General features: G+C 35.5%; 5 protein-coding genes and 1 long non-coding RNA gene across 6 annotated transcripts; 5 read left to right on the top strand and 1 right to left on the bottom strand.

Moving 5' to 3' along the window:
- Positions 1-6,276: 6,276 nt before the first annotated feature.
- Positions 6,277-8,425, bottom strand: LOC126696015 (uncharacterized). Its single transcript, XM_050392805.1, has 3 exons — positions 7,321-8,425; positions 7,148-7,209; positions 6,277-6,918 (listed from the first exon to the last, which is right to left on the bottom strand). The coding sequence occupies exons 1-3, from the start codon at positions 8,423-8,425 to the stop codon at positions 6,277-6,279; spliced, it is 1,809 nt and encodes a 602-aa protein (XP_050248762.1).
- Positions 8,426-18,735: 10,310 nt separating this feature from the next.
- Positions 18,736-26,256, top strand: LOC126694958 (uncharacterized). Its single transcript, XM_050391517.1, has 5 exons — positions 18,736-18,907; positions 19,456-19,575; positions 20,240-20,290; positions 24,758-24,809; positions 25,618-26,256. Exons 2-5 carry the CDS (start codon positions 19,459-19,461, stop codon positions 25,806-25,808), a joined length of 411 nt encoding a protein of 136 aa, XP_050247474.1. The 5' UTR covers positions 18,736-18,907; positions 19,456-19,458; the 3' UTR covers positions 25,809-26,256.
- Positions 26,257-33,297: 7,041 nt separating this feature from the next.
- LOC126694957 (ultraviolet-B receptor UVR8) lies at positions 33,298-39,114 on the top strand. The gene is made up of 7 exons (XM_050391516.1): positions 33,298-33,708; positions 33,930-34,607; positions 35,170-35,379; positions 35,882-35,992; positions 37,776-38,144; positions 38,265-38,372; positions 38,586-39,114. The coding sequence occupies exons 2-7, from the start codon at positions 34,269-34,271 to the stop codon at positions 38,925-38,927; spliced, it is 1,479 nt and encodes a 492-aa protein (XP_050247473.1). The 5' UTR covers positions 33,298-33,708; positions 33,930-34,268; the 3' UTR covers positions 38,928-39,114.
- Positions 39,115-42,335: 3,221 nt separating this feature from the next.
- LOC126694956 (uncharacterized) lies at positions 42,336-43,097 on the top strand. Its single transcript, XR_007645938.1, has 2 exons — positions 42,336-42,474; positions 42,561-43,097. It is a non-coding gene; the product is annotated as an uncharacterized LOC126694956 (long non-coding RNA).
- A 5,562-nt stretch (positions 43,098-48,659) lies between these two features.
- LOC126694955 (putative FBD-associated F-box protein At5g53640) lies at positions 48,660-49,935 on the top strand. Its single transcript, XM_050391515.1, has one exon. It carries the CDS (start codon positions 48,826-48,828, stop codon positions 49,744-49,746), a length of 921 nt encoding a protein of 306 aa, XP_050247472.1. The 5' UTR covers positions 48,660-48,825; the 3' UTR covers positions 49,747-49,935.
- A 6,738-nt stretch (positions 49,936-56,673) lies between these two features.
- On the top strand, positions 56,674-58,372 carry LOC126694954 (F-box/LRR-repeat protein At3g26922-like). The gene is made up of 3 exons (XM_050391514.1): positions 56,674-57,893; positions 58,000-58,143; positions 58,225-58,372. Exons 1-2 carry the CDS (start codon positions 56,932-56,934, stop codon positions 58,055-58,057), a joined length of 1,020 nt encoding a protein of 339 aa, XP_050247471.1. The 5' UTR covers positions 56,674-56,931; the 3' UTR covers positions 58,058-58,143; positions 58,225-58,372.
- The last annotated feature ends 2,576 nt before the right edge of the window (positions 58,373-60,948 follow it).

Here is a 60,948-nt window from a genome sequence, read left to right as displayed (position 1 = left end):
AGGACATCTCTCACTCTTATCAGACTCAGGTTTAAGGTAAGCCTTGTCACTATTCTTTACTTTGTAAGATCTATCCTGTTCATGGCCTTTGAAAATGTTCTGTTCAATTACTTTTCCACTTTGAGGCATGATGATAAACTTATGAGGTTCGGCTGCAATCATTTTCTTGCATGCTCAATGATGTGGTCAACTTAGTGAGAGTACTTTTGACATTTATCGCCTATGAGTTCTGATTATGCTTGTGCAATAACCCGATTATTCCGTCCAACCATTCAACCTGCTCAGCCCCGCATTGTCCTATATGGATATGATATTGATATTGATTTTCAAGTGGGTTGGGTTGGATAAACTATTAAAGGTTGCGGGTTGAGTATTTTTAAAACCACCAAGACTACTCCAACTATTAAAGCTAGCAGATAGATTCTTTTGGTGAATGTTTGCTCTGATTTGCAAGAAACATTATTTAGGACATGGTTCTCAATGCTTGCTTATGGCCAATCTGTCGGGATAAGCCATAACATAAGACCAGAATCAACGAGAATTAAACTTAAATAAGGTTATGCAATTCCTTAGACATTTACGCTAAGTCTTTGCTGTCATTCTTAGGCTGAACTGTTGTTGCTTGATTCAAGTGTTGCATTGTGGTAGCAGTAGATGTGGGAGGGTCGTTAGGTTTACATCCTTTTATCATTCTAGCCTTGTAGCTCTGCAGGGTTCCTAGAAAAGGGAGTTAAAAGGAAAAGTACAAATGAAGCGTCTTATATAGTATGAAATGTGATGAAATTGGAAGCATCATGGTCCTTATTTTCCTACAAGGGTGACTAGGTTTGTGTCCTAAATTGTTGTGCTCTCGAGACAATAGAACCTTGGTTCCACCCGTGTGCTTGACTTGGTTCCACCCGTGTGCTTGGCGTCGTTGTTGCTTGGAATATAATCGTGTCTACATTATTGAGATCTTGCTAATATTGACAGTTTCTTGAACTATTGACTCCGCCATTCGTAGTTTTCAGTTTATGAAAACTCCAAATTATGATGTTTAATGGGCCAAAAAAGTTGTTTCAGTGAAGCCTGAAAACCAAAGGCTTTTTTTTTTATTTTTTTAAACGAGATTTCTATTTGTAATAAAATTTCTTGGCCTATTTAAAGGCTTTTTAGATGAAAAAAAATTCAAAAAAGTGGCAGCTCTAGAATGAAATTAGTTATTTCTTATAGTTTTTTTAGGTTTTTTTGTGTGTGTGTGTGTGTTTAATGGCTTGCTAGAAGTCTTTCTAAAGCTAAAGGCGAAACCCAAACTTCTATCGGTATGTTCTTAACAATACTTTTATGATTTTAATGTTTCTTGTGTGTGTGTTTTTATTTATTTATTTTATTTAATTACTTATCTAGAAAAATGTTTAGTTTTGTATAATTTTTAAATTTAACTTAGACTTAATAGGAAAATGTTTAGTTTTGTATAATTTTTAAATTTAACTTAGACTTAATAGAGTCCATGCACGTTAAATACTTAGGTTATGTTTGATAACAGTTTTTGTTTTCTATTTTCAAAAACTTGTTTTCGGGAATATAAAGAAAAAACAATTTTCTTGTATTTTTGAAATAAAAAACATGTTTGGTTAGTTGAAATTAAAAGATAATTTTTTGAAGAAAAAATAGAAAATACTAAAATTTATTGTTACTAGGATTTAAACTCTAATGCTAACTTATTAAATAAGATAGATTCATTAAATTAAATGTGTATTTTCATTGACTTTTGAAAATTAGAAACTGAAAACAGCCTTTTACATGTTTTCAAATTTCTTCACAAATTGAGTTTTGAGAACAATTTTTGTTTTCTTCCATTTTAGGTTGCCAAACAAGTTTTTTAGTCTCAAAAATAGAAAATTGTTTTTGGATAGAAAATAAGAGAAAAAAACAGTTACCAAACATACCCTTAGAATTCCTTGAGAATTAAAATACTAGTTTTGCCTTGCCTAAAATCAATATAATTCATACAAATACCTTTAGAAGGATAATTATTGTTTTCTTAGTGCTAAAATCAGCATTCGTATGAGTTTTAGTTGAAGTATAAAATCATCATCCTTCAATTTTTACTGGCCCTATTCCACAATCTATGCGAGTAATAGAACTCCTTGACGAAGGTACTATGCAGTGGGACTGTGGAAAAATCCATGCTTTATATTTGTGCAGAGAGCATGCCTCAACATCCTACCCTCAAGAGATAATTTACAGAGAAGAAAACTAAAGGTGGAACCGCGGTGTGAATTTTGTTGTCAGCAACCAAAGAATGTAAGCCACGTCTTGTGGGAATGCCTTTCGCCAGAAATGTTTGGGAATGGTCAGAGGGACTTGGGACTCCCATAGGATTTTTTTTCTTACTGTTTCGGTGGAGAGAAACAAGTTAGACCTGCCAGAGAGCTTGAGATTTGGACGGTCATCACTTGGTCTCTATGGAACACTTGTAACAAGTTCTATTTTGAAAAAATTCATTTACAACCGAAGGCCATCTGTGATGGAGCTACTGTTGTTTTTCTGGCCGAGTAACAGCACTTCACAGAAGCACAAAAAGAAGACATAGCCGAACCCCTCATGTCAAGTTTTGTTTTCTCTTTATATAGCTTTGTCATATTATGTGTTTATCTGCCATGCTCTTTCATTGAGCTGTTTTCACTCTTTCGTCTGTTTTGTCCTACAACACTAGACCCAATTTGTTTACTTTTCCTTCATTATCTATACTAGTTTCTGATCTTCTAACTCAAAAAAAAAAAAAAAAAAAAAAAAAAAAAAAAAAAAGAACCAATAGATGTATTGTCTAGATTTCCCTAAACCTTAGAGCCCGTTGGATAAGAGATTTATAGTAACATTGTTTAAGTGTTGTGAAAATACGTGTACTGTTATTTAAACAACAATTTTCAGTATTTAAACAACATTACACGTATTTTCAAACATTTTTTTGCCCACACGTATTCCCAAAAAATACAAATAAAGTTACTAGAAAATATTGTTGTTTTCCTCAATTTAATAAAATTTTATTTGTTTTAGTTTATTTTGTGAATTGCTAATCAACTCATTTTCCTTATGGAATTGACCTTGGGCTCATCAAGTTATTATTTAACTATAGTCCTGCACTTGGAAGCAAAGTTAAAGCAACAACAATTTTTCACCCATTTTTATTCATTCACCAACTCAATTTTTTTTGGCTAAAGTACACCTATGCACCAAGATACCTGAAATAAAAAGCATATATTCAGTAGATTTAGGGGTCTAGCCTCTCCCATTTGGTTATGTACTCTTTTAAACCCCCTTTCCTTCCTCCCTCATTTCTCTCTTAGATGGGTTGTATTAGGTATATCATGTCATGTACCATTCGTTCTCATCTCTAGAGTATGGCAACCCTTGTTTACTTTCTTGCACCTAACCCATTAGAGTAGTAGCCATATCCCCCTCCCTCTCAAACATTTAATCAGGGAAATAATGAAAGGAAAAAAAAAAATAAATACTAGGATTGAACGGTGCAGCGAAACCACCAAGGTGCTATCGGGACAAGGGCGGCGAGACGGCAGGGAGAAGCTCTACAGTGGCTCTGAGAGGTGTGGATTTTGTCTCTCTGCACTGAACTTGTTTCTCTTCTCTCTTCTTTCTACTGGGTTTGGGAGCTTTGGGTGATTAATTTTGTTTTTTAAAGGACACGTGAGTCTTACATGCTTTTATTCTGTTAGTGTTTTAATGTGAGACTAACTAGAGTATTGATTTGGTGGTTTTGAATAGTTTAAGGAGTAAGTTGGCCAATATAAAAGTTGAGGGGGTCTTTTGGCCAGTAGTTGAAATTTTAGGGGGTGTATGGCATTTTTCCTGATATAATATAATGAAAAAAACATATTAGGGACACTAAAAATAATACCATAACACTTAACCGCACATACACCAATTGATATTTCATTGGCTAAATAAATTATGAATTTTGAACTACTAACATCATAACTTTGTTTCTTTGAATTATTTTTACTTACATGTTAGAATAAAAAAGCATTTATACTCTTATCCCCTTCTATTTTGTTTTTCTGCTTTTTATAACTTTTTTTCTTTACATGTTAGATTTCAAAAAATATTTTGTAACACAAACATTTGTTATGGCCATAAACTCTCAATATTTTCTCCTTTATGTGTATTGCATAGTACAAAAAAAAATTGTACACATAAAATGAACGTAAAAATTATGTTTAATGACATGTTTATGTTTAGGTTCATTCAATTAAGATTCTCCCCTTACAACTCACAACATAGGGGTTATGACCTATGACTCTAAATACTCTATGCTTTTTTTTTTTTTTGAGAAAGAACTGCTTTCATATCAATAAACCAAAGAGGCTATATCAGCCAGAGCTACATTAAGTATGTCTGGTGGCATATTATCCATCCAGACATTTTGATTGGGCGAGTTGATAGCCCACCTAGCCAACGCGTGAGCGACACCATTTCCTTGTCTACGTGTATGAGAGAAGGTAATACAGGAAAAAGAAGAAGCTAACAATTTAACGTCCTGTATAATATGACCGTGGGGCGCAAGGGAAGGCTCTGAGTTTAACAAGTCCCTATACACAATGGCCGAGTCTCCCTCCAAAACTGCCGAGGAAATGCCAATATCAACTGCAAAAAAGGCCGCCCTTCTTGCCGCCAAAGCTTCGACTTGAGTGATGGTCGCTGGTAGCGGAATCTGCTCAGCAAGAGAGGCAATGACTACGCCCTCCGAATTGCGACAGACAACACCCAGACCGGCCCGTCCTACCTTTGAGAAAATAGCACCGTCATAGTTGATCTTCACCACATCACCCACTGGTGGTCTCCAGCGTATATGGTTATGGTGAACCATTTTTTGGGTGAAAGATCTAGTGCCCCTGAATTCAGCAAGCCTTCCCTCCGACAGTTTGAGAATTTGGTCCAGAGGGCATGCAACTTCCTTAAGTCGGACCTGGTTTCGACGGTTCCAGAGTGCCCATCCCGTGAAGGCCAGAAGCTCAACATCTCTCTTTCCAAAGATGGCATAGTTGAAGATGTCTTTCAAAGGTTGATCGTCCAAAGTAAATAGCCAGCTCCAACGAGGGTCGGACTGCCACAAGGCCTGCACCAAAGGACAAAAGAAAATAGAATGTGAGCCATCTTCAATCCGCTCCTTGCAATTATCACAGAGAGCATCTTGGGCAATCTTCCTACGAAACAGATTAGCTTTTGTTGGGAGAGCTTCCCTACACGCACGCCAGACAAAGTTTTTCACTTTGTTTGGAACTTCAAGGTCCCAAATCTTTTTCCAAAGCAAGGGGTCATCAGCTGAAGCTTGGGTTATTGAATTGCCATCATACAAGAATCGGTAACCCGACTTCACAGTGTATTGGCCATTTGGGGTGAAAGGCCAAATGAGCTTATCCCTTTGCCTAAAGGAAGGCAGAGGGATACTCTTGATGACTGCCGCTTCAGCTGGTTCGAATACGTGATCAATTACATTGGTGCGCCAGCTATTTGAAGCCTCATTAATTAGTGCTGCCACTGAAGAATTTATCTGCCCCTGTATCTGAGGAGAAGAGACCTTGGCAAGGCCCTTCAAGGGAAGCCAATTATCTTTCCAGATTCGAATTTGCTGCCCATTGCCCACCCTCCAAAGTGCTCCTTTTTGGATTACATCGCGGCCCTTTAGAATACTCCTCCAAGCGTATGAGGCTGAAACAGAATCCTTGGCATCAAGAATGGTGCCAAAGGGGAAGAACCGGGCCTTAAACACCCTAAAGAAGAGGGAGTTATCGTCGTGAAGAAGTCTCCAAGCAAGTTTGGCAAGCATGGCCTCGTTAAACAGAGTGAGGTCCTTAAACCCCATTCCCCTATCATTTTTGCGACGACAAAGGTCATCCCATCTAACCCAATGGATTTTCCGCCTCTCTCCTCTTTGACCCCACCAAAACTTTCTAACCATTATCTCAATCTCATGGCACAAAGTGGAGGGGAGTTTGAAGCAACTCATCATGTACGTGGGGATAGCTTGAATTACAGATTTGATTAGAACTTCTCGACCCGCTTGTGACAAAAGCTTGCCTTCCCAACCTTGCATTCTCTTCCAGACCCTTTGTTTAATTTTGCCAAAGCTCGCTTTTTTATTTCTGCCCACCAATGCTGGTAGACCCAAATAATCTTCATATTGTTTCAACTCTGACACCCCAAGTTCCTCCATAATCTGAGCCTGATGGTCAAGGGTTGTGGACTTACTAAAAAAGATGGTCGTCTTCTCTCTATTCAATTTTTCCCCGAAACCTTCTCATATGCAGCAAGTATACCCATAATTTTTCGACATTCCTGGATGGTAGCCCTACAGAATAGGAGGCTATCGTCGGCGAAAAATAAATGAGTCAGCTTTGGGCCATTGCGGCAAATAGAGACACCTTTGATATCCCCATTGCAAGCCGCCTTTTGGATCATCCTGTGAAGACCATCGGAACACATCAAGAATAGGTAAGGAGAAAGAGGGTCGCCTTGGCGAATACCTCTACTCGGCTTAATGTTACCCATGGGTTCACCGTTAATCAATATGGAGTATGTCACCGTAGTGATACATTCCATAACAAGAGCCACCCATCGCTCATCAAAGCCCATAAGCAACATAACATTTTTCAGGAAAGACCAATCCACCCTATCGTAGGCTTTGCTCATATCTAATTTGAGGGCCATAAAACCCGAACTCCCTGAATTATGGTTTTTCATGTAATGAAGAGTCTCGTAGGCCACTAGGATATTGTCCGTGATCAAACGACCTTTAATGAAAGCACTCTGATGCTCAGAAATGATTTGAGGAAGCACTCTTTTCAATCTATTTGCTAAGACTTTGGAGAATATTTTGTAAAGCACATTGCATAGGCTAATGGGTCTGAATTCGGAAACCTGCTCAGGATTTTTTGTTTTTGGAATCAATGTAATAAATGTATGATTTAAAGGATTAGGCAGAGAACCAGAATTCAAAAAATGAAGAACAGTTTGGGTAACATCACCTTTAACCAGATGCCAGAAGTTCTGATAAAACAGGGGGGGGCATTCCATCGGGTCCTGGAGCTTTGAGGGGGGCCATCTGATTCAGAGCTGCTTCAACCTCCCAAGCTTGGAATTCACCAACCAGAATCTCATTCATCTCACCAGTCACAACCTGCGGGATAGAGTCAAGTGCTTCTGAATTAACTTCAGGAGTTAAGGAAGTGAATAAATCTTTATAGTATTCCACAAACGTATCCGCAATCTACTCCTGACCAGTGCACCACTCATTAGCTTGGTTTCGGATGTTTTTTATACAATTTCTTCGCTTTCTCATTGTGGCACGGCTGTGGAAGAAACGGGTGTTTCGATCACCCTCTTTGATGTAAGTGAACCTAGACCTCTGTCTCCACATCCTTTCTTCTTTCCCCATTAGAGAATTAATTTCCTTCTTTAAGAGCACAACCCGAAAAGAGAGCCCAGTCCTCACGGCTTGTTGCTCTGCCCAGTTTAGTTCTTTTCTTTTTTTAACCAGCTCCCTCCGGATGTTACCAAACTTGTTACGGCTCCAGAGAGTCAGCTCTTTCCCACATCTCTCTATTTTCCTGATCACCTTCGAATTCACAGGCCCCTCAAAACTGGCTTGCCACACTCCTTCAACTGTTTCGCCACAACCTTTATCCGCCAACCACATATCTTCGAACCTGAAGACCTTCTTTTTTAACTGAAAGTCCAGGAATGAAGGGTCAATCCACAAAAATTTATGGTCCGATGTTGAACTGTCCACATGGTGGACACGAGAGCCAGGAAATCTAATAAACCAATCGTGTGAAGCCACTGCCCTGTCCAGCCTTTCCCATATTGACGCTCCACTCCTATAATGTTTGCTCCATGTGAAAGGTGAACCTATATACCCCAAATCCATTAGCCCACATTCGTTTAAAGCCTCCCTGAAATTCTGCATTTGCGAGAAAGGCCTCAATCTACCACCCATTTTTTCCGACTGTTTAGTTATCTCATTGAAATCGCTGACACAAAGCCACGGCATAGAACTCTGTCTGTGAAGGTTCTTGAGAAGATCCCAGGACTCATGACGCATGTGTGTCTCTGGTTCACCGTAGAACCCAGTGAAACGCCAGGCAGCCCCAGAGTTCTTATTGATTGTAACATCAATGTGGTTCACCGAGGACGTAACAACCTCGACCTCAATATCAGATTTCCACAGCAATGCTAATCCGCCGCCTCTGTTCACCCTTCCCACCGTGAACACTTTATCAAACCGTATCCTATCCTTGACATATTCAAGCCTTACCTCGTCTGCCAGTGTTTCGGCTAAGAACACGACATTGGGAGCTTTCGCCTGCACCACTTCCACAAGCTCCTGAACTGCCAGTTGGTTCCCAAGCCCCCTGCAGTTCCACATTATGCAACTCATTGCACCTGGCGAGGCTGGGAGCCAGCCTTCGCCATTACAAAATGGTTTTCTTTTTCCGAATGAGAAACCAGAATTTTTTTGCTTGGTAACTCATTAAGATCAGAATCCATGTCCGTGGGACGTTTAGAACCAGCAAGACCAACACAGATGGAGGGTGTGCTCGTCTCCATGCGAGGAATGCGTTTCCATCTCGCCTGCACCGTGCCATTTTTGCTCTCAGAGACCAGAACTAAATTAGAGGAGTCGTGGGGAACTTGAATGTTGGTGTCTAAGACTTGTAGAGGGGTTGGGCTTTCTTTTTTTAAACTCAGGAGGCTTTTTTCCTCATTGCTAGACTTGGGCTTTGCAGCCCTTGTTGGCCTGCCCACATCTTTTTTCGGTGGGCTTATATTCTCCATCAGCCCATCTAGCCTCTCCGTGTAGCTCTTAGGGGAAAGGCCCAAGTCTTGGCCCACAGGCGTTTGGCCCGTCACATTTCCATCAAGGCTTTTTGTTGGCGCCAACACACACACGTGATCATCCTCTAAATCCTGAACATGAGCTGTCTCCCATTGCATTTCAACTAAAGGTGTAGCTTGGCCTGTAGTCTGCACTTTTTCCTGACAGCCCAAAGAAGTTTCTGACCTCCCAAGCTTTCCTTCCCACTCTTTGAGATTGCCTTTCTCACTCAAATCTACTGACAGAGGGGTATGGGTACCTGAACCTTCTCCATCACTTCTCGGATTGCTATCTTTCATCGAGTTGCTAACTTTCAGAGCTGTCTTCTCAGTCCCGTGATTTCCGCCACTCACTGAATCCTTCCTCGGTTCCTGTGTCACAACCGGACTTCTCACTGCCCTGCCTTCCATTTTACCGGAGCTGCTACCTTCTTCAGTTCTCACCCCCGGTTTAAAAGTCTCATAACCACTTCGTCGTATCGGGTAGCCCCTTAACCAGGACCCGTACTGGAGGATGTTCGCCTCTGCTTCTTTTGTAGCGTCGAGTTCCTCACTGCAATCTTTCAGGGCATGATCAAGAAGGCCGCATCTATAGCAGAAATTTGGGAGCCTTTCAAATTTGAAGCTCACCCACCTGCTCTCGCCTCCCTCAATGGTTATCCTCTTGCCTCTCATCAAACGTTTGGTCGTATCAATACGCACCCAAACTCGAAGACACTTGCCCCATTGCACACCGGATTCTGGAACATCAACATCCATCACCGTCCCTAAGCTTGAGCCTATAGCCCATCCGGTTTCCTTTGTCCTGCATTTCAAAGGGAGGTTGTAGATCTGTATCCAGAAGGGAGCCCATTTGATGTCAATCTCCTTTGGGGTAAGTTCACCTTCAAAGTCTTGAATAAGAATTAACTGTTTTTCATAATTCCAAGGACACATATCGATCACTCTCTTTTTGTCTTTCCCGTCCCCAAATTCCACCAAAAAGAGTTCTTCATCGATCTCAGAAATCTGGACCCCTTTGTTCGGCTTCGACAACATACGTAAGTTTTTTCTCAAAGCATCTAAGTTTATACATCTTTGGGTCAGAATCTTCATCAAAACACAACATTTTCCTACTTCTTTCGCTGCTCTTGTACTACTTCTGTCTAATGCTATTCCTACATCTTCTTCTTCTGTAAAAGTAAGTTTTTTCCATAGCTCTTCTAGTTCCTCCGCCATCGACACCACTTCCGTTGGAGGTCAACCCAGCAGCGGACGAGGTGAAAGAGGGGAACGAACCACGACCTCACTCCGGGAGCCACCACACTTCTTGCAAGCAAAGCTGCAAGACTGAAACTGCTCTACGTGCCTAAGCCCGAGAGCCCCTAAATACTCTATGCTTGAGTGTGCAATGATTCTGCTTCTTTAAAACAATTCTATATCATATATATACAAACAATTCTATCATATTTTTGGACCTTTAATCATTCCAAACCAAGTACAATAGTAGGAAATCTTCAAAAAGTATGATACAAGCACCGAGGTAATCATAGATATTGAGGGTAAGTCAATGTAATTTCATGTTAGCTTATCTATACATACCTACTCTTTAACCAAATCTTAGGGGAAATTATAGTACGATTTACATACATTGACCTACATGTACAATTTTGCTTTATTAACCAAATAATAGGCTGAGATCACTATATTGTAAAGGATCCACCTATTAATCCATCCACATAGATGACATTATGATAACAACAAAAGCAACAAAGCCTTATTCCTGGTATTTTTAGTAAGCTAGATGTGAGATTAAATTTGAATTACATCTTAAGATTACATGCAGTTAGCATTGCAATTTAACATAGGATCCCTTGTAAACGCCGGTGATACAAGAGTGTTAAGCTAATTCAATATTATGTGAAAATTTCTCTATGGCTAATGCAAGGTATCATAGGTGGAGTAATATGGTTTAAAAAGAAAGAATACTACAAGGTACAATTTCTATATATGAATAAATATATATTATGCAGGTGGTGCTTACATTTTTATGAGGAAATATTAAGACTATTACAGATTCTTGTGTACATGCATAAAGGTTATCATGGTTGGTGGTTAATTTTTTAATTAAAAGGTTGATGGATAGTAGATGACTTCCTAGTATTAATACACTATTGCCAACATGTGAATGGTAGGGTTGTTTGGTGATGATTAGTGTATATATCTTTCCTAAAGTCATCTATCCTTAAATTTTGCTCCAAACTTGATTGTACCCATTAATTACAACTTACATATTTTGAAAATTTAACTATTAGATTGCATGCTCTTTATGTTCTTAACATATATATCAAATTTCATGTCAACTAGATGTTAATTATTATTTAATCAATAAACTTATTTTTTATGCATAATTTTAGACTACAAAAACTTAAAATTTAAACATTTGATTGATGGTTTCTCAAAAAAAAAAAAAAAAAAAAAAACATTTGATTGATGATATAGTTACTAATCGTTAATCTTTTGGAAATTTTGCAAGAATGAAGGATAAAAAAAAGTAATCCAATAATGGATTTGTCAAAAATCACCTTCAATAAAAAGATACCAAGTGGAGTTGTAACCAACACTCTGTTTGTTTCAATGGAAAACCTTGTGTAAAAATAGTTTTCCGTATTTTCTAGTGTTTGGTAATATTAGAAAAAATACATTAAAAGAAAAATTATCTTTGGTCAATATAAAAAGTATGACTTATTTTTAGAGATTGTTTTCTATTAATTTTTTTTGAAAAACAACTCTCTCACAGTAAGCAAAATAAGGGAAGTTAGGAGATTGTTTTTCAACTCATTTAAGGTCACTACCAAATATAGGAAAGTGAGAGTGTTTTATAGAAAATACTTTATGAAAAATGACTTATTTTCTAGAAAACATTATTGTTAAAATAAATAGAGCGTTGGAAGATGACATTAGTCCTTGTTACCAATACAAAGATGATATTAGTTCATATTATGTGCAATATTGCACATACTCACTTAGCCCAACCAACTAAGTGAGTCATTTACATTACGCATACCAAGACACATGTTCTCTTCATATTGGTAGTTGAAGCTTTCTTAGGCTCCAAACATATTTTGAACCAAATCTTTTCCATATAAAAATATTTTTTAGAATCTTATTTTAATATGATGTATTGTTAAACAAAGTTTGGGATTTATGATGTATTATTAAGGCAAGGATGTAAGATAGATTAATTGAATTTTGGGATGTAAGATAGATTAATTTAATTAATTTTGCATATATGAAAATTATTCACGTCACTATTATTATTATTTCCACCCGTTATTCTTTTGCCAATATTTTCGTGTACAACTCAAGGCCTACCAAGTACCAACGCTACAGAAAGTTTCTCTGTCTCTCTGGAAGCCGAGTCTTCCCTTGGGCAGTAGAATTGTTTGTCCCTTCTTTCTGAAGGAGAGTTTGTCTCTGCTGCTCGAGGGTTCTAGGGTCTAAACTCTAACTTCTCTAACATTGTAGATTTGTTTTGTCCCTTCTTGTGAAGGTGTTGTTAGGTTGTGTGTGTTGGGAAATTCAGTTAAACTCTATGGAAGGACTAGCACAGTCATGGAAGCGCCTCTCTCTGTCAATAAGAGAAGGGCCAGAATGCTGCATCACGGCTTACCACACAGAGTCGTCCACCGGGCCGGAGAAAGAAGTAGACGGTGAACCAAACAGTCAAGGAGTTTTTCCACAATCAAGGTGTAACGCAAGTTGTGGCCCAGGATTCTATGCAGCAAGAAAAAAGTCTGATAACAATGGCTTTACCCTCCCTGACAGCGATATCTCAGGCCATCCCATGGTGACTGTTGGACTTACAGATGTTGAAGGTGAACGTAACGGTTGCACTGAAGAAGTTAATGCTAAGACAGCCACTCACAGGTCTGATTGTAACGCCCGGTCAGGTATTAACATCCATAACTTAGGTCCTGACTTCACGCATGGAAGTAATAGTGGGCTCAATATGGAAGTTAATGCCGTGGTTAATAAGGGGAGTAATAACGTGTCCAACTTGGGAAGTAATTCAATGAGTAACGGTTGGAGTGATATGAATCTCACTAATCATGGTAGCCTGGAATTTTCGCTGCCATTATCTCCTACAATTAATGGGATGTTAAGCTGTCCTAAGGGCATTGATACAGAGTTAAATGCGGGGAATGATGACAGCTCACCAATTATTGCTTCTATTAACTCTAATTCCCAGCAATCCCAACGGCAAGTGTTTAATATGGTCAATATTCCAGGCAAGGAAAAAAGCGCAACAACAACAATGAAGGGTAATGAACTAGATCAATCCAATCAACCTCCACACCGTGCCATTTGGAAACCTCCTCCATGGCCGATCTTGAAGGTGAACTCTGATGATGCGATTTTCCGGGAACAAAATTCTGCGGATATTGTTTTGGATATGGGAGGTGGATTAGTGTTGTTTTGGAGATCGACTATTGATGTAATTGTGGAGGGTTCAGGCACAAATTATATTGATACAATGTTTCAAGAAGAAGATAGGGCAGGGATTGGAGTGATCATCCGAGAATGCCAAGGAAAAGGCTTGGCACACATGGTCGGAATCATCCCTCTCCCCCTAACTGTCATAGAGATTGAAACTTTGGCTATATCGAAGGTTTTACAGTTTGATGCTGATCTGAGTTTGGAAGATGTCACCTCAAAGGGAGTTTCAGAGATTGCAATGAACGCTTTGAACGCAGATTTGCAATCTTGGGAATCCTTTGGTTTACTTAGTCATGATGTTAAATGTTTTGCAAGTTTATTTCATTGTATTAGGTTTTCACATGTTCGTAGAGAAGGATTGTTGTATTCTCACATTAAGAGAAATGACAATGGGGTTGCTCATAGTCTGGCTAAAAATGCATTATGCATACCAGATTTTCAAGTATGGATGGAAGATATCCCATCTCATATTGGTTCGATTTTACAATTGGATGTAGTTGAATTTTATTAATAAAATCCATCAATTTCTTTCTCAAAAAAAAAAAAAAAAAAAAAAAAGTACCAACGCTACACGCTACCTTCCATTCGTTTTGATTCTCAGCTACTGCACTCTACTCATTTGTCCTTCTTCGTATCATATCTGGATATTGTAATACTGGGTCCTCTGAGTTTTCTTTGGTTTGTTTAATTTGATCAAGAGAATTAGCCAAATTTTAAAAGGATATGGTTTAAGATGCATGGGGTCATAATGGGTTTGCAAAAATTTGAACAAGACTGATGGGTATCATCTAGTAGCGTTTGTGATTTTGTTATGTTCAATTTTCAACATTTTTTAGTTGGGTTTTAGCATTTTTTTTTCTATTATAACTTATTAGAAGCTCTTCTTCTTCTTCTTCTTCTTCTTCCTGGCGTTGTTTTAACACGCACTCGTTGATAATTATTACTTTTTGAACTTGTTATTCAGCCTTGTAGTTTTGATTTGTTGAGCATATTATTGAAATTCATTTTTGTTTCAAGTGACACTTTGTTACCTGGTTTCTTGTATTTAAAAAATGTAGAGTATGTCTCACTGATAAATTCAATTGTGATTTCAAGAATCTTCCACCTGCAATGCATTTCATTTTTTGTTTCAAATGGGTGGAAATAGGTGCAAAAAATCGTTTTTAATTTTTTCTTAAATTACTACTAATTAATTTATGTCCCATTTAGCTTTTAGTTTACCAACCACAAACAAAGAAAATAATATATGCGTTTTTTTGTTTTATTTTCCTTTATAATGAAAAAACTACTCTTTAATGAGATAATGTGTTCTACAATCTACTGGCAGAGAGCTCTGTGAACTTGAGTTCTATTTTAGAATTTTTGTAATTGAATTCAAGCAGTTTGTTTATTCTATTTTGGATCTATAATTGTCACTGATGAATATTTTGCAGGTCAAACCTTAATTTCTTATATGGGTTGTGGTTTGTGAACTTAATTGTTAATGGTGTTTTATAATGTGATACACTATGCTACTACTATGAATGTAAAATGTTGTGCTAATTCCAAAATTTGGCTTAACTAGGGTGTTAAATTCAGTTTTCAAAGTTTGGTAATTTGAAAATTAGTTGTGGTCAAGTTAGAATAATAGGCCCAATTTTGTAAATTACAATAATTTATTGAATAATGAACTTAACTAATTAAATGAAAAGTCCAAAAAGGTTTAATGTTTGTGGTAGTGTGATTATTTGCTCCACAAACTTAGTATGTTTTTAGGGCTTATATGTATCTTTGTGATTGTTTGTGCTAGATTTTGTTTGAGATATTAGCACCTAAAAAGACTTCTGACCAAAAAAAAATCATAGTTACAGAGCAAGACTTCAGCACCAAACTTGCACACATACAGGTATAGGTATGAATATGGTACAACGGTAATTTTTGAAAAATAAGATATGGGTACGGTAGAGATACATATATTAACTAATTAATGATATATCTATCTATACTATTAATAATAGGATTCACTGTTTAGGTTTTAACATTTTGCGTACTAAAATACCCTCACACAAATTCTTAAACTTTCTAAAATTCCCCTATCTTTTAGTTAAATAATTCTAAATAAAAAAATACAAACGGATTAAAAGAGTAATTTATTGTTTCTAAGTTTTAGGTTTTTTCTTTTATCTTCTCCATTCAGCCTAAAACACAAGACACTATCTCTATCTCATTTTTAAATATTATTCCATGTTATCTTACCTCTTTCTTAAAAAAAAAATAAAAAATACACACGGTTGTTTATATATCACTTTTAAACATTATAACACTAAACAAAATAATAATAATAATAATAAATATTATTGCACGTGAAAACACAAATTCTTAAACTCTTTAAAATACCTCTATCTTTTAGTTAAATAATTTTAAAGTTAAAATCAAAAAACTAATTAAAAGAGTAGTTTACTATTTTTAAAAGTACTTTAGTTTTAGATTTTTTCCTTTCTCTTCTCTAATTTGAATTACCACCTTTTGTTTTAAAAATTCAAAATTTCAAACTTTTATAAACTCTCACGTAGAGAAAGAGAAAAAATGTTGGACACCAACTCTATCTCAGTTTTAAACACTATTCAAGAGTTTCAGTTTCAAATAATTTATTCCATTCATATCAGCCACTAATTCATGTACAAATAACTAATAAAAAAAATAAAAATAAAAACTCACGTAAAGAAAAATCTTAAGAATTAGGACATCATCTTTATCTCACTTTTAAACATTATGACACTAAACCCAAAATAAAAAATAAAAAATATAAAGGAGCCTCAAAGCGCATGAGATAAGACTAGTGTGTATGTATGTATATATATATATATATATATATATATATTAGAGCTTATAAAATTTGTTTTGTAATTTTAAATAATAATAATTTTTTTTTTTCAGAAAGAAATTAAAGTTTAGCCACTAATAATATATACATGTGTCTATTCTATTGTAGGGAACGGGGAAAGGGAATGGGAAAGGGATCTTAAGAATGTTGATGGCCATTTTGGAAGCCCAAGTAGAAGAAAGAAGCCCAGCAACATGGATAGAAAGGAGTTGGCAAACAAATGGAAAACTCATTAAGCCCAAGCGCCAGGAATAATGGATCATAGACCCATGAGACAAACAAATGGGTCTTGAAGAGGTAAATGGGCTTAAAGGAGCTCGGAAAGAGAAAAAAAAGCAAACCATGGGCAGTATATGATGTGGAAAAATGAGAATGGGCCACGACAGACCCAAAGTAATGAAAACAAAGAAAGTAAGGAGTTGATGGTAAGCCCATGAATCCCAAGGATGAGGAATAACGTAATTGGGCCAGGGAAGCCCAAAGAATTCAATAAAAGCCCATGGTGATGCAAAGTTAGGAAAATGGCCGAGGAAGCCCAAGGAAAGCAAACGGGCCCGGAATGCCCAAAGGAAAACAAATGGGACACGGGAGCTCACTAGTAATGTAACACAAGAACCAATGGTCTTGCTGGGCCATTAGGGAAAGAATAAACGACAGGCCCAAAGGGGTCCAGCCAGATTGAAACAAAACAAACTCCGCAGCAGGAATGATAGAGTGATATGATAGGAGATAGTAGCAGGAAGAAGGGTGGGCTGAGGAAAAAAGCAAAGCCCATCATCAAGTAAGGCCCAGCCCCAAATAGGGCAAGCCATAAAGGAAAGGGAAACCAGAAAATAGTCAAGAACAAACAGACCAACTACGACAGACGCATGAGTAACAGACAAATTTTGGACATACATGGAAGAGAGACACGCACAAGGCCCAAACTCCACCAACTTGTACCCAGCTAATACAGGATACGGTGGGGTCATGGGTCAGAGGTAAGGGGGTATGGTTTGGTGGTGGGGAGAGGGGAAAACCTATTTTGGGATTCCTGTTAGGGCTCTTTTGGAGGAAGTGTTCTGCTGGGATGACACACCACCCAAATGGGCAAAGCTGAGCTAGAACCACTAGGTGCATGCCATGAGGGATAGGGAGAGAGAAGGTACCCACACCGTAGCAGGAAAGGGTGACACGGCAAACAAACAAACAAAATAACCTTCTTTTGTCTAGCGATGGGGAGTGGCTTACAGTCGGATCAGTGGTGGTTGGCAGATACATCCAGACCAGACAAAGGTGGTTAAGGGCTAAAATAGTAAAATCCGGTCACGACAAGCACTATAAAGGGGCCTTTGCCGTGTACAGGATGAGGGATGCAACAACACAACAACAACAGTAAGCACTACGGTATTTAAAAGCTTGAAAACCAGGAAATAGAGAAGGGGGATTAAGAAAAAAGGGAATATTATAAAGGAAGGAAAGAAAAAGATAGAGAGTGAGAATGGCAGGTATGCATCAATAGGTTCATTCCCTCTCTCCCTCTCAAAATCCTACCCTCTGCTGGAAACGGAAGGTGTTCATAGGTGCCAACCACTCAGGTCCACTTCTCTCAAAGTGATTAATTTCTACGGCAAGATCTCCCTGAGATTATTCACTTTGAGAAGAGGTGTTCTTCCTTTCTGGTTTCGGTCCTACGGATCAGACTCAATCTAATTTATTTACTCTCTCAGCAAGTTCACATACCATCCACTTGTTCCCTTTCACTTTTCTTATAAAACGATTGTTGTTAAGACCGTGGTTTTCTTTTTTTTCTTTTTTTCTTAAATGAGGTTTATCTGTTCACCTTAATAAAGATCTCAAAGTATTTGATTTTATTATTATTATCATATCTGCTTGCTGTAACTCACTTGAAACAGTTTTGTCCGCCGTAAGCGTGTTCCTGGCAGATGAGGTATAGTTTGCGCACAAGCCGGACCAAGTTGAGTTCCAATTGGACCGGTCTCAACTCTCATACCTAAAACACTCGGGCCCCATACCGCAAGAGGCAGCCCAACCCACTTTAATCAAAAAGGCCCACTACAAAGAATATAAAAAAGAACTTTAAAGCGCGTGATATGAGGTTAGTGTGTGTATGTATATATATTATAACTTTTAAAATTTGTTTTATAATTTTAAATAATAATTGAATTTTTTTTAGAAAGATATTAAGGTTTAGCCACTAATAATATATACATGTGTCTATTCTATTGTAGGGAATGAGAAAGGGGAATGGGGAAGTAGGGAGTGAGAAGGCAAGACTTACAATACTAGCATTTATAAAATGACCTAACCTCGTTGTGGTCTTTAGACCACTTTTTTTTTTTTTTTTTTTTTTAAGAAATCTCTCTAAATATAGACAGAAAACATGGAGAATGATGAATGAGGGAGGTGGAAAAGAATTGTTTTTTTTTTTTTTTTTTTTTTTTTGGGGGGGGTGGGGGGGGTGGGGGGAGAAAAGAATTGTAAAAGATAAAAGTAAATTTTGAAAAGATGTATTTATTTACACATGAAAAGGCACGGACAAACAAGGGCAAAGGGGGAAAACCATAAAAAATGTGAGGGTAGAGTCGGAAGAAGAAGAAGGAAGAAAATCGGCTCTCACACGGAAGAAAAAGAAGAAGATCGGCGTCGACGGCGTAAGACTAAGAGAAGGAGAGGAGATCGGCGTTTCAGGTTAGAATTTTTACCCTTTTTTTTATTCCCTCTCCTCGCCGTGTCCGACTTAATTCAACTTATGATAATTGATTGACAGGTTCAATGTCTGAATGTTAACTTGTGAATTTTCAGATGTTCATATTCAGATTAGTAGATTTTATTGACTTGTGATATTCGATTGACACGGACTCTTAACTTATAAAATGTTTTGATTTTCAGTTTCAATTGTTTTGGTTGAAACCCAACTCTGCCACAATTAATAGGAATGGAATACATGTTTAGCTATGTAAGTTTAATATGGGTTCGAATAAATAGGCGTGGATTTTAATCTGATAAGCCTCTTAGACCAAATGAGAATGAAAAAAAATATATGTAAAAACAAACTCTCAAACTCCTATTTGTTTGGTAGTTCTTAGCAACAGCAACTGCAAAGTTTAAAATTTGAAATGTTTTCTTATGCAATGATAATTGTTTGAATTCATTTGGAATATATGTGCTTCTGCTCAAGGACACAATAATGTCTGTGTCATAACTTCCTTTTTTACATGTTTTTTGTTACTGTTTAGGATATGGAGGTGAATTTGGTACAACGCGATCATCAAGATGAGGAGGAATTTGTATTGCTTGATCTTAGCAGTGTTTCTGGGGAACTTGACATCCCGGCAAATGCACCGTATGTTCTATCTGTATGTTCCAAACCTGCAATACACATTTCTTTGGGACTTATCAAATTAAGTTAAAAAAAAAAAAAAAAAAAAAAAAATTAACACACAGTCACATACACCTAGGAAGCACGGTCACTTCATTTAGGGTGTCGTACCTGTGTCATACTAGCCGTTCTGGTACTGGCCGTTTTATGTTATAATTTAACACATGCACATATAGTGTGTGTCCATGCTCCCTAGACACACACACACACTATATGTGCGTGTGTTAAATTATCTCTCTCTCTCTCTCTCTCTCTAACCAAAGTTTTTATTACCAATAGCTTGAAAGAAACTTCAACCTTCTGCAGAATTTTTTAGTCTATTTACTTTTTGATGGTTTGAATTTTTTTTCCTTTAAAGTTTTTAATGCAATATTATTAATTGATGGCTAGAATATCTTGCATGGGTGCCATTATTTCTTTCTACCCACTTCCCTGCAAATCTGCAGTGTTTTTCAGATGTAGATGATGATAGCTTCTTCTTCTTCTTTCTCTAAGTTATCTAACTTGTCAATTCTTTAGGATTAATCTTCTTTCAGTTCTTTGTTTTCATTAGTGAGTTCTACACAATGATTTTTTTTTTTTTTTTTTTTTTTTTTAATTCCCTTCAAATTTCATTAAAATTCGTTTTTTCTTATCTGTAGGGTCTGGACACATTGAATCCAGTATTAATTATAGATGGCAAATTGAAACTGGTGAGTTAATTGCCTGTAATAATCCTGTATTTGATTTGAGTGTGACAAATCATTTTCTAAGCAGTTTTCATTCTTTTTCCAATCAGATTGTGAGTATATGCACATAAAAGTGTCTCATTTTCTTTGTTTCTTGTTTGAGATGTGTTCTCCTCTCCATTAAATTAAAGTTGTTTTGTGCTTTCTCCAAAGTACTTATTATTTTTGATAAGTAACGAAAATTTTATTAAAAAACGAAAAACAGCCAACCCGAGTACATTGGGAATGTACTATGGGGGCATAAATCAATAACCAAGATTACAACAATCAAGTAAAACAGGAAGGGAAGAACAAGAAAAATGACAAAAGACCACACTCAAGTCAAGGAGAGTGTGTAAAAAAAAAGACTTAATCTCTAACATAGAGTGTTCACATCCCTCAAAGCTTCTAGCATTTCTTTCGTGCCAAATACACCATAACAAGCAATGAGGCACAATTCTCCACAACTCTATATTTCTATGTCTTTCAAACCTACCCTGCCAAGACTCAAACAACTCAATGACCTTTTGAGACATAACCCAATGAATTCCAAACAAACAAAACACCAACGACCACAACTCACAAGCAATGGGGCAATGAAGAAGAAGATGATCCACTGACTCCACACAATTCTTACACATATAGCACCAATCAAGAACTAGCACACGTCATTTGCGAAGGTTATCTGTTGTTAAAATCTTACCTAAGGAATCTTACCAAAGTACTTATTATTATTTTCTGCCACTCAATCAGAGAGTAGTAGTGGTACTGTAATGGGAATATCTTAGATTGATAACTATTACAAATTTTCATTATTGTATAGCAGCATTTAAAATGAGTTCATATATCTCAAATTTTGTTGGTATTGTGTATCTGACACGTTGTTCATCTTGTTTTGTGTGGAATGAGTTTTTTTTTTTTTTTTTTTTTAACAATAGATGCATGTCAAGATTTCAAAAATGTTTTTCCTCCGTGTTTAAGTGTTTCTCTTGACCTTCCATGTACTAGTGTGTGCCCTTGAAATATATAGTTTGGGAACATGGAATGTCAACAAGGCAGCAGGCATTGGGGAAAATGGTAAATTTCAAGAGTTATTTCACTTTTTAGAATAACATCAACATGAAAAGGGAATATGTTTAGTCTATGAACAGTGTAGGCAAAGGCAAAAGGCTACCTCAAGAGTGAGGTGTTTTTTGCTGACAGTATGTAAAGTCTTAAGAAGCAGGTTTTAAGTTTTAAGGAAGATAATATCCATGTGAGATACTTTGGGGTGCCTTTTGTCACTGGTAAACTCTCTTGGGAGTGATTTTAAGCCCCTCATTAAAAAGATTATTAACAAATTAATTCTTGTAGTACAGAAATCTATTATTTGTTGGGAAACGTCAGCTCATTAAGGTCGTGGTGTTTAGGATGCAAGTCTACTGGTCTAGCATTTTTGTTTTACTTTAAAAGGTCACTAAAATGGTGTAGAAATTGATGAGTTCTTACCTGTGTCATGGGTCCGAAGGGAAAGCTTTTGGTGCTAAAGTAGCATGGAAGCTTTGTCAGTCCCAAAATCTGACGGCAGCTTGGGTTTGAGATAGCTATGGCATTGGAGTAGGGCTGTTGTGATGGGTTTATTTGGGTTCCTTTTTTTCAGGGTGGTGTCTTGTGGGTAGCTTGGGTGCATTCTTATTAAAAGGAAGGAGTTTATGGCAGTTCAAACTTTTAATGGTGGTTCATGGTGTTGGCATAAGATTTTACAACTGAGATCTTTGTGCAGGCCTTTTATGAAGCATATACTTGGTGGTGCAGGGAGATTAATTCATTCACAGCATTATAATTGGCATGTGGAGGGTCCTTCATATGTGAAGGTTGGCCATAGAATAGTATATGATTATGCTGTTCCTTTTTCTGCAAAGTTGTCTAGTGTTATTACAAAGAGTGATTCGTTTTGGCTTGCTGCCAGGTCTGATGAGCTGTTGGTGGTGAAGATAGTGCATGTGTGTATATACATATCTGTAGAATCTTCTTTGACAAGATTGGGGGTGGGAGAGAGAAGAAGTTGAGATGTTTGTTTTACCCGGGAATTTAATGATTGGGAGATGGATGAAGGGGTGAACTTTATCCGTATCTTGGGAATAAATATTCTTTCAATGGATGTTGGAGACCGGATGAGCTGGAAGTTGAAGCCTAATGGGGATTTGGACATCGGTTTGTTTTATAACAAGTTGCAAGGTAATCCTTCTATTGGCTTTCCTTGGAAAGGTATTAGGAGAGTTATGGCCCCTCAGCCTGTTTCCTTTTTCGTTTGGTCTGTAGCTTGGAATAAGATCCTCATAGGTGATAATTTGAGATTAAGGGGTTTTGATTTTGTGGATTGGTGTATTATGTGTCATCAGTGTGGGGAGACGGTGGATTATTTACTACTTCATTGTGAGATGGCTCATTAGTTGTGGAGTTTTGTTTTTATTTCTTTTGGAATTTCGTGGGTCATACCTAAAGCGATTCTAGGTTTACTTTTTGGCTAGTGGAATTGGTTGGGGAAGCATTCGTCTAATATCTAGAGTTTAGTCCCTTTGTGCTTACTTTGGTGTCTTTGGAAGTGTATCTTTGAGGATTTGGATAGTTTTGGAGATCAGATGCTTGCTTCTTTCAATGGAACATTTTTTGACTGGTCTCAGGCTTGGGGACTCACGTCTAGTGATTCTCCCTTCTTTTAATAGCTCTCTTCTCTTTTGTAATTAATTTGCTGTTTGGTTTTTTTCAGTTTCCTCTCTCTTTTCCTTCTTTTTGTTTGTTGGTGTGCTCTGTGCTTTTTATGCATACAATAGCCTTTTGGTATACATATCATTCCTACTTATAAAAAAAAAAATGTATATGTTTAGATATATTGTGGCTAATGAGGGTTTCCAAAGCTCTTCGAGCACGTAACTATTCCCCTGGGGCCTGGGGGGCATGCTTGGTCTCCCTCTGCTGATTATAATTTCAGCTGCTTTTTGGCTTGGCAGCAAATAAGTGAAAGAAAGCTTGAGGTAGGATGGAGAAACCTCATCTGGTTTTCAAAGCATGTACCAAATCATGCGTTTTACCTCTCAGAATAGACTCACTACCAGATATAGATTGGTCAAATGGAGTTACAAGGCGGATGTATTGTGCTCTTTCTGCATAGCGCAATGGAATCTAGCTACCTTGAATTAGCCACCCAAAGAACCCCTTTCCCCATATCAGGTTTTTAACAGAGGTCATGTTAGATGTTGTCCAACCAGGGTCAGTTCTGTGTACTAGTAAGCCATGAGAGGTCGCAGGTTTCTGAGAATCGAATCCAAAACTTTGAACTGATTCTCAAGGAAGGAAGTCAGACTTATGAACCTTCAGATTATTGAATGAGGAAAGAAAGCAACGTCTTTCCTTGATTTTCTTGATTCTTGTCCCCTTTCCCCATATCAGGTTTTTAACAGAGGTCATGTTAGATGTTGTCCAACCAGGGTCAGTTCTGTGTACTAGTAAGCCATGAGAGGTCGCAGGTTTCTGAGAATCGAATCCAAAACTTTGAACTGATTCTCAAGGAAGGAAGTCAGACTTATGAACATTCAGATTATTGAACGAGGAAAGAAAGTAACGTCTTTCCTTGATTTTCTTGATTCTTGTAATTTTTGTGCTTGATTGTTGACCCTGTACACTCCCTGTGTACGAGGGTGTCCCTTTTGATATCAATAAAACATATTACTCATCAAAAGATATTTTGAATTTAAATCTAATAATATTGAATTGGAATTTCATGTTATTACTTATAAAAAAAAAAAGACATGTCAGATTACACATGTAACACATCCTTTAACTGCTCAATTTCTTGGGAGATGTCTACATCTTTCATAAAACCATGGCAGACATTTATAATAGCCTTTCAGCTAAAATGAAATTATCTTTGTTAGAATTATGGTTAAATGATTAAATTCACTTTCTCCTAACAGCTTAAGTTTTTGGGACAATCTGTAATTTAATATGGTTTCAAAGCAAGAGATCTTAAGTTCAATCTTTGTCTCCATCCTACCTCCCATTTAAAATGTTAACAATCCCACGTGTTAGGCTTCACTTGTTATAGGGACTTTGGGCCCACACGTGAGGGAGAGTGGTAGACTTATGGTTTAATGATTAAATTCACCATTTCCTAATTGCTTAAGTTTTTGGGACAATTGGTAAGTTAACAACTTTCATCTACCATTCTCTTCACTTCCTCCTTGATTCTCAATGGGAATTTTAGCTTTGATCCATTCATTTTATTGTTAATTAGCATGTTACATGGAATAAAGATTGGGAAAGCTTGATGTATTGCTTGAATGACCTGAGTAGAGATTAGCGCTTTGATTTCATTAAATGATGTTGATTTTTCTTTTGTTTTTCTCATTGGTCTCATGTTAAGTTGTGAGGCTGGCCTCATTGTTCCCTTTATGGATATTGGTCTTTGTACAGATTGGGGAATATGAAGAAACAATTGGCACATGCTTGGTCTTCACAGAAGAAGGTGAGTGTTCTGGGACCCTTGTAACGTAACAAGCTCTAAGTTTCTTTGCCAAGAAGGTGAGGGACCAAAGCTTTTACCCCTTCATAAATGAGAAACCAATAGAGGAGTAGATTCTGTTACATAGGAATGATCAGATGCATCAATGTGAGGAACATTCAGTCGGTGACATGGTTTCTCTATGCATGTTGAGTGTTTATGTGGTATAAACTGTCACAGACTGTGGTCTCAATGCTACAAGTCAAATGACTTATGGCTTGTAACTACTTCCATTGACATCAGAAATTTTAAGTCACAGTTCAACTCAGATAAGAAGCTTGATTTTCTTAACTGAGGTCTGAGGAAGTAACGTCCAGCTCTTCAACAATTTTCTCAGTTTCCCTTTAGCGAGCATCATTTTACCTGAAAGCAATAATTTTCAAGTCATTCATATAGTAGTCTTTTATTGTTGCTACCTCCGATGCATGCTGTAATTGGGAACTCAGGCTCTACAGCTGACAAAGACCTTTTTGGATAGAGTTATTGGGAAAGGCCTCAATGAATTGCCTGTTTGACAGTGTTGTACAGGGCAAGCTACTAGTTGTGTTGCTAGAATCTTGGTAGGGTCAATACCACTTGAATGATTATTAAAGCTGCCTTTCCTTCCACAGTTGAGCCAGTTATATTGTAGAAACCATTAATGAGAGATGTAGTCTTTAAATTAATTAGTTGTGTATGTTTCACATCTGCTGAATGGAGTTATGTTGTACAAAAATAGTCTTATATTTCCCTTATAATGAAGATTTATACTAAAGTCAGGTTCTCTTTGCAGATGGTAATCCAGTGGTTCATGAAGAGGTAGGACCATCTGAGGCAAACCTTTTCTCAGGAAAATGTATAATAGATCCTAATCAAACTCCAAGCAAACAAGTGAAACCGGTAACTCAGCTTCAGAAAATTCTAAAGTTTAGATTGGCCACAGATGCTGACATTCAATGTTCGACAGCTGAGCAGACTAAATGAGTAAGTTTGAAACAAATTTTCCTTGGTGATTCCGTACAGAATCTTATGCTGGGATTTGGATCCATTCAACAGTCAAGGAATGTCAGTTAGGGAATTCCATACTTAAGGATGGTTTATAGAAACCTACAGAAATGCAAATTCAAAGCAGTAACAATGCCTAGGTATTTGTTATTAGTGATTCTCTGGATGGAATCAATGGTTTTACAGGGAACCTTGTCCCCCTAAGTCCCAAGCCCTCCAAAATCTACAAGTCATGGATAGAATTCTGTGCTAGTGTGATTTTGATTCTTCCAATTTTGCGATGAGGCATCCCAATCGTTTAAGAATTATCATGTATCCTTTGTAAGCAGGCAGGAATTCAGATGAAACATGAACAAATTGATCAGTACATTTTTAATATTTTTGTAAGCAAACCAAAAAATTCAGTAAATGTTCATAACCCATCCAACGGTAAGTGTTAGTAGTCACAAACATGTGAAAATCTTTCAAACAAAATATTGTTTTAATAACTTTCAGTAACTATACTCAAATATAAAATATAAAATAATAATTAATTTAGGAATAATATAATTAGTGCAGCATTTCCTTGCATGTTAAGCAAAAATTGAATTCAACTGCCAGCCTTGTTGCTTGAGCTGAGTGAAGTTTAGCTTTGCTGTACTTTGTCAACAAAATGATAATAAATACAAAATGAAAAGACAAAGGCTTAGTCGCAAAGGCAGGATCTGGCTAGCACTTTAGTATCTAACTTTTAAAGTTATTTTCGTATGAACAACCTACGCGTTTGCTTGACTGGAGGGGGGGATGATTGCAATTTGCAAATCGAATATTTTTTCCAAATAACATTAAATATCAAAAAATTTAGTTAATTATCATGTTTCAAAATAATACTGGAAACTAGCATCTTGAGTATCTAAAACTCGAGTTCTAAAATAAAACTTGAGTTTTTAAAGATCGATTTGTAAGCGGCTAGGTCTGATGTGGAAAAAAGTCCACCTGGAATCCTATGTGGAACTCGAGTTTTAAAGACTCGAGTTCCATATACAGCACCAAAACAGAAACATGAAGAACACCATAACAGATTCAGCAAAAAAGAAAAAAAAAGAAGAACACCAGAACAGAGACACAGAAACATGAAGAACACTAGAACAGAAATACGAAGGAATAACCAACAAATCAGAAGAAACACGAAGGAACAACAAATCTGAACAACAAATCAGAAATCCCAAATCAGAAACACCTACACGAACCTAGATCTCCCTAACCCAGGAGTGACGGAGGCCGTGGCGGTGAAACTCTGTCGTGTTCTTTATCGTGTTCTACTGTGGGTTCCCTGGGCATCGTGTTCTTCCGTGGATTCTTGTTCTTCCTCCGTTCTTCATCGCCAGATCGTTGGTTCTTCTTCAGGTTGTCGTTCCTTTCTTCGTCGTTAGATTGTTGGTTTTTCTTTAGGTCTGTTCTTCTTTAGGTCGTCGTTCCTCTCTTCGTTGTCAGATCGTTGTTCTTCTTTAGGTGTGTTCTTAGATCGTTGGTTCTTCTTCTTCATCGTTCCTCTCAGTTTTGATTATTAGAACTCGAGTCTTTTAGACTCGAGATCTACGTGGCATTTTTGTTCAACTCATCCAACCAAACACTCGCAAAGCGAGTCTATGGGAGTCGAGTTTTAGAAACTCAAGATGCTAGTTTTAGTCCTCAAAAAATTATAGACACATCAAGTTAGTCCTTTTTTAGTATGACAAGTGTTGCTGTTATATTTCTTACATAGATGTCAAAATTTGACATAATTACATGCTTTTGGGAGTTGAAAACTTTAAAATGGACTCAAGAAGGTGGCAAAGGGTTTGTAGAATTGTGTATTTTGTTGGGTGAGTTGGTTTGCAATTCTATTGCTCACTTCACTTGTTAGGAAAATGGGCTCATCATGTAAATGGTTCTGGGTGTACATCGCCCTTTTGCTTCTTAATGAATTACCTTCCCCCCCCCCCCCCCCCGGCCCCAAAAAAAAACCATGTGGTACTCTGTTATAAACTTATGGACACGGATACTGCAAACAAGGACAACTGTCAGATAAATAAAAAGACATCTAAGCAATCACTTAAAGCAAGGGTCATGTGCAACAATGCTGTTAACCCTAACGTTAACAGCGTTAGGCAGAGTCTTCTCCTCAAACATGCCCCTGCTTCCTCTTAGTCTCTCACCCATAGCAACAGCCTCACCCACAGCTTCTCTCTCATCCTCCTCCTCTATAGCGTGGTGGCTCCACCTTTGTTTTTCTCAGGAACCCTAGTTTGGCCAGAGAATCACGGCCACATGCAAAGGCCGCCGTCGATTCCGCCTGTTCACCCCCTTCCCTCTTCGCCGATTCTGTCTCATTCCCTTTCCCACTCAACCGTTGCCGCCCCTAACAACCTTCTCTCTCTTTGCCATTCCCATCCTACACCCATATATTTGCCACCAAGGACCACCACTCCTATAACTTCAACGTTTCTCAGTTGTTCTCTAATCTTTAGATTTTATTGATGTTTTGGGTATTCATACCTAAATTTTGTTGCTAATTACTTGATAGGACATATTGATCATTTTGCTAGAGTGATGCGTGTGATTACATGGAATTAGTCATTTAGAGGGTTACCTAATGTTGATGAGTGAGAAACTGAATGGGGCGGAATCAGCGAAGGGGGAAGCGGGTGAAAAGGAGGAATGGAGATATGGTCCGGTGAGATCGGCAGCTGTTGCATGCGGCTGCCGTCGATTCTGCCTCACAAGCTCTTGCTAGTTTGAGTTTGCTGAGAAAACAGAGGTGGAGGAGATGAGAGAGAGGCATGAGGCTGTTTTGTTGCTGTGGGTGAGAGGTGTGATTGTTTGGCTAACGCTGTTAACGTTAGGTTAATAGCTCTTCACTTAAAATGGGTCATGCGCATTGCACATGCCTCCAAGCTTAGGTGTCTTATTATTTATCTGACAATTGTCCCTGTTCGCAGCATTTCCTCCAAACATGCTCTTCACTTAAAATGGGTCATGTGCATTGCACATGCCTCCAAGCTTAGGTGTTTTATTATTTATCTGACAACTGTCCCTGTTTGCAACATGTTTGGAGGAAATCCGTGTCCTAAACGGATAATGGCAATGTTACGGAAGGATTGACTTAGTACGTTTATAATTTTTTTTAGAGGATGAAAAATAAATACTTTTCAAATTTTAGGGATTAAATTAAAGCCTTATTCAAAATTTTAGGGGACTAAACATATATTTTTATCTCATAGTTTTCTCTATTTTTTTTACTCGGTAAGATTTATGAAAGCGTAAGAGGATTAGGTAGCTAAGGGTTATGATGGTATTTTGTGCAATTGGTATATGTAACTCTCAATCTCATGGTGTGTATGTCTCAAAGTAACGTAGAGTGCACATGCAATATAATTATATACTATTATATATAATTATTAGCATAGGCTAAGTGAGTGTGGGTCTACTTATGATGCCACGTTGTTAAGGGTTTTCATCTCCCAAAATTTTGAACTCCCAAATCACTTGACTCTTAACTTAGGTTTTATCTAATAAAATTGTTAATTTTAATCATAGAACTATTAAATTTGACTCCATTTAATTATAAAATGGGATAATTGGCGAGATCACGAATTCAAACTAGGGAGTCTATTTTTTTTTTTTTTTTTTTAAATTTTTTTTTATGAGAGGACAGGTGTGTCTAAGTTTATTCCTTGGGTAAATGAACTTTTTTAATATAAGATTTGATTATTAAAACTTTATGTGATTATTTAAAAAAAAAAAAAAAAAAGGATTTTGACCCATTGTGATATTGGAATTGCGAGTTTTGATTCTTTTGAATAGGGAGCCTTACTGCATTACCATTAAATTTTGGATGTGTTTAATGATTGCAGACTTGTAGTCTAGCTTGTGATAAACCCAAAAATGGTTTCAAAATGCAATAACCAATGGTTTTTTTTTATAATTTGTGAATATGAAATTATATGGGGTTTCCAATTATTGTTTTTCCATTGCGATACCGTTTGGGTATGGACTTGATATGATCCATACATGTATATAAAATTGACCATGTGCCCTTAGGAAGAAAGTCAATACAATACCAGAACTGACCGTACTGGAAAAAATACGGTACCAACCATTAAATTGGTACCAGTTTTCCTCCAAAATGTATAAGAAAAAATACTGGGTTGTACCAGCTTGTATCAGCCTGTACCAGCCAGTATTGGCATTTTGGCCAGTACAATAAAAAAATAAAAATTTGAAAACAATTATTAAATTTTTTTATTTAATCTAATATATTGGTTATTGTTCTTAAGCTAATATGTAGGCTTATAAAATATGTGGATTTCAAATTTTATGTTGATAAACATAAAAATTAATAAATTCATATTTACATAAGTAATAGAAATATATAAATAGCAAAATTTCCGAAATGGTACATCGATATTAACTAGTACCGAAATATTTCATTCCTCTAGCCAAATTGAAATAACTTCCGATACGAAATTGACTCCCTTGGTCCATATTGTGTCCTGTCCAATACTCCCATGCATTGGACAAAAGATTCACTCTCCCATTATACCGTAACTCTTAATAGATAAATGATAAATTTCTGAAGTGTGAGTTTTATGAAAACAAATTTCATGTTAGTTTAACATGACCTTTTAATCAATAATAATATGATAAATGTTTTTTTTTTCTTTTATTTTAAAAGTAAAATTCATTAAATTTGATTGAAAATTTAATAATTATAATAAAAAATTATATAAATTTACCTTTAGGTGTCAACTACAGTTATATTAATCAAGGTTTTCAGACCCGGACCGTTCATTGAACCGTAAAAGGGAGAGGTTCAAGGTTTTTGAGGTCGAACCGAGGTCGAACTAGGGTCGAACCGTGATGACGTCATAATTAATTTAATAATTAATTAAAACCTAAATATAGATATTAAATTTATAAAACTAGCAAATTTGACAATATATCTATATATGTGAGGGAAATTTAATGATTTTCAAGCATATATTTAATAATTAAATAAGAAAGTTAATAAAATAAAATAATAACCATGAAAACATTAAAATTTATGATTAATTTTTGAAGTAAAGTTGAATATCTTTGAAGGATTTTAATTATAATTTTTTTTATTCCTTGTAAGAGATGGATAATTTAATTAAGTAGAATAAAATTATGTTAAGTTGTTTTTTTTTTTTTTTTTTTTTTAAATTGCTAAGGGGTTGGACCGTACGGTTCTCACCGGTTCGTACGGTCCAACTCCGGTTTTAGCGGTTCACGGAATTAATAAAAAATCCGGTTCTTTATGCTTAAAAAATCGGTTTTCATCCCGTTTCACGGTTTTCACGGTCCGACCTCCCTGTCCGGTCCGGTTCTGAAAACTATGATATTAATTTCTAACAACTTAGTTTACCCTCATATTATACTATTTCCCTTTTCTTAAAAGTAGTGTGTAATCTCGTGCATATGATGAGTACAATTAAATACAATCACAATTTCATGATTCAAATTATACATTTTTTTGAAAAGATGTTTAAATTATACATGGTATTAGCTTACACATTTTGTAATTTATACATTTCTAAAATATGTAATCATTTCTCATATTACACATACACACACATTTGATTTAAATTTTAATTAGATTTAGACTCTTCGCTTTTTACACCCAATAATTCTTTTGCCACAAATATTAAAAATTAGATGGACATGTGACGCAAAATTGGACATTTATTGATATCCAATTTAGAATCCAATTGGATTTGAACTCTTCGATTTTTACACTCAATAATTCACTTGGCATGAAAATTAGAAATTAGATGAAACATGTGGCGTAAAATTAAGAATCCAATTGAAATCTAATTGGATTTTCTCTTAGTTTTGACTTTTAATATATATATATATATATACACAATAGCTCAGAGGCTCTTCTAGTTCAAAATACTTCATTTTTTTTTCAATAATGGTAGATGTGTTCTTTTTTTTTTTTTTTGGTTAGTATGGCAGATGTGTTTTTACAAAGAAATGTGTTTTTGTTTTAATTTTATTTATTTATTTATTTTTTTATAAATGGATAAAGCAATTTGAAAACCATTAGGAGAGTGGTCCTGTTTTGTAGGCAATGTTTTAGTGGAAGTTAAAGATGTATCTATTTATAAAAAAAAAAAAAAAAAAGTGTATACATCTATTTAGTTTTTTTTTTTTTTTTTTTATATTTTGTTTTGTTTTTGGATAAATGTGGGGTTTTTTTTTTTTTTTTTTTTTTTATAGGAAAAAAAAAAAAAAACAACGATGTTGAGTTGTTTAACTTGTTTTTCTATTTAAAAATGTATCTACTTATCTAAACAAAAAACAAAAAAACGTGTAATATCAATTTAGTTTAGTTTTTTTTAATAACTATTAAGTATTTTTTTTGGGGATAAATGTGTGTTTTTTTTTTTTAAAAAAAATAAAGTATTAGATACGCAGGTTCTTTTTTATAGGGGGGGGGGGGAAATAGAAACATGGATTGTTTAACTTATTTTTCTATTTAAAAAAAAATGTATAGTTACTTTGAAGAAATTGATTAGTGGAATAGTGTTCTTATTTTATAGGCAATGTTTTAATGCAAGTTAAACATGTATTTTTATATGACCATCCTTTAGTTCTGTCTCTACTTAAACTTAGGAGTATAAGGGTATTTTGGAACAAAAAAAAAAAAAAAAAAATCAAGTCCAAACAGAAGAAACCCTTTAAATAATATATATATATATATATATATATATATATATATATGTGTGTGTGTGTTAAATATAAGTTCAATTGATGTTTATTTTATTATTATTATTTTTGAAGGTAGATAATAAGGATGGGAGGTAGAGTTTCAATTACAAACATGAGATACACAAATATGTCATTACCAATTTAACACTAGATTATCACTTGTATAAATACATTTGGAATTAAACAAGGGAAATGTTAAACAATTTCTAATAATTGTCCAAGGAAGAAAACTTTATAGATTTTTTATTAAAAAACTATTTTTTCTTTTTGAAATGATTACATTCCATTCTGGTAACTATAACAAGGACTCAACATAATATCTTTATAGACGTCAATTAGCTTAATTTGTAAAACCTCTTATCTGACACAAATATTTGTGATTGAAACTTGCTCGACAAGACAGTGAGAAAATATATGAAAAGTCACGTGATCCAAAATTTTAATCAGCCAAAAAAATTAATCCAAAATAAAAAATTTGTCATGTTGCAGCACGTGTTCCTCAAGGAAGGCGAGTTTCACATCGACATACTCGCAGAACCACATCCAATAATCCTCAGTCGAAGAAAAAAACATGTAGCCTCTGACGCAAAAAGCCTGTCAATTTGCTGACATGGCACCACTACAGACTTCCACGTAGGACCAAATTCAGACACAAACAAACGAAACAAACATTAAAAAAAAAAAAAAAAAAAATTCGTGGAATCCACGAAGGAACAGACCAGAGAGCTAAAGCTAAAGCCAAATCCAAAAGTAGTTGGAGAAGAAAGAAGAACCCATGAAATTCCACGCACGGAGATTCCTCTTTCTCTGCCTTTAAAACCCAAATTATATTCCTTTAGAAATAAAAAAGAAAAAGAAAAATAAAAAGTCACAGTGCTCAGAGAGAGAGAGAGAAAAGCATGACCGAGAGGAAATGGAGCTATAAATAAAGAGAGCTCAAAGCCCTTACTTTAGTGGAAACTTAATAACTTTCTCACCCAATTGCTTATTTTCCCATTTTTGTATTCTTTTTTATTTATTTGTTTATGTTTTTTTTACTCAATTCTACTAATTCCGTGTTTAATTTATTGAAAATAAAGTCAGGGATCGGCACCGAAAAGCTTCTCTGGTTTCACTTTTCTTGGTAAGATTTCGGCCAATCTTATATTTTTCTTTACATTCATTCCACATTCTGATCTCCAATACCCACATTCTCTTTCACCTACTACTATCACAAAGTAACTTTTTTTTTTAATCTCTTTGATTAATACCCAAATTCTCTATCATTAGCTATTAATCTAATTTGTTTGATATTGTTGTTGTAATTCTATGTAATTTGATGGGTTTTTTGTGCTGAATTTGCAGGTGAAACCTTTTGCATTTCTTGGATAATCCGGGGTTTGGATTTTTTGACCCATCTGATGATTTATTTCCAAACACAAACATTGTATAAACCACCTGTGACTGTGAATTTTTCATCTAGGCCTCCTTTATACTACTCAATTTCCTATATTTTTCTTCCCTCTGATGTTTTCTTTATATGCTGCTTTAATTGCCTTAGATTTCGTCTCAAAATTTGACATATCCCATATGTGAAGTTGCTTGCTTTGTTTGAATTCAACTTTGAGAGGGAGTGATTGAGGGAAACTAGCAAGATATTGGGTTTCTAATTTTGGGGTTCAAAGAAGTGGCCTTTTTAGTAAAATGGGGGATCGATTTAGGTCTGTTTCGATTGAGGATTTGCCATCGCATTTAATTTTGGAGATTTTGACCTCTGGCCGGCTTGGTGCCGTTGATCTTGCTTGTTTGGAGTTGACTTCTAGGACTTTTGGTGGCAGTCATGGGTTGTACCCTCATAAGTTCCGGTCGTTGGTGGACTTTGTGGCATTTCAGCTGTGTGTGTCGAATACAATGTTTGCTTGGATGAGTAGAAATGCTCAGGGAGAGTTGTTTGATCGGTGTAATGGGAACTGGAAGCGGGTTTTGAGGTTCTTGCAGTCGGTGGAGCAATCATCAGAGATGGTTGAGACCTCAGCAGGCAATGTACTATTTCTTTTATATTTGCTGTTGCTTTTATATGAATGAACTTTATCTGCATTTTGGAGGTGGGATTTAAGAATAAATGAGCAAGTTTGCTTATTTGTAAAATATTATGAGTTGAAAATGAGTACTTCATTAATTAGTTGTATGTGTAGTAATAATATTTGAGTAATATCGGAATTTGTGTAGAGGTTACATATGCTTACCAATTGAATTTTTGGTTTATATGGATCCTCAAAATTTTTGGAAAGAGGATAATGTTTAGTTTTAGGTTCACTGAGGTGCTTCTTCTCCCAAGTACTTCTTGTGTACATCCTCTTGGTTCACCCCCCCCCCCACCAAAAAAAAGAAGAAGAAGAGAAATATCATGCGCTACATTGACCAGTATGAAATTAGAACCTAACAGCATTTCAGTTGTTAAGCAGAAGATCATGAGAAAATTGTCTGTACATTTAAAAAATAATAATAATAATAATGATTTGATTATGATGTTATCATTTATGCGCCTCCTTTCTTTGTGAGAGTTGTATCCTAGCTGTAATTTACTATTACTTTCTATGAGCAGATGCAGATTACCACTGGAATTTATCACACATTGCTGATCAGCAATTCATCAGTGTACACTTGTGGTTCCAGCTTGTGTGGTGTTCTTGGTCACGGTTCCGAAACAACACGATGTGTAGCATTTACCCGGGTTGATTTCCCATCTTTGGCTCATGTTGTGCAAGTTTCGGCTTACCAAAATCATGCTGCCTTTGTCATGCAGTCTGGAGAGGTTGGTACTCCCTACTCAATCTGTTAAATTTATTCAGGATGAACTGTTAGGTACTAGTATGCTCAAGGTAGTTTAGATTAGGCAGTATATCTACCAATAAGCTTTAGCTCAAATGGTACTTTTACCCCCAAAAGAGTAGGGCAGGGTTTAGGTTGTTGATTCAAGAGCCACAAGATACGTTCAAGATTATTGTACTCGGCAAGAAGCTATTGAGATATATATGTTTGGTGATGAGGAATGTTTGGTGCAGCATTGTCCAAGCAACAGATTAGGCTCTAAGCCATTTTCTAGCCATTTTCAGTGTTGCTTAGATGCCTAAACCGTGATGCATATGCTATGTCATTCCTATAGATTTTAGTGCATGCTATACCTGTTTTGGTGGCAAGTTTTCAAATATATTTTGCATAGCTCTGTGTAGCACTGGGATACACAGTTTAAACATCTGTTTGATTTGGATGAAGTGGCAGCCGGAATCATGTTATATTGCCCATTATTTATGCAGGTTTTCACATGTGGAGATAATTCATCATTTTGTTGTGGCCACAGAGATACAAGTCGCCCCATTTTTAGGCCTAGGCTTGTTGATGCATTGAAGGGAGTTCCTTGCAAGCAGGTACCTGGATACACCATTCTTTTATTGCAAAAAATAAAATTTTTAGAGAATTTAGTTAATTGAGTTCCAGATTTCATGGTTGTAATTTTTTTTAGATGATGGTTGATATAGATTGGTGTGCTAATGTGTGTTAACTTACACATTATTGTAGATAATCCCCCTCCCCCCTCTTTCTCTCTTAGCTCTTTGATCTCAATCATTGTGTGCTACATTGAACGGTATATACTAAGCTTGTTTGAGCTGGCTGGTTTTGGCGTCTTTCTAAGGTCTAAGAATATATTTGTCTATTCATTGTGAAGTGTTAAGAAGGGATTTATGGATCTACTAGAAGGTGTCATTTTTTTTCTCGTCTTAGGCATTACTGTGGTTTCACATTCCCCCCCCTCCCCCACCCCCCACCCCCCCCCCCCCCCCCCCCCCCCAAAAAAAAAAACTTTTTTTTCTACTCTCCCCTTATAATGGACAGGATTTTATTTGTTCGGTCAGTTGAAGACTTGATTTTGCCCAATTATTGTTTATTTTCTTCCTTCAATATCGTGTACTATATGATAAGTCCTAAAATTGTGATAGCAACAAGTGACTGCACTTTATTAAATACTTTGTTGAATTACATAATTTCCCTATAGTTCGGGGTGGTTAACTTAATTTTAAAATCATGATTTTTGAATGATTATTATTAACACCCTCAATAATTTACTATTAACTAAAAGTATTAGAAATTCTCATTAGTTATAACTAAAACATATCTTAACCCCCCCCCCCCCCCCCCCCCCCCAAAAAAAAAAAAAAAAAAAATCATGTGAAAAATGATAGAGCCTTTGATACAATATATGAGAATTGTGAAATTATATAATAATGGGTCTTTACCTTTGCATTTTTTTTTTTTTACTTTTTGTATTTTATTTTTCCAAGAGCCTTGTAGTGTTTCCAACTAGCACCACGTAGTGTTTCCAACGGAGACGTCCAAGGTTCAAATCCCCCCTAACTATTGAATTAATAATAATAATGTCATTTAACATTCACAAGTAAATTAATATTATAAGCTCATTTCCAAACCGTATCATGTCATATACTATATTGTGTCCTGCAGATGCTGATTGCACCACATGGACTCCCTTTTCTTTTATTTTCTTTTTTGGTCATATGGTGTATAATTACTACATTAAAATATATTAAACTAATCGATGTAGGTGTTTGAAATGAAACTCTATTGCCAAAGTTTCAAAAGGTTTTAAAAATATTACTGCAATTAATTTCTACTATCAAGACTTTCTGGAAATTAACACAAAGTTCATTATTTATTTTATTCATTTTAATTATCTACTATAATTTTTTTGTTTTAATAATAAAAAATGGGTCCTATATGTCATGTTTGTACTATGTGGTTCAATGTAAGTATTACAAGTTGTCCAACATGATCTCACCATGTGACTTGTTATAAGTGCGTTAAAATTATTAACATTGTTTGTTCTAATTAAAAAGCTATACCAAATTTTCAAGAAATTCAGAATATTAATTCTTATGAAATATGAAATATTTCATAAAAATTAAAGGAGCTTCATTATTAATTTTAGTAATAATATTATAGTTTTAGTTGTAATAAAGATTTGGTCTTACATGATGTACTTTTCGCTATATTACTTAAGGATTTTTTCTTCAATTCTTATTATTCAATTTCAATTATATTATTAAAATATTTTTTAATTTACATATAGTTTTCTACTAATCTGTGAGATGCATGGTACAAGTATATTTAACATTAATGAGTTAGGACCTGTTTAAGGTTGCTGCAGGGCTCAATTTCACTGTGTTCCTCACAAGACAAGGGCAGGTTTATGCATGTGGGTCCAACACACATGGGCAGCTTGGTCATGGTGATACCCTAGACAGACCAACTCCCAAAATTGTTGAAGTGCTTGAGGGAGTTGGTTCTGTAGTTCAGATTGCTGCAGGTCCAAGTTATGTGTTAGCTGTAACTGACAGCGGGGCAGTCTACTCGTTTGGTTCAGGTTCTAATTTCTGTCTTGGCCATGGAGAGCAGCATGATGAGTTCCAACCACGTGCAATCCAGACTTTCCGGAGAAAGGGAATTCATGTGGTTCGTGTCTCTGCTGGTGATGAGCATGCCGTTGCACTTGACTCCAGTGGACTTGTTAGTCTCTAAATTCAAGATCGTTATTATTCTTACTATGGCCAAGAGCTTGTCTTTTCTGATTGAATGTGCCTGATTTTTGTTTACTCAAGTTCCAACTTTCTGCTATGATGGTTACAGGTATATACTTGGGGCAAAGGCTACTGTGGTGCACTAGGACATGGAGATGAGGCTGATAAAACTACTCCAGCACTCCTGAATTGCCTTAAGAGCCATCTTGCTGTGCAGGTTTGATTCGTCCATATATTTTTGTCATCTGTAATGAAATTCATTATTATGTATACCAAGTAAATTGCTATTGAGCAACATCTTTTTTGTTAAAAAAGATATAGTAGAGAATTAACAAGGAAATGGAACCTTTGGTGTTGCAAAACTTTTGAAAGCACCACCTCCTCTACTCCTTGTGACTGAGATTGCTGATTCCTACCTATGATCCTGTAGGTATGTGCAAGAAAGAGGAAAACCTTTGTTCTAGTAGATGATGGATCGGTTTATGGCTTTGGGTGGATGGGGTTTGGTAGCCTTGGGTTCCCAGAGCGGGGAGTATCTGATAAAGTCATGAGGCCCGGAATCCTTGAATGCTTAAGAGGTCACCATGTATCTCAAATTAGTACTGGGTTGTACCATACAGTTGTTGTCACTAACCGTGGAAAAATCTTTGGGTTTGGAGACAATGAAAGAGGACAGCTTGGGCATGACACCTTGAGAACAAGCCTCAAACCTACTGAAATTTTCATTCAAGAAATGACAGATGATACAAATGCTGTTGCAGATAGTGAATGACATTCAAGGAGCTATCATCTGCTTTGTGCTGGCTATTTAATATAGCTTTGTATAAGAAGTGAACACCATAAGATTTTTTTTTTTTTGGTTATTCTTGTTGAATTGCATTACAAAAAAGAAGAAGAAGGAATTGTTAATGTACTTCAAATTATTGTTGTATTTTAGAATAGTTTTGTAGCATTTAAAACTTCTTTCCTCTAGTAATTATTTGTTGAGATATTAAATAGCATAGAGAGCTAAAAAGCTCTGCATATTTCCTTTTATAGGCAAAATGTGAACTTGGGCTTTTTGGAAGGGATCAGAAGAGAATTCAACTTTTAAGAAGTACTTTAGTAAGCAGTAACCAAAACTCCTCTCAGACAAAATCTGTCGTCTGGGTTTGCCTTGGGCTTCAAATCTTCTGAAGAAGTACCTCAATAATCAAAACTCATCTTAAGAGAAAATCATCTAGGGTATGATAAAAAGCACGTGTAGAAAATCTCAGATTTAGTTTTAGCTTCTGTTACACGAGTTGTTACTTGATAGCACAGGTAAAGCTTGTAACAGATTTTGGTTAGATGATTTCCTCTATTGGTTCAGTCAGACTTTGTTAAAATGCAAGCTAGGAAAATATTTTACAAAATTGTAATTTCAATTATAGTTGAGAAGACGAGGATGATAATTTTTTGATAGAAGTGATTGGCGTTCAATTTTTAATAATTGCTCTTTTATCATTATGAGCAACCCCATCAGCTCATGCAAAATCTTGCAAAATACAAAAAGTAGTCCATTTTACATATTTTGAGCAAAAAAACACTCACATTAGTGGGTGTAAAATTGTGCATAAATGCACAAGTGCTACAGTAACCGTGCATATATGCACGGTTACTGTAGCTCGTGCATTTAATATTTTAGTATTTTTTGGTAGTGTTGGGTTTGTGAGAGAGAGGGGTAGTGAGTGAGGAAATAATAAAAAATTGTAAAAGAATGAATATTTTATTGAATAGATGTGTAGAATAGATAGACTGATGTGAGTGTTTTGTAAAAATGGGTGTGTAAAATATAAAAAGTAGTTTTTTTTTGTGCAAAATAGACGGAAAGTTTGCATGAGTTATGCAGTTACTCTTTAGAGCATTCGCATTAGTCCATCTAAACGTTTTCGTCTATTTTAACGTAAGAACATATTATTTCTATTTTACATAGCCATTTTGCAAAAACATTCTATTATGCACTATATTTTCTTTAAATAATAATTTTTTATTCACTTTTTATTATTATTTCACCTACCAACACACTCTCTGTTCCTTTTTTGGACATTAAAGAGTGTCAAGAGAAGAGAGAGATAAAGACAATCTGACAAAGGAGAAAAAGGAAAGAGAAAAAAAAAATTAAAATAATAAAATAGAAAACTACAGTAACCATGTATATTTATACAGTTATTGTAGTAATAATGTATATGTATTGTGTTATAAATGGAGTGATGTGGGTAGTTTTAGAGGAAAAAAAAATGTAAAACTGACTACTTTGTGTGTGTGTGTGTGTGTGTGCGTGTGTGTGTGTGCGCGCGCGCGCGCTGATTGGTGCAAGTGCTCTAGTAATTGCTCTTTTATCATTTGGTTAAGATATCAAGTGATAGGGGATTTAAACTCATGTTTCTTATTCAACAACAAAATTTTTTAATTAAAATGGAGAGAAAGCATCTTGTTTATTCATAGAAGCATCTTGTTTATTCACCTAACCAAGCAGTGGAGAGAAAGCATGCATATATATATAAAATTTGGAGAAACAAACCCATAAAAAGGAGATGGAAAATGAGGAGATGATGGAACAAGATTTTAACACAAAGACACCACAAAATTCGCTCAAAAATTAGGGAGATAAAAAAGTGTGAGGATGGAAAATGAGGAGATGATGGAAAAGTCATTTGTTTGGTTGGGAGAGTAGAAAATGGGAGGGATAAAATAATCATTTAATTGGTTGAAAGAAAAAAGAAAAGAAAAAGTAAGATGATAGAAAATGCAGTTTGTCTAAATTCACTCTTATGTTCTAATTTCATTAATATATAATAAGAAATAATTTCCTTGTAATAACTAATAAGATATTACTTATTTATCAATTAAAATTAATAAAATAATATTTTATAGAAATTAAAACATTATACCTATTATATATATACTAGACTCATCACATGCGTTTTGTGGGTGCAATAATGTTTTTTTTTTTTAATATATTTATTTTTTTGGTTTAGTGTTATAATGCTTAAAAGTGTAAAAAGTTGAAACCCAATTGGACATTTGAATTTATTGATTGGGATAAGAATTGTGATAAGTAAAAAAATTTGAGATTTGAACAAAAGAAAGATGATATACATTAGTGTGGATGGATGGAGATTTGTGATAATTGTATAGAATTTAGATAACAAAAATTTTGGAATGTTTTAAAGACTTTTTTTTTTTTTTTTTTTAATAATTTTTAATCCATAGAAATTTTAATATAAGAATGAGTAGTTTTTACTTTTTACGTGAGGTAGTTTTTATTTTTTTTATTTAGAAGTAGTAATTTTTGTTTTTGTTTTATAAAAATAATTGAAGTATTTGAATTCAAATAGATAACAAATACAGATAAGAATTAGACATTTGAATACAAATGGGTGGTGAGAATAATGGTTTTTTATTTTTATTTTTATTTTTTATGTGAAATAATATTACTGTTTTAATATTTTTTACTTTTTTGTAAAAAAATTAAATTAAAGGATATATTATTTCAAAATTTGTATAAGGATATTTTAGTATGGCAAAAATTGACGAAGAATCAATGATCCTGACCCAATTCATGTCTACACATGGGTTCGCGCCGCGATTACGCCTGACTTGGAAGAGCTCGATCTCCTCATTACTCCTCCAAAACCTTTCAACCTCCCCTCTACCTTGTATAATTATGCTAAATCATTACTAGTTTTGAAACTAAAGGAAGGTATTATTGTTAATCCTCCTCCTTCTTTCGGCTTCCCTAGTCTCAAGACTCTGCTACTTCACAAAGTCCGGTATGCAAACGGCGACACTTTCTCCAAACTCCTCAGTTGCTGCCCAGTCCTCCAAAATTTGTATGTACAATCATATTTGGGGGACTATGATAACCTACACTCAAAACATTACATTTATATATACCTCTTCATCGTAACTACAAACTTGAGATAAATGCCCCATCTCTCGAATACTTTTATTTCAGAGGTTATATTATCGAAGACCATTTGTTGGGAAACTCTCTAATGTCAAATCCCTTCATTTGGACTCATATTTCACAGAGGTAAATTAAATAATAATAATTAATAAAAAGCACTTTTTTTTTTTTTTTTTCCTTTTCATGTTCTATTATTAAATGGCTAAACACTTTTATATTGTTGTGATTGTTATGTTGTTGTGCAGTGCCTTTTTTATGCTACTGAATTAGATCTTCCCTTGTTTCATAATTTGGCTCTCTTAAACTTCATGTTGGTGGTTGTTTATGGCATGTGCTCCCACACTAGCTTCATCGGGCTCCTAATCTTGCAGTACTTGTCTTTGAGAAGGTATGCTATGCTCAAATGATGAAATGTCTTTTTTTCTCAAATAATCCTGAATTAATCTAAATAACTACTTCATCTTCTGTTGTTAGGAATGCGATGAGGAAGATACTTCCATAATAGAATGGATGTCCTATGAGGACGTTCCTATATGTATATCATTGCACCTCAAGACATTTCATTTTATAGGATTTAAAGGGTTAACGTATGAACTGGAATTTGTTGGACATATCCTTAAGACGGCAAGATTCTTAAAGACGATGACAGTCTCTTCTGCTGATATAGATTCAGAGGAGCAGTTTCGTGTTCTCAATGAGTTATTGATGTTACCAAGGGAATCCAGGACTTGTCAAATTGCATTTAGCTGAAATATATTTCATTATGATTTCTCTCTGTTACTGAAGCACTGTATTTGGTTCATTTGAATCAAGGCAGGTAAAAGTAGGAAAGATAAATCCAACAAGTCTGATTTACTGTGCTTTTAAGTAGTGATGTTGCCTTGTTCTTTTAATTCATACCCAAGTCTTGGAAAATGTTGTTAACCTATTTTTATTTTAGTAGGAACAATATGACAGAGCTGCTGATGTTAAAATCAAAATATATTGTGAGTGAATTATTGTGGCAGCTTTTCCTGGATATCTTCATGTTTATTTTCTCTACACTCTCTTTGATATTTGTTTGGAGTTTCCTTTTTTTTTTGGATAATGGAGAGAACGTTTCTAAAGAAGAGTCTTTTTGGATTTACCTCTAGGTAGTAAAACTACGGACAACTAACCCACCCACAAGAACCAACATTCAGCTGCACACTTGTCCTCCAATCAACGTACTGCATGCACATGTTTGTAGATGGCTTGTGTGTGGAGTTGCCTTTTCATGTAGTTACACACATGGTAATGGAATCAAGAAATTAGAGTATAGTCCGCTGTATCATATTTGGAGACTCATTAATTAACCAGGTGCAAAATTCATTATGGAATATCAAGAGTTTGGACTTGGAATTTTGAAATATACTTTATAGACTCAATGGTTCCTTGGAAAAGTATTTGGAAGTCTTAGATTCCCTCAAGTGTTGCCTTCTTTATTTGGACTGCTTCCTTAGGGAGAAGTTTAACAGCAGGGAATTTGAAGAAGAGAGATGTAAATTTGGTTAGTTGGTGTTCTGTGTGTAAGTAGTAAAGGGTGATGGTTGAGTAATTTGATATTACATTGCCCATTTGCAAGTGAGTTATGGATATTGTTTTTGGGTTATTCGGAGTTCATTGGGTGATGCCTAAGGATGTTGATTTACTAGTTTGCTGCCAAGGCCGGTTGGGAAGACATAGAAATAGCGTAATTTGGAAGGTCTTTCCTCTTTGTGTAATGTGATGCATTTAGCATGAAAGAAATGCTAGAATTTTTTAGGATGTGAGCGGTTTATCTTAGAAGTGAAGATGCAATTCTTTTGAACTTTGTTTGAGTGGATGATGGCTACATTAGCATATCCGTTCTATAATTAATTAGAGATTATGGATCGTTGTAATCTTAGAACCTAAATTTGTTATTCATTTAATATACCCCTTCCATTCTTCATGTTTTAGTTTTCTTTTCAATAAAATTTATTAATTATCAGGGAAAAATTTATTAATTTATTAATTTCATTTTTTAAAACAACAGAATTTCCCCCTCCTTCATCCTTTAACCCACTCAAGAAGCAACTGTGGTTCAGAAAATCCTAGGATTTTGTTAGATAGAGCTTCGAATTAGCTTTTGCAAGTTGCCATACTAGAAATTTGGTTGAGCCTAGATATAACCTCTCCATTGGATCATCATATGTGGTTGGGCCAAATTGAATTTGCAGAGCGTTGACAGATGCCTTCCAGCCAACAAACAATCCAGCAGTCTCGGCATCCAGAAACCACACCAATGCTTCCTTATTATCCATGTGATATGATGGCATCAGGACCATTTGATGCTCAGGCGTATTACAATAAAAGAACTGATTAGCCTTGTGAATCTAGCAGGCTGGATCATCTCCTTGGAATCTGGGGAATTCAAATTTCAAGGGCTTGATTTGGCTAACCAATGCAGAATCTGTAGCAATTGAATTGCTAGGAACGTGGTAGCTTTGAGGCCCTGATTGCTTCCTTCTTTCTTCTGATTCAACCATTTTTTGCATTAACAAATTAACAAACTGTAGCTGTTTATGAATTTCTTGTCACGCCTGATCGTGGTGATCAGTGATCTTGGTTAAGGTTGTTATCTTTTCATTGTTTTGGGAAGTTGATCAAGTTTCTGTCATCATGAGAGTGATAGGATAGAACTGCTTTGATACCAAAGCGAATTAGATTTTTCTTAAGGTAGTCTTTACTGTTTAGGTGATACTTGGAGTAGGTTGCTTCAAGGGAACCTGGCCTCCTAAAAGAAAAGAGAGTTTAGAGAAGGAAGAAGAGTTTAGAACTTGGAAAGAATCTTATTACTTCAATGAATATCCCATAAAATCTGTCCTAGTCCTCTAAACAAGCTATTCGATCTTCTAACTACCTGACAGTTGGTAGCTAGTGTAAACTAAGTCCTAATTAACGACATGCTGTATAGTTATTCAGCACATGGTTAATTATAGAGCTAGTTAGCTGCATTAGAGTCAAGTACTTCAAAAATGTCCACCAATTAAAGCAAGAATAAGCTTGAGTACAAGTAAGCTAACAAAGACTAGAGTAAGCTAATTACAAGTATCAATACGACAGCTTCTCTCTCAATCTCCAATCTCTCTATAATAAATGGAACTATGACATACTCAATATTGGGATCCTGTGATTCGGAAACCTATTCTTCCTAGAGATATGGTGGTACTGTTTAAGTGTTTGTTTCAAAATTTTTCCTCATAGTTTATGAATTTTTTCAACTATGTTCTGTCTTCTGGGTTGCTTTGGGCTTCAACCCTCGAGGAGGACCTTTGTAATCAAAACTCTGTCATTTAAGCTATGATAAAGCACGTGTAGAAAATACCATGGTTAGTTTTTTAGGTTCTGTTATATTACTAGCATTGGCATTTGGCATTTCAAAATCAGATTTAGCCAAAATTTTACTAAACTCACCCAAAAGTGTCATGCATCAGGCACCATAAATTGTCAAAAAAAAAAAAAAAAAAAAAAAATACAATGAAGAGTCAACATTTATTGAGTACATATTCACTCAATATATCAAAAAATAATATTTTTTATTCCTTTTCTGATATCTTTTTCTTTGTATATGACTATGAGTATTTAAGTAGAATAGTATTAGAGTATTGAGGCTGATGTAGTTGTCTATGAATAGCAAATCAGCTAAAGTAATAAAAAGTTGAATTTTTAAACAAAATTCGACTTAAAGTGCATAGCCTAATGTAAATGCTTAATTGTTAGCGCACTTATGGCTAGTAACAAATTTTGGTTAGATTAGATTCTCTGTTAGTTCAGTCAGTCAACTAAACAAAAATTCATATTAAAATTCAAGCAAGGAAAATATTTTACAAAATTGCAAATTCAATTATGGTTGAAAGATGTACACACACATATATAAGCAAATTTATGATAATTGCCCATTTATCATTTGGTTAAGATATCAATTGATTTTTTTGTGTATAGGGAATTCGAACTCATGTCCCTTATTCAAGAACAAAAAATTTACTAATTGAGCTTATTGTACCCTTAATTAAAATTAGAGAAAACCAGGAAATATAAAAAATAAGAGGGTGTTTGGTTATTGATTTCAAAACATATTGTTTAGTGTTTAAACACTAAACAATATTGTTCAAAAACAAAAAAAATATGTTTGGTCATTGATTTCAAAAAGTATTGTTTAAAAAATATTGCTCAAAACATATGTTTCAAACAATAGTTTTTGAAATCAGCTTGGGAGTGATTTTGAACAACAAAAAACATTGCTGAGTGGCATTTTCGTAATTAAGGTGAACAGTACCGGTCAGCTTTTTCACACACAGTGAACAGTACCGGTCAGCTTTTAAACAATATTTTATATTTTTTTTGTACTTTGCTGATTTAAAAAATATTTATTTTGTACTTTATTCAGCTTTTTTTTACCATCTAACACACACATACCAAACACATATTTTATGTTTTTGAACACTGAAACATGTTATTTAAACTATGATACCAAACACATTTTTTTGTTTTATAAACACTAAAAACATATATTTCAATAACACTTTTTAAACTACAATTTTCACATCTTTTTAAACAATAATTTTTGAACTCTATAACCAAACGGGCCCTAAATGTCACAATAATTTTATAACACTTTTATTTTCAATTGTGGTAGAGATTCTCACTTATACCATGAGTTACTTCAAAATCCCTAACACTCATTGTGATGAGATGACGAGCTTATCAGGAACTTTTGGTGGGGCAGTGTAAGGATGAACGGAAAATGACATGGACTAATTGGGAAAAATTATGCACTCCTAAGGCTTGTGGGGGCATGAGTTTTAAACAACTAAAGCAATTTAATTTAGCAATGTTAGCTAAATACTGGGAAAGATTCTTTGATGTATTGAGTTTTCAAGGCAAGATATTTTCCCAACTATGATTTTGCTCATGCTAGTTTGGGGAGTTACCCTTCTTATGCTTGGAGGAGCATTATGGCAGCTCAGAATGTGGTGAGAAGAGGTATCAGATGGCATGTGGGCAATGGGCGCAGCATCCAGATTTGGAAAGATAAGTGGCTCCCTACACCCTCTACGCATAAGGTTATCTTTCCTCCATCATGTTTACCTTTGGAGGCTCGGGTTGAAGAACTACTAGACCAAGATAATGGGGTCTGGAAAAATGAATTAGTCCAATAATATTCCTTCCCCATGAAGCCGATGCTATATGTGGAATTGACTTAAGTGCTAACTTGCCAGTTGATAAGCATGTTTGAGCTCCGATGGCGAATGGCATTTTTAGTGTTTGAAGTGCTTACAAGATTGTTATTAAAATGGGCTCAGGGGATGAAGCTGGGGCTATGTCAGATGATAGCAACCTCTGGAAGTTTGGAAATATCTATGGCAATTCAATGTCCCTCATAAAGTCCGACGTTTCACTTGAAGAGCTTGCAAAGACATTCTGCCTACCAAAGAGAATCTAGTGAAAAGAAAGGTGCTAGTGGATAGTTTCTGTGAGGAGGGTCAAGTGGAAGTGGAATCATCAGGCCACCTATTCTGGGAATGTCCTAAAGCCCATGACATTTGGTCATTATCAAAATTTCATGAGAGTAATGGTCTGTCTTTCAATTCTTTCATGGACATGATGTGGTATGTGGTTATGGAGGCTCGATGGGAATAAAGTTGGGTTGAGAAGGTAATCATGGTGGCTTGGGCAATATGGACAAATAGACATGAGAGCAAAAATGGGGGTGTGAAGAAAAACAGTCGGGCTTTACTTCAGTGATCTTTGGACTATCCATGGGAGTATCAAGCATGCTCTGACGTCCCAATTAAGCCAAAGACACCTGTAGTTTTGAACTAGATTCTTCCAACCTCTGATCATTACAAAATTAATGTGGATGGAGCCGTGTTCAAGTCGCAAAAAATGGCTTGTGTGGGGTATTGATTTAGGATGCTTAAGGCAGGTTAATTGGTGCTTGTAGTAAGAAGATTATGGCCCCTCTCGGTGCCATTGAGGCCAAAGCAAAAGCTTTTGAGGTTGGGCTTCAGTTTGCTAAAGACATGCTTATCCAGGACTTCATTCTTGAAGGTGATTCCCAAGTACTAGTAAATGCTTTGAAGGATTTGTCACCTCCCCCATCATTTGTTGCTACTCTGGTGTATAGCTCTGTGGCAGATTCCCATGACTTTTGCCAAGTGGACTTCTCCCATGTTCGTCGACAAGGTAATAGGCCTGTTCATTTACTAACAAAACATGCGGTAGGCATTGCTAATTTCTTTGTGTGGGTTGAAGAGAATTCTTATTTCATTGAATAAGCTCTTAACCTCAATTTACTTGTTGCTTTTCATTCTTAATAAAAGTTTTCCAGTCTTCCCATAAAAAATAATAATAAAAAAAAAAGAAGAAAAAAAGAAGAAGAAAAATATCAATCAGAATTCACTTGTGAAAAATGTTGTGCGTAACAACTCTAAAAATCATTATAAAAAAGAAAAAAGAAAAAAACTCCATGTTAGAGATAAAGTCTGATTGGGCAATGAAGTGTTTACTTGAAATGAGTAAAACTTGGAATATGTAAAGTTTGGAATATGTAAAGATGTATTTCCATAATTGTGTTTATTATTTCAAGTTTATCTCTTAAAACTCAACAGGCATTCTAAGAGATATCAACTTAACATTACCAAACCCCCCAATTTCCCAGCTACGTCCAAAGCTTGTGCTCAGCAACAAGATCTGAATGGCTAAATCAACCTCAAAACGCCAGAAACCAACAGTGATGGACAGGATCAGCAATCTATCAGACTCTCTCCTCTGCCATATCCTTTGGTTTCTAACAACCAAAGAGGCTGTTGTCACAAGCATTTTGTCGAGCAGGTGGAAGACACTCTGGACTCTTGTGCCAAAGCTCGACTTTGATAGCCACGAATTTGAACGGATATCTTCTTCAGATGAGGAGCAAAGTCATAATGAAGATTACGGGAATAATAGGTACCGTTTTACGTTTACGCATATCGTGACCAGAGCGTGGGCTATTCGAAATCTCAATAATGCGAATCCCATCAAACACTTTCGCCTTCACTGGGATTCTAATGATTTTGACCCAATCCATGCCGAAACATGGGTCCGCGCCGCGCTTACGCCTGACTTGGAAGTGCTCGATCTCCTCAGCGGTTTTTCCCAACCTTTCAACTTCTCGTCTACTTTGTTAAATTATGCTAAATCATTAGTAGTTTTGAAATTAAAACGTATCGATGTTAATCTGCCTTCTTCTTCTTCTTTCGGCTTCCCTAGTCTCAAGACTCTGCTTCTTCACAGTGTCTGGTATACAAACGGCGACACTTTCTCTGAACTCCTCAGTTGCTGCCCGGTCCTCCAAAATTTGTATTTAGAAACCTATATCCCGAACTATGATAACAATTTTAAAATCATTGTACCTACACTCGAAACATTACATTTAAGCTTATACTCCACCTATCTTCAAAGGGACTGCAGACTTGAGATAAATGCCCCAGCTCTCAAGTACCTTCATTTCAGAGCTAATATTAATGAAGACCATCTGTTAAGAAACAAATCCCTTCATTTGGACCCATATTTCACTGAGGTAAATAAAATAATAAAAAAAGCACCTTTATTTATTTTTTTAATGTTCTATTATTAAATGGCTAAACACTTTAATATTGTTGTGATTATTATGTTGCTGTGCAGTGCCTTTGTTTTGCAACTGAATTAGATCTTCCCATGTTTCAGAATTTGGCTTTCTTATACTTTAAAGCTGGTGCTTGTTTTTGGCATGTGCTCCCACACTTGCTTCATCGGGCTCCTAATCTTGCAGTACTTGTCTTTGAGAAGGTATGCTATGCTCAAATGATGAAATGTCTTTTTTTCTCAAATAATCCTGAATCAATCTAAATAACTACTTTATCTTCTGTCGTTAGGAATACGCTGAATCTTACGTTTGCGATGAGGAAGATACTTCCATCATAAAAAGGATGTTCAATGAGGACGTTCCTATATGTATATCATCGCACCTCAAGACATTTCATTTTATAGAATTTGAAGGGTTAACGTATGAGCTGGAATTTGTTGGACATATCCTTAAGACGGCGAGATTCTTAAAGATGATGACACTAACTCCTGCTTATATAGATTCAGATGAGAAATTTCGCATTCTCAAGGAGTTATTGATGTTGCCAAGGGAATCCAGGACTTGTCAGATTGCATTTAGCCGAAGTTTATTTCGTTATGATTTCTCTCTCAGTTACTAAATTCCCGTATTGGCTTACATTTGAATCAAAGCAGGTAAAAGTAGGAAAAATAAATCCAACAAGTCCGATTTATTGTGCTTTTAAGTAGTGATGTTGCTTGTTCTTTTAACTCATTCCCAAGTCTGGGGAAATGTTGTTAACCTTTCTATTTTAGTTGGAACGATATGACGGAGGTGCAGATGTTAAAATCAAAATATCTTGTTAGTGAATTATTTTGTGGCAGCTTTCCTGGATGTCTTCGTGTTTATTTTCTCTACACTCTTTGATTTTATTAAGAGTTTACTTTTTTTTTGATAATTTAGACAACTTTTCTAAGGAAGGGTCTTTTGGATTTACTTACAGGTAGTAAAACATACAGGCAACTAACCCCACCCACAAGAACCAACAGTCAGCTGCACACTTGACCCCCAATCAACAAACCAAATGCACACGTTTGCAGAGGGCTTGTGTGTGGAATTTCTTATAGAATCCTTAAGTGGAGTTTCCTTTTCATGTTGTTATTGTGGAATCAAGAATTTAGAGTATAGTCCACTGTATCATATTTGGAGACTCATTAATTAACGAAATGAAAAATTCATTATTGAGTATCAAAGAGTTTGGACTTGGAATTTTGAAATATACTTTGTAGTCTTGTAGACTCAATGGTTCGTTGGAAAAGTATTTGGAAGCCTAAGATTTCTTCAAGAGATGCCTTCTTTATTTGGATTGCTTCCTTAGTGAGAATTTTAAGTAGTGTTTTATCGTATATAGTATATGATAATTAAATCAAATGTGATAGGATTACATGTTAACGATAAATTTTTTTTTTTTTTTTTTTTTTGAGAAGAAATGCTAACGATAACTGTGTAAATCATTTATATTTTTTTATAATCTAAAGTCTAAACAATAAAATTAGAGTACCACTTAAACTTGTTTATAATATGTATTGTATCTCAGGTAAACTTGTTGATAAGAATGAAAAGAATCAAGAATTTACGTTAATTACAGGTGCCATATTCTATTGGTAGTCTTTTGTTTTGTAAAACTTGTAACTTGAATGAAAGTTCAAATATGTGTATAAACACCCTTGAACGTTTAGATCCCCAATTTACAAATTAACCAATTCAAGTTTTATGTCAAACAACTAGTGCGCGGAAAATGAACAAAAGCTATAAAACAGAATTGGAAAACTATCTAAGCCAAATAAAATCACATCCACAGTAGAAAATAAAAGGCAAAGATTAAGGGAAGAGAGATGCAAACACAAGGACAGCACACGATGTGTTATCGAAGAGGAAACCGAAGTCCTCAGCATAAAACCTCTCCGCCGCCCTCCAAGCGGTCAATAATCCACTAGAAAATGTAGTTGGGATACATGAACAGCAATAGACCCTCCAAGCCTAATCTACCCGATGTACCTAAGTCCTCCAAGCTTCTTGCTCCAACGAGGTTGCGCCGAACTTTTTTCTTTTCTAGCTTACCGGATTCCGCTATAATCCATAGCATCCGCCATCCTTGGCATCTTCCAATGCTTCCCAAAACTCCAAAAACACTCAACACTCTAAATGGGTGTGGGTAGTGTTTGGATAGAAATCTCCTCTCAATAGGTATAACAATGAGAGAGGGAATGAGAAGAAACTACAAAGATTTCTCTCTAAGAATGAGTAGCTCTCTCTAATTGGGTGGGTGTTTTGAAGAAACCTTTCTTAGGGTTTTTCTTTCTGAATAGCCACACATATTTTGTGGGAATGAGGGGTATTTATATTGGTGTGAGAATGGAATACGAAGAGTCAGTTTTTCCAAAACAGGGTTGGCTGGTGACTTGACCTCGCGACTTGACTGAGTAGCGAGTTCAAGCCGCGAGCTAACTGAATGGCCAGTCTGGATTTTTGTCTTGTAGAGCTCCAGCTGGCATGACTGTTCAGCTTCCCTGCATGCTCTGCGCGTGTGCAACTTTGGCGGCTTGCAAGCCGCGAGCCTCCCGTGAGATCCAGCCGCGAGTTCCTGCTTCATTGCACAATCTTGAGCATTTATTCACACTCTCTCATACACTACTCTTACATGATTCCACATGATTCCCACCTAAATACAGGATTTCTAAGTACTGTATTACAAGCAAATTTGTCACGGAATAAAGCCAACACATAGTTGATTAAATTCAACCTTACATTGAAAAACTTATTGGCTATTGCACGACAAGACTTATTCTTACCTTACATTGAAAAACTTATTGGCTATTGCACGACAAGACTTATTCAACGATAAGAAGAAATAATAAGAACTAATATTACTCCTATATAAAAAAAAAAAAAATAGTAATATTATTATTATAAAATTAAAAATTACTTATCAAAGAATTGATATGTGGTAAATTTTGATGGCAAGACAATTAGATTTCAACTGGGAATTCCAAACCCCATTATTATTTTCCCAGCTTGTGCTGTGCTCAACAACAAAAAAAACTCTGAATGGCTAAATCAACCTCAAAACGCCAGAAACCAACAGTGGTCGCAGACAGGATCAGCAATCTATCAGGCTCTCTCCTCTGCCATATCCTCTCCTTTCTAACAACCAAAGAGGCTGTTCTCACAAGCATTTTGTCGAGCAGCTGGAAGACACTCTGGACTCCTGTCCCAAAGCTCGAATTTGACAGCATCGAACTTGAAGAGCAAAGTCCTAATCAACAACACAATCAAGATCAGTTGAATAGGCACAGTTTTACGTTTACGCATATTGTGTCCAGGGTCTGGGCTATTCGCAATCTCAATAATGCGAATCCCCTCAAACACTTTCGCCTCCACCGGTGTCCTGATTCTGACCCAGTCCATGTCGAAACATGGGTCTGCACCGCGCTTACGCCTGACTTGGAAGAGCTCGACCTCCTCATTCGTCCTCCAAAACCATTCAACGTCCCCTCTACCTTGTTTAATTATGCTGAATCATAACAAGTTTTGAAATTAAAGGGTAAAATTGTTCTTAATACTTCTTCCCTCATGGGGTTCCCAAGTCTCAAGACTCTGCTTCTTGAAAATGTCAGACCCCTTAGTTGCTTCCCGGGGTACTCCAAAACTTGTCTTTACAAACAACTAAGTGGGACAAGAATGATACTTTTAAAATCATTGTACCTACACTCAAAAGGTTACGTTTATCACGTTTCACTCTTCATAAGTACGACAAACTTGAGATAAATGCCCCAGCTCTCGAGTACCTTTATTTCAGAGGTTATATGATTGAACAAATTTTGTTGGGAAATCTGTCTAACTTAGTTGAAGCGGCCGTTAGGGTTGATTTTGATGAGTCTGAAGATTATGGAAATAGGGGTTAGTGACTTTATCAAAGTACTCTCTAAAGTCAAATCCCTTCATTTGGACCCATATTTAATTGAGGTAAAGCACTTTTTTTTTCTCATTTTCTATTATTATAAATGGCTAAACACTTCTTTTTGGACAAGCAATAATATTGTTGTTGTGCAGTGCCTCCATAATGCTACTGGATCTATTGATTCTAATCCTCCCATTGTCCATAATTTGGCTTTCTTAAACTTTCATGTTAATTCTTGTCGGTGGCATTTGCTCCCACACTTTGCGGTACTAGTCTTTCATAAGTTATGTTATGCTCAAATGATGAAATGTCTGTTTTTTCTTAAATGATCGAAGTAACTACTGTATCTTCTGTTGTCAGGAAACAAGTTTTGTACTTGTTTTCAGGAAGATATTGATGTCATTGAAAGGGGAAAAATCTCTCATGCGCTTGGCGCATGAGATACCAGCTCCATTGAAAGGATCTTCTTTGATGACATTCCTCTATGTATATCGTCGGAAGACATTTCATTTTATAGGACTTAAAGGGATCATGTATGAGCTAGAATTTGTTGGACTTATCCTTAAGTCGGCTAGATTCTTAAAGATGATGACAGTCTTTTCTGCTGATATAGATTCAGAGGATAAGTTTCATATTCTCAAGTAGTTATTGACGCTCCCAAGGGAATCCAGGACTTGTCAAATTGCTTTTAGCTGAAGTATATTTTGTTATGATTTCTCTCTCAGTTACTGAAGGTAAAAGTAGGAAAAATAAATCCAAAAAGTCTAATTTATTGTGCTTTTAAGTAGTGGTGTTGCCTTGATCTTTTTAGGGATGTGAGGGGTCTATCTTAGAATTGAAGATGCAGTTCTTTCAAACTTTGTTTTAGTGGATGATGGGTACAGGAACATATCCCATCTATAATTAAGTACAAGTATCAATACAATGCAGCAACAACTCCACTCATGCTGCAGTGATACAGCGGCAGCTATGTTACAGCCGAACAGTAACTCAAATAGCTCAGATAATGCCAGACAGCAGGTAGCAGATTATGCAGCAATGCAGCCAGCAAACAGGTTAAAGCAGCAACAACCAACAGTCAACATGCATGGCAGAAGCATAGCGGTTAGCTAGTCCCGTCTTGTGGGTCTTAATAGTTTTTTTTTTTTTTTTTCCTCCTTTTGGCTCGACATTTAAATTGCCATCCTTTAGTAGTTAAGAGTTCAAAATCATAAATAGTTACATATCCTCCTTCATTTCTCTCTTGTCACAACTCACAAGGCTAACAATAAAACCTTCCCTCACTTTGGCTTTCAATTTATCCATGAATTTTTAGTGATTACCTTTCAATATTTTATCTATCAGAAAAATATGTGTAAACACTCAATATCACACCTATACTTTAACCTTCGGAGATGACCAAATTAGTCATTCTAAGTACCCAAAAAATTATGATTGCATTTCATGCATCAAATCATTTATCACATATCATCAAAATGGTCTTGAAATTCTAACAATCGCAACAATATACCTAGTTTTCAAATCGGACCATCGGATTGAAAGATATCACAATTCACAAGAACATGTTTTAATGGTCTCTATGCATTCATTTGGGTGGAATTTATCATATGTGATTAATTGAAATTAATTTTGATTGGTTCATAGTTAAAATTAATTAAATGAATTTCTGTGATTGGTTGTTGATTTTGATTAAAATAAGTTTGGTTGCATGGGAATAAAAGGGATAATCTAATAATGTTAAATTGTAAATCTATGTTAAATTGTTGTTGTGTTTAAGATTAATTTTGTAGCATCCAAAACTTCCTTTCTTCTAATTATTAATTGTAGTGAGATATTAGCCAAAAGTTATGCATATTTCTTTTTTATAGGCAAAATGTGAATGCTCTTTGGAAGGAATTGAAAGAGAATTCAACTCTTAAGAAGTACCTCAATAAACAATACCCAAAACTCCCCTAAGAGGAAAATATGTTGGTTGGGTTTGCCTTGGGCTTCAACCTCAAGAATAAGTACCTTAGTAATGAAAACTCACTTAAGAGAAAATCTATCATGTAGGCTGTGATAAAGCACGAGTAGAAAATCTCAGAGTTAGTTTTAGCTTCTATTTTATAAGTAACATTAGCATTTGACTTTTCAAAACTACATTTAGCCAAAATTTTAACTAAACTCACCCAAAAGCTTCATGCATCGAGCTCAATAAATTGCTAGGAAGCACAGACACAGATACAAGTACGACATAGTGATACGACTAATTTCTGAAAAATTATAACGTAAAATGGCTGATACAACACCGATCGGTATGACATGGGTAGGACATCCTAAATGAGTTAGTTTTAGCTTCTATTATATAAGTAACATTAGCATTTGACTTTTCAAAACTACAATTAAGCCAAAATTTTAACTAAACTCACCTAAAAGCTTCATGCATTAAGCTCAATAAATTGCTAGGAAGCACGGACATGTCTACGGGTAAGACATAGCGACACGAGTAATTTCTGAAAAATTATAAAGTAAAATGACCAATATGACATTGGCCGGTATGACATGGGTACAACATCCTAAATGAAGTGTATGTAATTCCAAGATAAATTGTCAAAAAAAATTTAACAATGAACAATGAACTCAATACATTTATTAAGCACTATTCACTCAATACATAAAAGTAAAAAATTAAAAAAAAAAAAAAATTATTCTTCTCACATATCTCTTTTTGTGTATGACTATTTAAGTAGAATAGTGTTAAGAGTATTAAGACCGAAGTATAAAAATGCATTGCGCGGAGTCAGATTTGAATGCTTACTTGTTAGCATAATTAAAGCTTGTGATAATAAGTTTTGGTTAGATTAGTTTCTCTGTTAATTCAATCAGTCAACTAATGAAATTTTCATTGCAAAATGTAAGGAAGAAAAATATTTTACAAAATTGTAAATTCAATTATTTTTGTAAATTGTTAATATTACAATTAAGTTGATCGTACCCTTAATTAATTTTTTTTTTAAGGGATACCCTTAATTAAAATTTAGACAAAGTCTATAGACATAATAGTAGAGTGTCAGTAATGCACTGATCTCAATCCCTTCTATGTTCAATTGTAGTAAGTACTGGGTACTGGTATAATAGTAAGTAGATTTCCCGGGCCAAGGTCTATTATAGACTTATATAGTATTATGCGGTTCTCCTTTTCTCCGCCAATTTGGTTTGGCACAGTATCTTTAAATTGGGAACTCCAACTCCAAACCCCATTATTTCCCAGATTCTGCTCAACAACCGAATAGCTCTGAATGGCTAACTCAAACTCAAAACCAACAGGGGTGGACAGGATAAGCAATCTACCAGACTCTCTCCTCTGCCATATCCTCTCTTTTCTCACAACCAAAGAGGCTGTTGTCACAAGCATTTTGTCGAACAGGTGGAAGACACTCTGGACTCTTGTTCCAAAGCTCGACTTTGACAGCTACCAATTTAAAGAGATATCTTCTTCAGATGAGGAGCAAAGTCCTAATCAGTTTAATAGGTACGGTTTTACGTTTGCGCATATAGTGTCCAGGGTCTGGGCTCTTCGCAATCGCAACAATGCCTATCCCCTCAAACAATTTCGCCTCTACTGGCATTCTGATTCTGACCCAATTCAAGTCGAAACATGGGTCCACGCCGCTCTTTCTCATGAATTGGAAGAGCTCGAACTCCACATTTGTTTTCCTGAACTTTTCAACTTCCCCTCTGCCTTGTTTAATTATGCTAAAACATTAGTAGTTCTGAATTTAATGGGCAACAATGTTTATGTTAATCCTCCTTCTTCAGCTCTCCTTGGCTTCCCTAGTCTCAAGACTCTGCATCTTGAAAATGTCTGGTATGCAAAACCTGACTCGTTCTCGAGATTCCTCAGTTGTTGCCCAGTACTGCAAGATTTGACTTTGCATTTACAAACATATACGTATGATGTTTTGAAAATCATTGTACCTACACTCAAAAGATTATGTTTAGATTTCAATAATAGTGCTTATCAGTACAACAAACTTGAGATAAATGCCCCAGCTCTGGAGTACCTAGGTTTCAGTGGTTATGTGATTGAACATGTTTTGTTGGGAAATCTGTCTAACTTAGTTGAAGCAAACATTGAGGTTGATTATGATGAAATTAAAGATTATGGAAATATGATTATGGACTTCATCAAGCAACTCTGTCTCTCATCAAGCAACTCTCTAACGTTAAATCCCTTCATTTGGACTCAGATCTCACACAAGTAAGAAAAGAAAAAACACATTTTTTTCATGTTCTATTATTAAATGGCTAAACACTCTTTCTTGGACAATCAGTTATATTGATGTGATTATTATATTATTGTGCAGTGCCTTTGTAAAGCTACTAAATTTGATCTTCCCATGTTTCATAATTTGGCTTTCTTAAACTTTCGTGTTAGTGCTTGTTTGTGGCATGTGCTCCCACACTTGCTTCATCTGGCTCCTAATCTTGCAGTACTAGTCTTTGAGAAGGTATGTTATGCTCAAATGATGAAATATATTTTTTCTAAAATAATCCTGAATTAATCTAACTAGTGTATCTTCTGCTGTCAGGAATGCACGGGATTTTACGTTTGTGATGAGGAAGATACTTCCATCATAGAGAGGATGTTCAATGAGGACGTTCCAATATGTATATCAACGCACCTCAAGACATTTCATTTTAAAGGATTTGAAGGGTCAACTTATGAGCTGAAATTTGTCGGACATATCCTTAAGACGGCAAGATTCTTAAAGACGATGACAGTCTCTTCTGCTAATATACATTCAGAGGAGAAGTTTCGTGTTCTCAAGGAGTTATTGATGTTACCAAGGGAATCCAGGACTTGTCAAATTGCATTTAGCTGAAGTATATTTTGTTATAATTTCTTTCTCAGTTACTAAATCACTGTATTTGGTTCATTTGAATCAAGACAGGTAAGCCAAAGGTCTTGTAGCTGAATTAGTACCTCCTTATGTACAAAGTGTTTGAGGGTCTAGGGAGGAAAGAGTTCGAGTTGTGAGGTTAGTAGGTAAAAGTAGGAATGATAAATCCAACAACTCTGATTTACTGTGCTTTTAAGTACTGATGTTGCCTTTTTATTTTATTTTATTTTTTATTTTTAATTCATTCCCAAGTCTTAGGAAAATGCTGTTAACCTTTCTATATTAGTAGGAACGATATGACTGAGCTGCTGATGTTAAAATCAAAATATCTTGTGAGTGAATTATTGTGGCTGCTTTTACTGGATTTCTTCGCGTTTATTTTCTCTACAATCTCTTTGGGTTTTTTTGAGAGTTTCCTTTTCTTTTTTCTTTTTTTGGGATAAGGTAGAAGACCTTTTTAAAGAAGAGTCCTTTGGACTCAACTTTTTTTTTTTTTTTTTTTTTTTTTGAGAAACCAAAAAGGGTGGCTCACGTGTGTTATCACAGCCGACCACACCCCACAGATACATCGCCTGTGGGTACCACCAGCACATAATGGTGCCCGCGACTTGGACTCCACCCTTGTGCTTTGTTTTTTTTTAGAAACCAAAGTCCAAACCCCACACCTGTGGGGTATGAGGACTCGAACCCGCACCTGGCACAGCCATCAAGAAGGGGGCAACCACTAAGTCACACTAGCTGGTGGTCATTTGGACTCAACTCTAGGTAGTAAAACCTACGGGCAATTGATCCCACCCACAAGAATTAACATTCAGCCGCACACATGGTCCGCTATATCATACTTTACCTAATCTACATTCCATTATTTTTTGTGAGATTTTTAATTGCATAGAGCTAAAAAGTTCTATGCGATTATTTTTATAGGAAAAATGTGAACTTCAGACTATTTGGGGGTGATCGGAAGATAATTCAACTATCAAGAAGTACCTCAGTAAACGGTAACGAAAACTCCCCAAAAAGAAAATCTGTCGTCTGGGTTTACCTTGGGCTTCAATCCTCAAGAGAAACTCTGTCATCTAGGCTATAATAAAGCACGTGTAGAAAAGCTTAGTGTTAGTTTTGGCTATATTATATGGGTAGCATTAGCATTTGGCTTTTCAAGGCCACATTTAGCCAAAATTTTAACCAAACTCAGCCCGAAAGCTTCATACTTCAAACTCAATAAATTGTCAAAAAAAAAAAAAAAAATAATAATAATAATAACAATGAACAATGGACTCAATACATTTATTGAGCACTGTTCACTCAATACATCAAAAAAAAAAAAAAAAAAAAATTCATTTTCTCTCCTCTCTCTGTTAATGATTATTTTAGTACAATAGTATTAGAGTATTGAGGTTAATATAGTTGTCAATGAATAGTAGATTAGCTAAAGTAATAAAGTGGGATTTTCATACCAAATTTGACTAAAATTGCCTTGAGTCTGATGTGAATGCTTGTAACAGATTTTGATCAAATTAGTTTCTCTGTTAGTTTAGTTAGTGAAATATAGAGAAATCCATTGCAAAATGCAAGCAAGGAAAATATTTTACAAAATTGTAAATTCAGTTATGGTTGTCAATTGTAAATTTTACTGATTGAGTTGATCATACCTTTAATTAAAATTGGATAAAGTCTAGAGACAGAACAGAATGTCACAACACATTCCATAAAAAATATTAAATAAAAAAAAATGTCACAGCACTTTTATTTTCAATTGTGGTGAGCAGTGGCAATGCCACTTTGTCTTCATGTGGTTCATTTGGAGATTTTTTTTTTCTACATATAGTATTTTTAAAATTTTTTGCTTTGACTACCCTAAAATAAAATTTTGAACCCCCCTAAAAGAAGTCCAACAACAAATCAATTCAATACCAACCTGTATTTGGCCTTTTTGGAAAAAAAAAATTGACAACAAATCAAATTGATCTATAATCTAGGAAAAAAAATAGCAACCCCAACAACAAAAATTAGTAATTTGTCATAAAAAATTAATTAAGTGGACTATAAAGTGTAAAAACTAAAAAAACAATTAAGTGTGAGGTAGTGGGAGTGGGGTATGAGACACTAGAGAGTGGATATAAAATAGAAATTCTACTATATAATAATCTTAGTATATATGTGTTTGAAACTCTTTCCTAAAGACTTGAACCTTGGCCTGTGAAACCCAAATCTACAGCCACACAAACTCACCAAAAAAAAAAAAAAAAAAAAAAACTCTCAAAAATTAATTAACCCAAAACACCTAAAGGTGCCCTCAAACTAATACACTAAACAAAACTTAGTCTTTAAACTCTGTGAGAGTGCCTTTTTCAGGATACTCAAGCCCAAGGATCCCGGGCCTGAATGAAAAGGAAGGATTTGGTGGACCGG

Source organism: Quercus robur, chromosome 8 (genome assembly GCF_932294415.1).
Source record: "Quercus robur chromosome 8, dhQueRobu3.1, whole genome shotgun sequence".
NCBI classification, from domain to species: Eukaryota; Viridiplantae; Streptophyta; class Magnoliopsida; order Fagales; family Fagaceae; genus Quercus; species Quercus robur.
Note: the sequence above shows the minus strand (reverse complement) of the source record. Positions and strands in the feature narration are given on the sequence as shown.

Coding starts and splice junctions, on each gene's coding strand:
- LOC126696015 (XM_050392805.1), bottom strand. CDS start 8,425: ATGTGGAACTGCAGGGGGCTTGGGAACCAACTGGCAGTTCAGGAGCTT. Junction 7,210..7,320: donor AATGAGAAAGCGAAGAAATT/GTATAAAAAACA, acceptor TAACTCCTGAAG/TTAATTCAGAAGCACTTGAC. Junction 6,919..7,147: donor GTGAGATGAATGAGATTCTG/GTTGGTGAATTC, acceptor AATCCTGAGCAG/GTTTCCGAATTCAGACCCAT.
- LOC126694958 (XM_050391517.1), top strand. CDS start 19,459: ATGGAGGTGAATTTGGTACAACGCGATCATCAAGATGAGGAGGAATTT. Junction 19,576..20,239: donor ATGCACCGTATGTTCTATCT/GTATGTTCCAAA, acceptor TCTTATCTGTAG/GGTCTGGACACATTGAATCC. Junction 24,810..25,617: donor CTTGGTCTTCACAGAAGAAG/GTGAGTGTTCTG, acceptor TTCTCTTTGCAG/ATGGTAATCCAGTGGTTCAT.
- LOC126694957 (XM_050391516.1), top strand. CDS start 34,269: ATGGGGGATCGATTTAGGTCTGTTTCGATTGAGGATTTGCCATCGCAT. Junction 35,380..35,881: donor TTGTCATGCAGTCTGGAGAG/GTTGGTACTCCC, acceptor TTATTTATGCAG/GTTTTCACATGTGGAGATAA. Junction 35,993..37,775: donor AGGGAGTTCCTTGCAAGCAG/GTACCTGGATAC, acceptor GACCTGTTTAAG/GTTGCTGCAGGGCTCAATTT.
- LOC126694955 (XM_050391515.1), top strand. CDS start 48,826: ATGGCTAAATCAACCTCAAAACGCCAGAAACCAACAGTGATGGACAGG.
- LOC126694954 (XM_050391514.1), top strand. CDS start 56,932: ATGGCTAACTCAAACTCAAAACCAACAGGGGTGGACAGGATAAGCAAT. Junction 57,894..57,999: donor TGGACTCAGATCTCACACAA/GTAAGAAAAGAA, acceptor ATTATTGTGCAG/TGCCTTTGTAAAGCTACTAA.